The 71,126-nt window shown below is 31.5% G+C and overlaps 1 protein-coding gene across 1 annotated transcript; it reads right to left on the bottom strand.

The window, feature by feature from the left end:
- Positions 1-27,372: 27,372 nt before the first annotated feature.
- LOC143083359 (uncharacterized) lies at positions 27,373-42,569 on the bottom strand. Its single transcript, XM_076259616.1, has 9 exons — positions 42,201-42,569; positions 38,514-38,638; positions 37,050-37,432; positions 36,631-36,684; positions 36,067-36,205; positions 33,961-34,076; positions 31,680-31,758; positions 31,100-31,455; positions 27,373-30,725 (listed from the first exon to the last, which is right to left on the bottom strand). Exons 1-9 carry the CDS (start codon positions 42,266-42,268, stop codon positions 30,708-30,710), a joined length of 1,338 nt encoding a protein of 445 aa, XP_076115731.1. The 5' UTR covers positions 42,269-42,569; the 3' UTR covers positions 27,373-30,707.
- Positions 42,570-71,126: the final 28,557 nt, after the last annotated feature.

The raw sequence follows: 71,126 nt of genomic DNA, 5'->3' as shown, positions 1-71,126 counted from the left end.
AGAATACTCAGCTCGGACTGGCTGACATGTTTTCAGTTTGTTTCTTTTTATGTTACAATCTGGAGAATACTGTTATGTCTGTTAGAAGCACTTTACTATGCAGTTTTGGTATTTTGAAGTCAAATGACGACATAACCATCTTTTAATTGTGCTTGCCTTTATCATTCATAGCAAGTTATTATTTCTATAAACATTCAAAACCTCAAAAAATATTTCTGTAGGCTAAAAATGTTCTGCAGTAATAGTACACTGAGCATTTCTGTTTCATACATGTATGAGTGTTTTAAGTCACCCTGAAGAATTGTTTAAAATGGTCTCGCGTACCTTCACATCTTAAATAATAAAAAAATGCACTGAAAATTAATATAAAAGAAGGAGAACCAACAGTAGGGTTTTAAGAGGACGGTGAACTCAACAAATAAAAAAATATTTGCGAGTTCCTTGCCATTATCAAGAACATCATGGTTGAATTCAAGTGACATGTTATGTATAACGACTGAATGAAGAAACAAAACTTCCACAGACACAACAGACTGATGGCCATTTGTATGTTCGACATTCAAGAACGGACAAATAGTTTTTAAAATAAACAATAACATAAACTGAATTAAAAATACGAAAAGCTTGCTAAATTGTATGCGTTCGAATTGCTTTTTTAAGATTTAGATCAGGAACGCTCAAGACTAGATATTGTAAAGGCATGAGTATATTAGCACCAAAACAAGTGAATGAGCTATATGATCAAAAGGGGTAAGCTAAGAGCCAAATAATTTGATTTTAGATTTGAACAACTTCGGTGGTCTCTTTGTTGAAGTGAGCTCGCCTCGACGCGCCAAACCAAAAACTTTAAAACAGGTATTAGTTGATTTATTTCTCTAAATATGCAAAAGGATAAATGAAAAGGCAGACTTGGAGTAAGAATTCTATGCTCGGTATGGCTAACTTGTTTTCAGTTTGTTTCTTTTAATGTTACAATTCCGGAGAAAACAGTTATATCTGCTACATTTGTAGAAGCACTTATTATGCAGTTTTAGTATTCAAAGTCATATAAAAAAGACCATCTTTTCATTGTGACTGCCTTGGGCATTCATAGCAACAGTTCTCAAAAATACTTCTCTAGGCTTCAAATTTTCTGCAGTTAGTAATAAACTGAACGTTTCTGCTTGCTACACGTATGACTGTTTCAATTTACTCTTAAGAATTGTTGAAAATGGTGTCACGTACTTTCACGCCTTAAATACTTTATAATAAGGTTTGCACTGAAAACTTATAAAAGAAAATCAACATTTTAGATTTGAACGTTTTGGTGGTTTGTAGTGGTAGCGTTATTGTCTTAAGGATGTACTTAGGTGAGGTTAGGTAAAAATTAAGAAATTAAGAAATTAAAATTGATACTTTAAGCTGGTAGAGCATCAATTAAGGATAAAGATAAGCTAAAAATATTTATAGGTCATGGAGCTCCTTTTCGAGATATTTCATTTATAAAATATGGCGGGAAAAGGCTGACTCGGACTTTTACCTTATGTTTGCATTGGTATTATTAGGGTCTCGAATCAAAAGAAAGAAAATCAAGAATCTGCTAAAATTTTGTGAAATGACCTTTCATGAGCTATTAAGTCTTATGTTAAAAGATAAATAGGTGTTATGGGGCAAAATATTTTACCTTGTATCATATGGAAAAACACCAAGGAGTCCGAGCATTAGACAACTATTCCAAAACCTCACCTAAGTACATCCTTAAAATAGGTTCTTGTGTGTTTATCGCTTAGCAGGTAGCATTTTTAGAGTAAAATAGAAAGACTGATCAACTCTGACAAGTACAGCACATATCTCAGGAGAATCCAGTTATGTCTGCTGGAAGTTCTTTTTGGAAATATATTAAATGTTTACACAGCTTGGCATTTTTCAATGCTCTTCACTTCGTACTTTTTAGCCTTTTTTTTTTTTTTTTTTTAATTGAGCGTCACTGATGATAATTTGTTTAACGAGCGTGTGTCTTGCGTACACTATTTAAAGCTTGCATGGTATCTATGATGCGTATATATTCATTATGCAGTCATCGTATTAATAGGCAAATGACGGCATTACTATCTTTCTATGGTATTCATAACAACAGCCATTATTTCTACTGAAAACTAAAAAGCCATTTCCAAATTCTCACAAGATATTTCAATGGGTTTCAAACTTTTTTATTCTAATATGACCTTCTTCTTAAGCTTTGGGTACAAAGCCATGTTCTAATTCAAATAGAACATGGGCTGCACGTGAGTGACGTCACAATTGAAATTGTAACGTCAGATGAATTTTGAACAACGCCAGAGATCAAAATGGACATTTTTGTTGGTGTTGCTCGCTAGGAAATTAAATAAAAACATTCTAAAAGTAAGTTTAAACGTTTCTGTTCTTTTTTTTTACTGATAAACTGCTGATTTTCTAAAACGGTTTTGGTTCATGAAATCAAAATGGTGACATTCCGAGCGTCTACTATAGGTCCGCTTCGAAGTGAGAAAGTTCAAATATTCCTATTAGAATCGAAATAATTCTATCCTGCCATGCTCTATAATCATTTTAACATGTGTAGGCATTATATTTGTAAACATTTAATACCTCGCTAAGGCTCGGTATTAAGATATTAACAAATATAATGCCTACCCATGTTAAAATGAGCATTGAGCATGGCAGGATAGAATTATTTCTTAATTGAAATACCGCATTTGTACATGATTAAAAAAGAAAATAAATTTTACTTATATATATAATCATAGCGCAATAGAAAGGACTCCGTTTACCTGAGTAGAGTAAGAAAAAGAGCAACATGGACAAATGAAAAACTGATGTATTTCTATGTGTGAGGTATTCAATATGAAGTTATTTAAGGAAATTTGCTTTGATTGCAAATGAACTCCCATAATATGTCGTAACATAAATCATAACTTAAACTCAGTTAATTTGATTTTAGATTTAAACCTCTTTCGTAGTCTCTTAGTTGTAGGTTTCTCGGACTTTGGCAATTGGTTCATGTATTTACTGTATGGTTTAACGCTTAGCACGCAACATTTGAAAATAAAACGAAAGACTGGTCGACTCTGTTTGAGAATAGTTTGCTCGGTTTGGGCGTCACGATATGTGGAATAACATGTAAAGGTCTCAGACTCAACACATGGTTTTCTTCCTATTTTTTTTGCGTTTGTCAAAAGTATTCAAGCAACAGCCATTTTTACTATAAAAATCAAAAGCGTTTTCCAAAATTCTGAAAAATATTTTCGGGGCTTCAAAAATCTGCAATAAAATTTACATACTGTATTTCTTAATAAAAAAACAGAATATAAATTATCTAAATTTATCCAATCATAGTGCTCCAAAATTGACTTCCTTCACCTGAGGAGAGTAGGCAAAATAGCCAGCTAATTCACAGAAAAAAAGAAATACTATTTTCGTTTGTGTGAGATGTTCACTATGAAGTTTTTAATGAAGTTTTTTGTTGTTGAAAATACGAATTCCCATCAAATTATGTTAACGTATCACATTATAGGCTGTTCGATTCTGAATTCAAACGCAAGACGGATCTCTGGTAGGTATGTGGCATTTTAAAATAAGAGCAGAGAAATCTAATGAGTGAGATTAATGTGTCTTATGCTGTTGAAATGTCGTTCTGTAGCCTGCTTCTTTTACAACCAGTGTTAAAACTCCACAACCTACGATCTATATTCATCTACAGTAATCTGCTTTTCTCACCATGAATATGACACTTCATTGCATTACCCGTAAGACTTTATAAAAATCTTTCACCCATCCATTGAAACAAATTGTGTTTTCTAAAAGCTTAAGTTGAAGGCTGTACGGTGAACTACAGTTGTCTACTTCTAAGTCTTTTGGTCTCTGGTGGAGAGAAAACTGTTGTCTCATTATCAACCATACCGAATCTACTTATTTTTTCCAAAACTAATATGACTGTAACCTGCCCAATGAGCATGATGATCATAGAATAAAACATTATAATGCAAGAGGTGAAGGGGAATTATTTGTTCAGAATCGGTCTGTGTGTCATAGTTTGAGATTTGGGCATTTACCTCCATACCATTTGATTAACATAACTAATGTCAATGTACTCAGTGCACTTCGAACAGATGTTTGACTCCTAGTCCAAGTAAATCATAGTTTAAACAAATAAAGCCTGTCAAAAAACGTATATCACTGACCCAGACAATACATAAAGACTGACCACCAACATTTGTAATAAATGAAAAAATAACAAGCATATTTGTCGAAAAGATTTATGTACAAATAAATAACAATACTTAGAAACTCTGACTCTAACTTGATTAAAATGCTGTAATAAGTTAACGTTATCTAAAATGACCAAAGGATATACATCAAATTATCGCTTCCCTTTGGAAACCCATAGCACTTAGAAATTTACATGAAGACCTTGACGTGTAAAAAATGGAACACCAGAATTGAAATGAGATATAGGTCAATGTACCATTATAAAAAAGTATAAAAAAATCCTTTTATGTCTCTTTTATGAGGGTCTTTTATTTGTTTACTTGTATTTGTCTTTTTATCGACCTCACTGAATGTGTTAGTTATGGCTGTAACTGGAATGTTTTACTGTTTCTTGCATATATTGAAATGATATTTACAGTTTTTTCTTATGTTTTACTGTTACACTATTGTTTCAGGTTAGAGAAGGGTTGAACGCTCAAAAACATTTTGAACACCGAAACGTTCTATATATACCAGTCTCAAGTCAGCAGCCTGTAAATAAGTTGTTTTCGTTGAATGCTGCCTATTATATTTGTTTTTCGTATATTGTTTTGTCTTAAATCAGGCCGTCGGTTTTTTCGTTCGAACTAGTTCATATTTTGTCATATCGGGACATTTGATAGATGTCTATACGGTTTTGGTTGTTCTAATTGTTAAAGCACGCACGGTGAGCTACCTACAGCAGTTTACATCCGCTTCATTTGAACTATTTTAGGTAGTTGACTTATTGGCAACCATATCACACACAACTCCAGATGTTATATCAAGCGTTGACTTGGGTATATAAATAGGATTTTAACTGTTTACAAAACTTTGAATTTTTCGAAATAATCAAGGATTTTTTACCCCAGGAATGCCCAAAATGTTCAACATGTTGACAGTGCCAAACAATGATTATCTTAGCTCAGTAGAACAGGTCTTAATAAAATAAAATAAAAATTAAAAAAACAACGTGTGTCTGTGTGATCTCTCAACCTTCCCTGACATGGGACAGTGATATAACAGGATAAAAATAGAAAATAAATGCAAAATCAGATCTATACTAGGAAAGAAAAGAAACCTAACAAGATATAATGAAAAAAGACACAAAGTACCACATATTGAGTATTCACAGTTACTGAATTCGAGTTCTAAATCCAATTTCAACTTAAGTTAGACTATGCTTTCCCGGACTATAAAATATCAAAAGTTTAAGTATATGCGTCACGTAGAGCATTAATAGATAACGACTTTAAGTCATGCCAAGATAAAAGTACAAAGGTCAGGATGTAGTACAATAATAATTGATATTTGGAATGAAATATTTAACAATATATGTATATCAAGTACATCATGATTCAAACCCAGTGACATGACATGTGTAATGACTGAATGAAGAAACAAAACTTCCACAGACGCAGCAGATTGATGGCCATTTGTACGTAAGACATTCCGGAACGGACAAATGTGTCGTAACATAAACCATAACATAAGCTTAGTTAATTTGACTATACATTTGGATTTTTTGGTGGCCTCGTGGTGGTAGCATTCTTTAACTTCAGAAATTGGTATTTACTGCATATTGTTTCGCTAAGAACACACAACGTTTAAGAGTAAAAGGAAACAATGATGCGATAGGTTAAAGAATGCTCTTTTTCGGTCAGGCTGATATGTTTTTATTTGGACTAACACGTTCAGTATAACACCTTTCTTAGACTACGTCTGATGGGGAAAACTAAACTGGTTCGCCAGATTGGACGAACATGTTCTGACTTTGTTTCTTATAATGATAGAATTCAGGAAAATACAGTTCTACTTTATTAAGCAGTCATATTATTTAAAGTCAGTAGACGAAGGCCATCTTTCTTTTGTGTTTGCCTATTGTATTCTAAACAACATTAATTATTATCATAAAAAATCAAAAGCATTTTCTAAAATTCTCAAAAAACTGTTTCCATAGTCTTCAAGTTTACTCTTAAGAATTGTTGAATGCGTACTTTGTATTGTTCAGACAACAGTCTGTGTGCCATAGTTTGAGATTTGGTCATTTATCTCCCGTATCATTTGATTAATATAACTAATGTAAATGTACTAAGCGCACTTGAAAAGATTGTTGATTCTGAGGCCATAGTTTACATAAATAAAGCTTGTCAAAAAACGTTCACCACTGACCCAGATAAAGACTGACCACCAACATTTGTAATAAATGAAAAAATAACAAGAATATTTGTCAAAAAGATTTATATACAAATAAATAACAATATTCAGAAACTCTGACTCTGACTTGATTAAAATGCTGTAATAGTGGAAGATATTAGCAAGCAAAATCGAGGGAATTGTGCAAATGATGATACAAGCATGAAAATTACCACAAAGCATCATTATTATATACTTTGTAAGAAATAACTGCTGGCCATTAAAAAAAAAAATTTTTTCAAGATGGCCACAGCCATTTTCTAAAATGGCTGTTTTCTTTAGTTTGAAAATACTGATTTTTCTGGAAAACTTTTCTTTGAACTTCTTTTTAGTAAAAACCAATTACCAGGTTTGGTGGCTACCTTCCTTACATCACATATTTATTAAAAATGAATATTTGACATATCCAGTATTTGCACATGCGCAAAAATGTAACAAAATTCTTTCAAAAACATTTGAACTATTTACTATATATTTAGTGTTTTGGATTTCTAATGATATTATGAATTGGTTTAATAACACTTTTCAAGGTTATGATACACATGTGTTTCACACTTTTGCGCATGTGCAAACTATTTATAGACATTAAGAGGGATTTGTATGCACTACCAGGCAATTATCAGGTATTCGATGGTTAAGGCGAAAATGTAGTTAATCTGGAGAAACATCAAATGTAACTGCAGATCAGCCACTTTTGGTAATGCCTAAGCAAATTCAGTGGGAATGGCTTAATTTGTAAGGAAAATATAAGTTTATCGTCATGTTTGGTGGATTGCACATTGAAATGACTTGTTATAAAACTCTGGGTGATATATTGCGTGATAGGGGATAGACATGTTGTTTTACTGAAGCCAATATTGCAACACCAAGAACGGCAGATTCTTTTTATGTATGTTCAAATGTACCTAGGACTAGACAGGCGCATCAGACAACTGCATGTATTTTGCTTAAAAATTGTTAATTTCAGATTATTAAAGATAAACTCAGAATATATAATATTGTCATGACTCTGTGATGTTCAATGATTTAAAAGACCTGGTGTGAGAAAATAGAGTCATTTCGAACACAGTTTAATTCCTGGCGTTCAATTATAAATTAAGAACTTCTTCTGATTTTGGTATTATGCTCATTTAATGAGTTAGACAGTCCATATAAAGCATGATAGCGTATTGTTTTGGGTCTTGATCGTGTGTATTATGCTCGATCGTTACCGACTCATCTTACGAGATATGACTTCCCTTCCCGAACATCACCCACAGGTGGCAATGGAATTTGAAAATGATAATTTCAATGTACGTAAGACCAGTAAATTTCTTTCTTGTAACACAATTGATCAGGCACAAAAACAGAATAATGCAATTGTGAAGGGTGATATTGGTGCCATAAGATTAACCGAAGATCCCATTTAGACAAATGGATGGTAGCTGGACCAGGAGTCAGTATACTAGAAGATTAATTTGAAAGATCTAGTGGTTTGGGTCATTCTAAAACAGACGAACGACATAATGAAGACTCTCGAAAACACAAAAAGATTTCTTTAAACAGCTTTAAAGGCTTTGCAATTATGAACGAGTTTGGAAATTCATTTCTAGAAGAGTCGTCAGATTTGTAAAAAAAATACTTCATTTAGGAAATTGTTGATTCGGAAACAGGTACAAATGTAAGATATGTAAAAAAAACTCCAAGATATTGGTCCAAACAATACGAAGATCTTTTGAAGCAAATGCAAAACGAAGGAAAACCTGCTTTATATAACCAAATAAAAAAGAACAACTTCCTATTTTGGCCACAAAATGAAACTGGAAACGTCTTTATTAACAACAAAGCTAGAGAACCTTAAAAGTGATTGCGATATCTTTTCAAGACTTTTCATTTCTTGTCACAGTAAACAGTTTTACTTGGAATATTTCTTTATCCATAGAAAGCAAACTGCTCCTCTGCCTTATCTGAGGATGTCACTTGAAATAGTGGTATTAAATCGCTGCAATGTTTACTTGAAACATTCTGCGATTTGCTGATCCGAATTCGGACGCATTTATCGTTGGTGGGGCAGCAATGGTTAATTCCAGGTCACAAAATTGGGCAAAAATATTTGATGATTATGCTCATGATGTCATACTGCCTTATGTAAAGTCTTGCATCGATAAGTATTCAAAAGTAGACATTGTATTTGATGTTTACTAAATGAATAATTTAAAGGCTGTGACAAGACAAAGGCAAGGTTCTTGTGCCAGATGGAAAGGTGTTGGTTCTGGTAGAACACCAAGGGTATGGAGTAGTTTTCTCTGTGAAGATGACAACAAAACAAAATTGTTTCTTGCTGACAAAATTGCTTATTAAGAGACTAATACAAATGTGTATGTTACTCATGGTGAAAATGTTCTTTGCAATTTCAATAAAAAAACTTGATATCTATCCCCTTGTAATCATGAAGAAGCAGATACACGAACGTTTGTCCATGTTCGGCATGATTATGAAAAGTGTTGTAAAAGTAATTTTAGGTAGTACTGACACAGATGTAATAGTATCAAGAATTGCAGCAATCGCAAAATTAGGTAGAACAAATTGCGGATAGGTTATGGAAGGAATAACGACTTTTGCATGTTTTGATGGCTTCCTGCACGTGACATCAACTGCGTTTGGTCCTTGTGTTGCTGATTTTCTTTTCGTCCATGCATTCAGTGGATGTGGCACTTTGTCGAATTGTCATGAGAAAGGCAAAAGGTCAGCTTGGCTAACAATGGAAGGTTTTCCAGATGTAAAGGATGTTTTTTTAGGCTTAAGTATGGAGCGAGGCACGACGTGAATTGTTTGCCAGAAAGCAGCGGCATTGTGATGCAATTCCGCCTACAAGAGGTTCTTCTCCAGAGCACCTCAAAAGAGAAGTATATCAAGGAGGAGTTGCTTTGGCTCAGCCTGATTCATGTATTCGATAGGTACCTATTCTAAGTCATGAACACTGTGGTTGGATGAAAGAAAGAATCAATGACAGTTGGAAACCAAAATGGACTTCTTTGACCTCCGTTGCATCCTCGTGTCAGAAAATTTTGAAATGCGGAGCCGAAAACCGAGCTGTGTTTGTAACTGTAGATTCTACCGTTCTGGCCTTCCTTGTACGGGTTGTTGTATAGGCAACTATCAGATAATTATAAAATAAGCAACCTGTCTTTCTAACCAAACTTAACAAAGAGTGTTAACACTTGTTAAGTTGATGGAAATTATAAAAATATTTTCTACGTATTTGCCGCCATTTTGGAACCGGAAGTCACTATTTTTCTTTATTTATGTGTTGTTTCGTCGTACTTAGGAACTTATTTTAACGTTTTATCATAACTTACATTGGATTATACATCCCTTGTGAAGTTGCTTGAAAGTATAAAAATTCAAATTTTTTACTTTTTTGCCGGCATTTTGAAACCGGAAGTCACCTTTAGTTTCATTAATGTATTGTCTAGTCGCTATCAAGGAATTGTCATTTACTTTTTATCAAATCAAACATTGGATTTTACATATAACACACCTTTTAAAGGATTAACATATTATTGTCAATTTGTAATGACGCCATTTCCGAAATGTGTGGTGGCCATCTTGAAAAAATGATTTTTTTTTCTGGCCAGCAGTGGATTTTTTTTTAGTATCATTTAGTCAACCTTTATACCAAATTTCATGCTTGTATCACGATTTGCACAATTATGTCCATAATATCTCCCACTATAATAAGTTAACGTTATCTAAAATGACCAAAATAGAGTTAAGGATCTACATCAAACTATCGCTTCCCTTTGGAAACCCATAGCACTTAGAAATTCACATAAAGACCTTGATGGCGTGTACAAAATGGAACAACATAATGGAAATGAGATATAAGTCAATGTACCAATATAATAAAATATAAAAAAAAATCCTTTTATGTCTCTTTTATTTGTTTACTTGTATTTGTCTCTTTCTTGACCTCACTGAATGTGTTAATCATTGCTGTAAATGTAATGTCTTATTGTTTCTTGTATATATTGAACTGGTGTTTACAGTTTTTCTTGTGTTGTGTCGTTACGCTATTGTTCCATGTTAGATAAGTGTTGAACGCTCAAAAACGTGTTAACACCGAAACATTCTATATGCACCAGTCCCAAGTCAGCAGCCTGTAAATTCGCGGTTGTCGTTGTGTGCTGACTGTTTTATTTGTTTTTCGTATATTGTTTTGTCATAAATCTGGTCGTCAGTTTTTTTCGTTATAACTTTTTTACATCATGTCATAATGGGACATTTAACAGTCGACTGTACGTTTTGGATTGTGTTCATTGTAAATAAAGGCAACAGTAGTATACCGCTGTTTAAAACTCGTAAATCTAGGGACAAAAAACAAAATCGGGGTAACAAACTAAAACTGAGGGAAACGCATTAAATATAAGAGGAGATCAACGACACAACATTAAAATGTAACACACACAGAAACGAACTAAGCATTAGACAAAATCCGATGAGAATAACAAATATAACATCAAAACCAAATACATGAATTTGGGATAGAAAACTACCGTGACACGTCTTATAGTAATGTGAATTCACACTGCACGGTGATCTGCAGCTGTTTACATCCGCTTCATCTGTACCCTATTATGTTGGATAGTTGTCTCATTGGCAACAACACAAATTGTCAAGATTTTATATCAAGCGTTGAGTGGGGTATATAAATAAGGATTTAACTGTTAACAAAAATTTTTTCGAAATATTTAAGATTTTTTTACTTCAGAAATAGATTACCTGAGCTGTATTTGACAAAACGTTTTGGTATTTTGGTTCTACAGTGCTCTTCGCCTGCGTACCTGAGCGTCACTGATGAGTCTTTTGTAGACAACTCGCGCGTCTGGTGTACACCATTTCAATCCTCGTATCAATATGGCTACCTGGACATCTCCTGTCTGGCATGATGAGGGTACATCTGCTTGGTGGTGGTAAGATATATATAAATATGCAGCCTTAAGGTATCAGTCTTGTATTACAACTTCAGTTTCCGGTGGATGTCAAAACATGGAGTGAAATAAAAAAAAAACAATTAGAATTTAGAGGTATAGGGGGAGGGTTGAGATCTCACAAACATGTTTAACCCCGCCGCATTTTTGCGCCTGTCCCAAGTCAGGAGCCTCTGGCCTTTGTTAGTCTTGTATTATTTTAATTTTAGTTTCTTGTGTACAATTTGGAAATTAGTATGGCGTTCATTATCACTGAACTAGTATATAATATTTGTTTAGGGGCCAGCTGAAGGACGCCTCCGGGTGCGGGAATTTCTCGCTACATTGAAGACATGTTGGTGACCTTCTGCTGTTGTTTTTTTCTATGGTCGGGTTGTTGTCTCTTTGGCACATTCCCCATTTCCATTCTCAATTTTATGAACAAAATTTCCTATGTAGCATTTTTTTTTTAAATTCAAAGATTAGCTGTTTTACATATAAGTCCATGGAGCCGTCAATTACAAGACCGCAACCTTAACTGGTCAAATCCGGAAAGTTAAACCCGATGCCTCGTATAAGGTGAGAGTGGCGCTCTCTGTACGTTAAAACCCCCAAACAATAACAAGGCAAGTTCCTGTCTTATCAAATACCCGTTCGTCCTAATGCCAGTCCTTATTTCCAGCCGTTCATCCAGGTCGACACACTCTTCATTGTCTTCATAAGGAAATGGCTGTACCAAGTCAGGAAGATGACAGTTGTTTTCCATTGGTTTGATATGTTTAAGCTTTGATTTTGCCATTTGAAAGGGGACTTTCCGTTTTGAATTTTTCTTGGAATTCGGTGGCGGTGCTTTTGCTATATTTTTTCCCCAAATATTACCTGTTAATTATCTATTAATGTACTTCTCGTGAAAGCGTGATCGACTACAACTTCTTAGAAAATGGAATAAAAACAAGTGACAGGACGTTGTTTTTGTTTTGGAGTACAAACAATGAAATTACCAGTAGTCCTTTAAAATCGTAGCTTAATAGGCGAACAGACTTACAAATGTCCAGCATATTGTCATTGCCAAACAATGATTATCCTAGCTCTCAATAAAAATTAAAAAAAAACATGTGTTTGAGCTCTCAGCCCTCCCCTGATCTGGGACAGTGATAAAACAGGATAAAAAATAGAAAAAAAAACGTAAAATCAGTTGGAAAGAGGCTAGCTAGAATTTTCAGAATGGTACTTAGAAAGAAGAAAAGACTAACAAATGACAAAAGACACAAAGTATCGTACTTTTATGTATTCGCAGTTACTGATCAAGAAGTCTAGTTCAAAGTCCAGTTTTTCAACTTTGAACTACTAGTATAATATGCTTTCCCTGACTAGAAAAATTATATTAAGGGCGTCACCTACAGCATTAATAAATACCGACTTTAAGTCATGTCAAAATAAATAGACAATAACTGTTTAGTGTCTTTAAATAACAGCTGTATGTGTACGAGGCTGAAAAACAGGTGTACTGCGAGCTTTAACGAGCTATTACTCCTGTTTCGAACCGAGTACAACTACAGCTGATATTTAAAGACACTAAACAGTTATTGTCTTTATCCTGCAAAAAAAACTCACGTTTATTGCATTTATTTTCGGTTTAAAATACCTTGAGGCCCGTGTAGTAATATTAAATCACACATTCAGTTGAAGCCGGTTCGCAGAAAGAATCTCGAATTGTCAACAATAATACATTGCTCAAAGTAAATAATTATCTATTCTAACATAACAATTAATTTTAACAGTAAAAACAAAAGTGTATGAATTGCCCTACGCTTTAGAATTTTGAACTGAACTTGACGTTCACTTAGCATGCTGAAATTGACATTATTGCATGGTTGATTTTGTGTTACACATTTACACATTCAAGTTTTGAACTCGATGATTTGCGCCGTAAAAAATGGAGTTAATCCTGCTGTTCATGTTTGTCTGTTAGCAGAAATTGGTCTTATTGCTCTAATATAAAGAAATGCTTGAAAACAAACAGAACATAAAATCAATCTATAGTTCGCATAATGTCAAGCAATACGTCATTGGAATGCGACTGCAATACACATTCTGAGGTCACAAGATTCATAAAACACTCGTCAACAGCAATACACAAACGTAGTCCAGCAGTGGGCGGATCTTTAGTATACAGATACAGTCTAGCGATATATGTTGGGCTGTACATGTATGATAAGACACCCAATTACAGGATAAAAGAAAAGTACAGAGGTCAGGATGTAGTACAATAAGAATTGATAACTGGAATTAAACATCATGTCTTAAACTTTGGAAAATACAATCAATCTTGTTTTAGTACCAATAAAGGCAATATTGCATATTCAGTTTAGTGTACGGACAATAAAATTGATTACAAAAACTTTTCAAACTAAATTTTAGTTTATTTCTAATGTTGCACTGTTCCAGGCGAGTGGAGTGTTCTGCGCCAACAAACGCGTTTACCCCAACCACAGCTTTCATTTACATGTCCCAAATCAGGAGCCTGTATTTCAGTAGAAGTCGATAGTTTCTGTAATATATCTTGTATTCGTTGAATTGATTCACATTGTTTCATGTCATGGTCTTTAATAGCTGGCTATATGGTATAGGTTTTTATTATTGTTGAAGGCCGTACGATACGATATCCTATAGTTGCTAACGTCTACGTCATTTGGACTTTGGTGGTTTGTTGTTTCATTGGCAATTATATTACATCTCTTAAGTCACGGTGACCTACAAAAGTTGCAAACATCTACGTCATTTGAACTCTGGTGGATTGTTGTCAATCATTACCACATCTCTTTATTTTCATTTTTTTTTCTGTGATACATTTATACTACTTCCCGGTGATAATGATGAGGGCAAAAATGGTAACGTTATGAGCGAGGGCGTATTTTTATCTATATCAGGGTATTTGAATACACAAAAACACTTTTAATTATTTTCACACCATTAGTTTGTAATTAGAAATGTTGTATGTCTACTCCCTGTCTACGTACATATTTTCTTTACGATAAATTACATGTCATTTTAAGTTTATAGTTTTGAAATGTATACTCAGCATCTGAAGATGTTCCCCACTTTTTATTTTGTTATCGTTTTAGTTTGCAAGAAGTGTATATTTTATTATTTAAGAATTGAATGCTTCTTTTTGAAAAGGAGTAGGTCCGGTAAGGACCGATTTTGGCCTCAAATTTCAGGTTCATCTGACGAAAGATTTTGACCACTTTTTAAACACCTAAGTGTCTATTTCATTTGAATCAATTAGTTTATGTGAAAGATTTTAACTGATTTAGTCATTAAAAACGACCCGATTCAAGCTCAAATATGAAAAATCTACCAAATATGCCGAAAAATGTCACTTTTCAGATGGTTTTTGTCAAAAATGAAAGTGGCCGCATCCGTGTTCATCCTCAATCTTTATATATGTAATGTATTATCATAAAATACAACTTACATTTTAATATTAAGGATGAACACGAATGCGGCCACTTTCGTTTCACACGAAAACCGTCTAAAATTTAACTAAAATGCTAGAATTGTGAAGATTTTAGTAATTTAGCATGACTTAATGGTGCTAATACCCGATATATGTGCATTGTATTGTCAAAAACAGCCCATATTTATGTAGCAGAAGCATTCTACTGTACGATAAATAACTAAAAGTTTACATTTTAACAATTTTGTAAAACTGATATATTTTGGGGCCAAAAAGGGGTCTTACTGGACCTACTCCTTTATTGGGGTGTAAAAGCATTGACCGAAGTACATTTTTTATGAAGCGCAGAAGCGCTTCATTCTTAAAATGTGCACACGGTCAACGTTTTCACAACCGTATGAAATTACTAAAATAAGCATTCAATACTAATAATTACAATTTTTCGCTATGATTATGAAAACGCGATTACTGTCAAGTTTTTTCTTTTATTCACCTGACGTGTGCACTTTATTGTAGAAGCACGCGTCAACATGAATATTAAAATGCATTTTGACATGAGGTTTATTTAGGAACAACGCCAATCAGAATAACGTATTATAAAGAAACATACATCTAATGTAATTATTTAAAATTGATCTGTAGCATCAATGTTTTATACAGATACTAGTATACCATTTTCCAACAAACTATATTTTGTGGTAGATTAACTCAGCTATAGAAATCTTGATCTGCTTTTCTAGCAATTCTGTGTTGACATGCATTTTCATTGATATGGTCATAACTGTATATTGAACCTGTTTATAAAACTTAGAATTTGTTGAAATACTTAGGATTGTCTACCCTAGTAATAGATTACCTTGTCTGAATTTGACAAAACCCTTCCGAATTTGTGGGTCTCTAATGCTCTTCAACTCGTACTTTATTATATACCTTTCATACTTTTTTGACTGGAGCGTTTTCTGTTTAACAGAAACATGTACAAAATTATGATCGTTACTACATGTATCTATACTAATAATCAAAGGTATAAGAGGGAGCTTTCAACCTGTTTACTCAGCACATGTCCATATACAGAACGTTTACTGACTAGATGATGTTTATTATTGCCATTGACGTTTATACATGTATCTATGTCATCTCTGGTACATATTGTTGACAATTATTTCACCTTTGGTCACTAACCTTAAAGTCTTCATCATTTCTACGAACTACAAAATAATGTCTCATATAAAGTTGTTGATACAATAATGGGGGTACGAGGGTGCCATCCGTTATTGATAACAATTACAAATCTAGTAAATATAATAACTATTGTCATTGTTATTTTGCTTAGTTTCTTTTGTTACCTTTGCTTCGATCGGACTCGGACGACTTTTAAACTGATTTTTACTCTACGCATTGTTGTGTGTTTGTTTATTCTACATTGGCTAGAGATACAGGGAGAGGGTTGAGATCCCACAAAGTATGTTTAATCCCGCCGCATTTAGCGGATGTCCAAAGTCAAGAGCCTCTAGTAAGTCCTGTATGTTTTTTTTTTTTAATTTTAGTTTATTTATATGTTTTGGAGTTTAGTATGACGCCTATTTTCACTGAAATAGTACACATTTTTGACTGTTCTACCGAGGCAAGCGCTCTTTGGTCTGGTTGTTGCCTCTTTGACACATTTACCTTTTAAATTTAAAATCTAATTTTTATATACGGCTCCTCTTGTGTGGGTGCTTTAGTAAGATGAATTTCTTATTCTACCCCCACCATCCGTAAAAAGGGGATAAAAGCCAATGCAGATTTAAAACCGAGCAAGTGTGTTTTTCCAAATGATGAGTAGAAAAACCAAGAAAACATATTACGCAACGTTACTTCTATCGTAATATATCTTGAATCACCGACAGTCATTTTTAATGAAACATGGCTGCAACAGCCAATAAAAACGCTGTTAGCTTACGGAAATAGAACAAACAATTTTGACATATGTCTAAAGCAATGAGTTATATGTCTTTCAACCGTATGAATACTTCAAATTTATATTACATCTATAAATAGACACCATATTACATTCTAAATGATAGATTTACTTTCATTTTATGTAAAACATGTCTATTGAAGCTGAATAAACATATTTATGGTCCCATAATTTTATGAATATGATATGCATAGCACTAAGAGTAAAGTGGTTAAGTAATTTTTGTGTTGTTTATGATCTTATTAGGTTATTTTGTATAAACATTGATTTTATTTTGCATACACGTTGTATATATTGTACATTTGTATATAGGCTAATTGATTTGCACGTATAGAAATCACATCGCTCTTAACAATTTCTTCTATACTCGAGTCCATGTATGTTGGGTATTTTTCGTATATGGAGAGTGGTCTCATTGGCACTCATACCACATCTTCTTATATCTACCTTAAAGATTATCCTGAAAGGATGATTATCAACTTACCCCAAAAAAGGCAAGATGTTAATGTGTACTAAAGTTCTGATTAAAATATAAATCAAAACCAATAATTGCGAGATTCGCAAAAGAAGAAATGAATATTCTGTTAGAAAAGAAATACTCCTGCCTCAACCTCCCCCTATAACAAATCAGTGAAGTTTCCACAACTTGATATTATTTTTTTTTATTCCCTATGCTTTATTCCTTATCAACATATTAGGTTTGTCTATCTACATGATAAAATCTGACTCGATATAAGGAGGTTCGAATTCGTACCGCACTTGAATATATATTCACATTCCATTTCCTACATACATTTTGTATATGCTGCACTATCGGTTCATGTACCTCCAATATTCTATGTAACTGTATGGTACAAGTGCAAATATTCAAATTTTGGTATTAGATGAACTAAACTGTTAATTAGAAAGAGTGTTATTACCCTTCATCTGCGACAAAACTTGACCACAATTAACATAAACAGGAAGGCGCAACACCTTGTGGTTTGAACAAACACCATAAAACTACCAAAAATAACTTGGCCTTCAAATAGTTTCAAGATAATATAAACAGTTTCTTAAGGTAAATACGTTCATAAAAGAAATAAATAACACAAACAACTATGATTGCTCCATATTATATTAAGGGGGCAGACCTTGGTTCAGGGAGATAACTCTTTAAATCAGTTAAGCGTTTGTAAAAGGCAAGTTCATCAATGTAATTTAAGCATTTACCTGAAACAGATTTAAAATAATCTATGTAACCTAGAAGCTTAGAATATATTTTTGAAAATGGTTGACACAAACGTATTGATGATTTTAAGAGTTATTTCCCTTAACCTAGGTCTACCTCCTTAAATCAAACTGTAAAATGAATAAGTAAATACATAGTAGCGGCCTAAGCGCTCACTTGGTTGTTATTTCAAATAATATTTCAAACCAAGGGGGGCATTACTGAAATCTTCTTTCTTCATTTGAACTCCGGAGGATACTATTAGTTATCTAATTGACAATCATACTACATCTCCCTACTCCAATATCTTATAATTATTGATACAGAAATATAGCATTAAAGACTCCTCCCGCGCCCAACAGTATAAGACTGATGCTTACAGGATGTCAACTTGAGTGAATATGATGTATACATCTTTCAAATGAGGCAAAATTTGTTTGGTTATTTTATACTAATGAAAATTTGTCTGTACTTAAATATTTAGGGAGCTATATTATTACATGTCTAGATGTTAGACGAAATGTTAATTAATGTATGTAATAACAATGATAATTGTAATGATTTTATGGTTCTGATCCTGCCTGGAACTAAATGTATTTGAATTTTATAGAATGAAGATAATAACACCTGTCTGGACTTTTTTTTTAATGTTTCATTTTATTATATAAAAATGTTTTTCTGTTACAAATCATGATGTATTGTTATATGTGTACATGTTATGCTGCCCATCATGGGCCCTTGATTGGAATAATAAAATATTCTTATTCTTATTCTTATTCATACACAGCGACATTCGCTCGAAATTCAAAATTTAGTATGAAACATATATGCCTCATGTTAGGAGAGCTACACGGAAGTATTTAGGCCTCATATATTGTTTGGTCCAAAGGGTACCTGTTGAAGTCGAGAGTTGAGTCCTTTACGAAAAGCACTCCTTTCCAGTGGCAGTCAAAAAAGTCCCGGCATTCTTCCCGTTCGACCTTCAGTGCCGGATATACCAGTTCAATGTATTTGAAGAGTGTAATCATCTAAAAATGCACGGAATATTTCCAACTGTACGTTTAATACACATCCAATCATTCAGTACAGCGTTGTAGAACACAAGGCTTCCTTTCAGAGAAACGAAAAATTATTTAAAACCTCGAATCAAAAGAGGAAAGAGAGCTGTTGAAATCATGAAATATATAACACTGGACGTTAAACAAACGACATCAAATATTTCGATTAATGCTGCAGATCATGCAATGTGAAAAAAAATGATTCCAAATCAGGTTCAGAAATATAAATATCATGAAATATTTACCACTGGACGTTAAGCAAACAACAACAAATCTTTCGATTAATGCTGCAGATTATGTTATGTGAAAAAAAGGCTTCCAAATCAGGTTAAGAAATCTTCATGCTTATTTTTATAAAAAAGGAAACAATTGTATTCAACTGAATTAGCAGCTGTTTGTTGTTTATGTGTTATCTTATAAATTTGTGGATTTTTGTTAAGCTATATTTGGTCGTAGAGTCATCAAATCTGTCTAAATAAAATGATCCTTTGTTTTGTTATTTATGTAGCTATGGCCAAGCAATGTGCATCCCTGTTAATAGATAACTTAAAACTCAGCACTTTGATAGGACAATTATATTAGATAGCAAGAAATGCCACCGTTGATTGTTGATGAATTTATGACTCTTAATGAACTTCTCCGAACATTGTGTTTTATTCCCGATTGTGACAGTTTGGCTGAGAAGATTTTCGTGGTAGGTGATACAAAGACGCTTATAATTTTGAGGGTGATGGTTACGCTGTTTCCGTGTGATTCCATCGGTTGTTTTAGTTTGATTTGTATTCATTTTAAAAGATCGAGTCTGTGATAATTGTATGAATATTTTAGAAGATGAAGCCCATGTTATTTTATCGTGTCCTTTGTATGGTGATTTTAGAAAAAAATTATTTGATGAAGCAACACATTTTAATAGTGATTTTATGTCTTTTCATGATAAACAGAAATTAGTGTTTTTATTTATATATAATTACAGATAATAATATGATTCGTAGCTGTGCCAAAGCCTGTAATCTTATTTTAAATATAGTCTCTTGTAATTCTGTACAGAATGGCTCTCTTTTTATGTTTATATATTTTTACATTTAATGTAATGTTGTATTATATATTATTGAGAGATGAGACTTACATTTTTTTTTAAAAATAAAATATTGAATTGAATTTGTAACTTCTTCATTGATTTGTTATGTTGCCGTTACTGTAATGGAATTGCGATTTCTGCATTATCGTTATCTCGGTGAATTGTTAAATGTTTTTAAAAATAATGAATTATTTTTACTTTTATTAGATTTAAAAAAAAATTATGGTCAATTTAAAATTGATATGATTGAAATTTTATACATGTTTTTGCCATGTGTGCGAAGTCGCTTTTCATGCGTCAAATCGTGACATAAAAATGTTATTGTAAGTTTAAATAATCAATGTACTGAATATTCATAATGATTTCGTTTGAAGTTTGACAACATAAATATTCATGTGAAATTTATTCTTACCATATCAGTACATGGCATTTAATCCACTGTGACAACTTAAAAATACTCTGATCAATTTACATCACGAATATTTGCCAGTAGTATCGGTAACTTCTATCATTAACACCAAATGTTCTTCTGTTTATAGACATAGTAACAGCAATCTTTGTTTGAAAATTACATGACTTTGTATGCACAAAGAAAAACCATCGAACACAGTTTGGGTCTGGTGGAGATTTGTCTCATTGACAGTCATACCACATCTAAATTTCAAACATGCTCAAAAACTGTGAAAAATAAATGCATATTCAAGAGTCAATAAAAAAATAAGGAGATGCCAAAGAGAAAATTATCCGCCAAAGTTAGATGTAAGCAATGGTAGGCAACCATACATGCATATGTATACTATTAACAACCATATCTTTGGGTCGGCTTTAAAAGGTATCGACATGAAATATATGGAGCAATTAATGGCAGGGTTAAACAACCCATAGCTTTGGACAGTGGTGTACCAGCTCAACATAATAACAAACCACAAAAAAATATTCGAAAAAGGCTCAGCTCATCAGATTTATACATGTATAAGAATAACATCAAACAAAAACACCCACTGGACGTGGCAGAGTATTTATAAAGGCAACAGTAGTCATGTAGTATACCGCTGTTCAAAAGTCAAACATCGATTGAGAGAAAACAAATCCGGGTTACAAACTAAAACCGACGGAAACATATCAACTATAAGAGGGGAAACAAACAGGAACAAATGCCGTTAAAAACTTCCATCATCAACAGATACACTAAAATACAAAAAACCAAACACCAAACATTCATTCATCATACATTATCCATGCATTATCCTTAACATAAACAAGACACTAAGTTCAGATCTGAGGCTATTTTTGACATTATTTTTATGATACGTACCTTTGTAAACGTTTTGTTATTTAACTGATCGAGATAACAAACATGCAGGAGATTTACATTTAGGCACTAACAAATCTGTGTGAGAGTCCTTTCAACATGCATATACGTCATTAATACAGCACCCCCCCCCCCCCCTAATAATAAAAAAAGACATCCAGAAATCAAGATTCCTGGTGGCAACATTTAGTGTTGTTAGTTCGAACTTCACATGGTGCGTTCGAATCCAATCTCAATTGACTAGGATAAACAAAACGCCACAGTATTTTTAAAGGTGCTCACAGTGGCGTTAAACACCAACATCAGTTATCATCTAGAGGTCAGAATAAAGTCACCAACAACAGACACAATATATAAAAAGAAGATGGGGTATGATTGCCAATGAGACAACTATCCACAAAAGACCAAAATGACACAGACATTAACAACTATAGGTCACCGTACGGCCTTCAACAATGAGCAAAGCCCATACCGCATAGTCAGCTATAATAGGCCCCGATAAGACAATGTAAAACAATTCAAACGAGAAAACTAACGGCCTTATTTATGTAAAAAAATGAACGAAAAACAAATATGTAACACATAAACAAACGACAACCATTGAATAACAGGCTCCTGACTACGGACAGGCACATACATGAATAATGTGGCGGGGTTAAACATGTTAGCGGGATCCCAACCCTCCCCTAACCTGGGACAGTGGTATAACAGTACAACATAAGAACGAACTATAAAAATCAGTTGAAAAAGGCTTAACTCATCAGATGGACAAAAATACAAGTGGACATGGTCGGGTACTTATACATCCCGACACCAAAAGACACAATGAACAGATCTGAGAGTACTCGCAGTTATCTGACAGCTAGTTCAAAGCCACTAACACTAATAAAAAAATCATGCATCTAAGACTAAACTAGTCTTTATGATTTGTCAAGCTTTTAATCGTCCTTACTAGTCTATACAAGTTGTGAATGAATTACAGTAAAAAATCTCGTCATGAATATCAAATTATCAAACATCAAATAGTATAATATAACAATAACAACTGACGAGTCCGATGTTCTCAACTTTGGTCAGGCATATTTTTAGGTAGCAGGTTAAAAAAAAACTTTTATTTTTAGTTCCAAGCTCTCTTCTGATTGTGCCTGTTATAAAAGAGGGAAAAAAGATACTAGAGGGACAGTCAAACTCATAAATCGAAAATAAATTGACAACGTCATGGCTAAAAATGAAAAAGACAAACAGACAAACAATTATAGTACACATGACACAACATAGAAAACTAAAGAATAAGCAACACGAAAAGTTTGTCTGTAAAATTAAAGGTTATCCATGTTAACATTTTTACCTATCATTTTGTTTTTTTTTGTTCACACATTGTTATCCATTAATGAAAGTTGATGCGACTGTCATAAAAGAGAGAGGTTTAGCTAGATATGAAGCAGATTTTGTCCACCATTTTAATTTCTACATAAGGAAATAAAATTGAAAATGGAAATGGAGAGTGTTTCAAAGACACAACAACACGACCAAAGGGCAAAAAACAGCCAAATGTTGGTACTAAGTCAGAAATATGACAGTTGTTTTTCATTCGGTTGATATGTTTGAGCTTTTGGAATTGCCGTCTTATAATTTAAAGGGACTTTCCTATTTTTTTGAGTTTCTTCATTTTTTTGTTTTGTTATGCCTTAGTAGTTTCATTAGAGCCAAACGATTTACCATAGATGCATGATGACAAAGAGAAGAATATATTCAGTTTAAAGTAAGTGTATATATGGTATGATTGACAATGATACTACTAATGGAGTCCATATAGCATAGATGACAGCTAATATATGTCACCACAAGGCCATCAACGCTGACCTTAACCGATACCGAATAAACAGTCATAAAATGCAATTTTTAAACAAAAATATCAGCGGCCTGATTTATGACTAAACAGTAAACGAAAAACAAATGTGACAATCAGCAACTATCAACGGTAACTCTTGCAATATCAGGCTCTTGGATGGAGACAGGCACATGTAGAATTTGGTAAAGTTAAACATCTTATGAGTGCTAAATCCTCCTTTATCCAGGAACAGTGGTGTAATCGAAAAACACAAGAACAAACAAATCAACTTGGAATGTTAAGACCCACCAGGTAACCACAAAGCACAAAACATCTTTTATCAACGACAAAAGTTACAAAATAGGAATCTACAAATTATCTTCATTTTTCAAATGTGATAACGAATGAACAAACTTACTAGGTTTTGATAAAACAAAAATTCAAATTCATGGCTTGACATGAAAGAAAAATGTCACAATATTCGCCCTGTACCGAAACAATGAACATCGACAAATATATTACTGTTTTTCGGATTGAAAATGATTTCCAGAATTCTACAAGAAGTGAAGGGAGCTTACTCTTAACAACAAGTAATGCATTTAAAAAGTTTGTTCACCAATAACTCATGTGAAAGAGATTGAAATAAACAATAATGTGTTCTAAAAGCTTGTCATTTATAATAAATTTTTGACTCAATCGGCATTCTTTCGTCAGTTGATAAAATTTCAATGGTCTTTTTAAACTGCTTGTGATGGCTACAAATATTACATTACAAGACATTGGTTAACCAGAAGCGAAGCCACAGAACATTTTACAATTTCTTTTGTCATCTTCAGATAACATGACATGATAGTGAGTGTCCTGTATGTTACATTTATAAGCATGTAATATATATACAATAATTAAAGATGGTATCACTAGACGACATAAAATTTATTCAATGGTCTCAAAAAATTTTGTTTAACTTTTAAAAAGCGTTAACCACTGATTCACATTAACAATCATTTCGTTTGTTTTTGTGTGTGTTGTTAAATGTCTGTACCAAGTCAGAAATATGACAGTTGATTTCCATTCGTTTGATCTGTTTTAGTTTGGGATTATGTTTTTTTTTCCATTTTTCTGTTTTTAATTTCCCTTAAAGTTCGGTATTTTGGTATTTTCTTTTATCTGAGTGCAAGATGTGTAGTTATAGTTAACTTTAATGAAAGAGAAAATATAAAACATCACAAACGGTCCGAGACCACAATTGTCGTCCCTTGACAAATATAGTCCCTAGTGTTGACAGTGGGTTACTTGCCATTAATTTTCATACTCCTTCCAAATTTATTTCTCCATGTTTAATGCCTCAAATTGCAAGTGGGGGGGGGGGGGGGGGGGGGTGAAATTACACTGTAAAAAAATTTGGGTCCAGAATTTTAAAGGAAAGTAGTGATTTGGTCCAGGTGAAAAAGGTTGAAAAATAGCACTTCGGAAGCTGTCAAAAGATTTCAAGACACCCTAAAGATAAAATTGTCCATATTTTGAGTTAGAGACGATGAAGTTTTCTATAATTTTGATATAATTTGTCCCAAAAGTAGTACAACACACTGTAAAAGTTTCTTTGAGAAAGCGCAGGTGGGATTTTTTTTATTTTCATTTATGTTCTAAAAGAAATGCACTACGAATTAATTGTGGTCTCGGACCAAACAGAGATACGCACTCTGAGTCGGACCTATATATTTGATAACTAAAAATTGTCTTCATCTTGAGTTCTTGTTAGTAAATACAATGTATTCGTTATAAATTTTATTACAAACAAAAAATAATATCGCATTTTCGCAAATTTTATTACAAACAAAAAAAATATCGCATTTTCGCATTCGTTATAAATTTTATTACAAACAAAAAAAGATATCGCATTTCCGCCAATGAGACAACTGTTTCAAAGAACAACAGGTCGATTTTTGCAAAACATTTTACTATGCATCGTCGCAGAAAAAATTTAATCCTATGTATCTAATGTTGTTACTTAGCATTCCATTTTATCTTACTAATAACTTTGGCTGAAGACAAGATAACAGTAATACAAGAGTGGTTCACGTAATTAATTCATCAAGCGATTAAATATAATTTCATTTTCCTAAGACATGTAAAAGTCAAACTTTAATTAAAATTTATTGCTTTAATTTGTATTCTAATGAAGAAAACTTAAGTTACACCTACGAGAAAAGCGTTCCTTATTTTATTATAACCGGATGCGTCTTGTAGTTTAAATAAAAATATAATCAATCTTGCTACTTTATACATTAGATTTCTATATTCTCAACATGTGAGATCATTAAGATTCCTAATAACTTGAAATACATCAAAGTGTAGAAGCACTGACTACTTTTATCGCGGGACTTTAACCTTCCTGTCTAAAAATTGTGCTACTAATCTGGTATCAAGAGGCATTAAATATATTAGAAGATATGGTATGAATGCTTTAGAGAGACAACTATCAATTATAAAAACCAAAGATATGAACAATTTCAGGTTAACGTTCTGCCATAAGCAGTAAGCAAACTCAAAGTCATCAGAAATATGATAGCTTTTTTTCACTAATTTTCGGTGGTCGTTAACGTTTGGTTTTATCAGTTTGTATGTTTTTCCTCCTTTTTGAATTTGCACTGAAGTGCGGTCTCCTTTTTGAATTTGCACTGCAGTGCGGTCTCCTTTTTGAATTTGCACTGAAGTGCAGTCTCCTTTTTGAATTTGCACTGAAGTGCGGTATATTAGTTATACTTTTTTCTGATACCGGATAGGAAAGGGTGACAGAGTATAATACAGCTCAAAAAAGAAAAACTGATTAAAACTAGTATACCAATAAACAAATTCCAATTATAGCAGATAGCAACTAATGACAAGATATGCATGCCAAGCTCCTAACTTAGGACAGATACCACAAAATAAAAGACAAAGAGTACGTATGAGGGTTTGGATGGGGTTAAATGATTAAAGAATAATGCCTTTAAAAAATGAAGATTAGAGAATAACGGGCAAAAAAATGAAGATTAGAGAAAAAAGGGTTTAATTTTTTGAAGATTAGGGAGAAAAAAGGGGTAATTTTTTGAAGATTAGAGAAAAAAAGGGTTGAAAATTAAATGTTTACAGAATAACAGACCCCCCATCCAGACCCTCGCGTATACTGACCTACGAGAACATTTACTACATCCGGGTTAAAACCCCAATAAGAGCTTATGTGGCCGAGTTGTGTAAGTAGTCGAACTATTGTTTTACCAAGGTTGTGAGTTATTTGCATTGGTCTTCAATCTTAGTCTAGGATTGTAAGTTTTCACCGGAAGTTGGTGGTTCTCTCAAGGCACTCCAGCTCTTACACCAACGAATCAATACACATATAATGTAACAAGCCACTGCATGCTTAACTTAAATTCATCTTTTCCAAAATGCATAAAAAATGACAGATTTCTCATTGCATTCTACTTGTCTTTGTTTAAATGCGTTACCGAAAACGATTAATAATGTTTTCCGAAAGAATATAAGGGACATGTTTTGATTACAAGGTCTTTAACTTTGTTTTGCATTTTTCTGCAACAGATGCGCATTTCAACAATGAATCTCTCTTCAGTAAATCAGATACTTATCAAAAGATAAGGAGCTTGTACACCAAAATGAAAGTAAAATATAGCTTAAACCGCACAAAGAAGCAGTGGCAGAAAATTCCTTAATCGAAATTTTGTTTCTTTTGATTTTGTAATATCAAATGTAAGTATCATACATGCCGTTTTTCCATGTTTGTTTCGAAGTTCTGGCTGGTTGGAATGTAGAACCCTTGGGGTCTAACAGTCCACCAGGAGGGGTATCGGTATGGGCTTTGGCTCATTGTTTTATGCAGTACAGTGACGTATAGTAGACAGCATCCATTTATTTTGGACCCTGGTCGATGGTTGTCTCATAAGCAATCATACTTTATCTCCTTGTTTCTATACTGGAGAATACTGCTTTGAACAATATCTTTTTGCATCATCAGCAAAAATAAAAACCATATAAAGCAACAACAACAAAAAAAAAAAAAAAAAAGAAACGAAACATAATTACTTTTGTATTTTTATTCAAAACGGCATTAATATCTGGTTTAATGATTACCATGAGGAGTAACAAAAACAGAAATCAAATATCATAAGTAACAAATTAGATATCACAGTCATAATATGAATTTTTTCGCCCCTTTTTCCTGACTTTGAGACTGTCTCAAAATATGCCTTTGAAATTGTGAATGATGTTTGGAAATACTAATTATAAAATATCTACTTGAACATCAACATATGTGTTTTGTTTATGTGGATACTAGAACTCAAATGTAGTAATAACGAAAGCTCTATTTGAAAGTTAACGGTAACAAAATACAGTATAAACGCTTTTGCACTCATTATGCAAAACAGTTCAGGGATGTCACAATAGTCTAAACTTTCAATGGTATTTGTATGCGCGATTTCAAGAAAAAAATATTTTTCTATTTAAAATATCACATGTAATAATTGAATAAGTAAACTGTGTTTGTATATTTTGAAACAGTCTCTAAAACGAATTAATTGAAATCCCCAAAGTCGGCAAAGTTCCTTGTACTACAAAGCGAGTGAAATTCTAAACATTGAAGTAGAAAAATAAAAAAAAGATATTGTTTATCATGTTACTGCTTTGAACATACAATGCATGTACACTAAATTCAAATGATAAATAGCATAACAGTTCTAATAGTAATTTGCATGTAACCTAACACACACATATAACTTTAAAAGATTGATTTATATATGAGGGTATGGATGGGGAGATGGTCTTTTTTCCTGGATCTTTGTGTTTAGCCAATTATTTTATAATCTAGCACCCCATTACAACCTATTCTGATTTTCTTTCATCTCTCTTAAATTTATAACCTTATTTTATGTAACTATTCTTTGTTTCTAATCTTTAACCTTTCCTTTATTCTGTATTCATAGTGTCGTTTATTCTCAATTATGAAACCCCATCCTGACCCTCCTATATGACCTTAATAACTAATACATAAAATTACTAATTGTCTTAGTACAATTGAGAGACAATTAAAGTCGTGATTTTAATGGGACAAATATAGATATCATTTTGGAATAATAAATGTCATCCAACACTGTTCTTTGTTCAAGCTAACATAGAGGTATTTTATAAGCAATTTAATTTATTCCCCCTCTCTCTGGCTCTCCCTTAAAAGAAATAATATCAAATGAAGAAAAAAAACATAACAGATTGCTCTTTAGTTGTATTCGGACCTGACACGTTAGGAAGAAGCAAGTATTTCTGTGAAAACAGAGCATAACGTTTTTGAATTGTCAATATGCTCGTATGTTCAGGAAAAGTTTAGTTTATATCCTATTTTAACTTTAATTTTGTTTTGACAAAATTGATATTTGATAATTTTGTAATAATTCAACCACTGACAAAAACTATTTTGACGAAGTTCGTACTGTTTGTCAAGAATGTCAAAATATTGCTCATTTAGCCTATTTTGAAAAATCTGACACATCTTATTTAGTACGCCAAAGTCAAAATAGTCATCCAGCTACCATTTTTGCAGGCCGTATTGGAGCAGGGCCAATCCCCCCCCCCCCCCCAAATTGGACTTTCTCTTTTAAGATACTTTAAAAGTTCATGACCATTGAAGTTAAATATGTTTAAACAGCAATTATTATAGTATAATGAGAGAAAGTATGCTCGGTCGATTAAGAACAGGCAGAAAAAAAACTATCGAAATTATGTTTTGTTTTAACTTGATCTTGCACTGTTGAAGTCCATGTTACCAAATCATCTGCAAGAGAAACACTTTTTAAATTTTTGATTTAGAATAGGTACCAGTTAATAAAAATTTAACATGGGTTAAGTATTAAAAACACTACAAAAAGGGGAAACAGTTACATACACATATCCTCTACTGGTATACCCAAAGACAAATTATTTTTGGGATGATGAATTTAAATATTATATATATAATAACGCTATCGTAGTGAGGTGAAGTTGCAGATATTAATGTAGTTTAAGGGATGAAAACTATGCATACATTCCGTAACAAAAAAATGGATGGAAAATGAAAACAAACAATATAAATATCTTACATTAACATACACACGCGCTACACATATACACATGAGTAAACACACATATTTGTAAACCAATTGTTATCAAATGATACACAATAATACTGATAATTGATCAAATTAATTTTATTTAGACCAAATAGGTCAGATACACATTTCATTTTGAAAAATGAGCGGGAAATTATCGCCCCTTGTCTCAACAAAAAACTTGAAAGTAAACCATTAAAACTAAACATTTCTTTTGTGTACTCTGGCGAATTTCAGCCAAGATTGATGTAATCAAATATTTTTACAAAATTTTGCTAATTTCTACCTTGAAAATCAAGAAAGGCATTGTACTTTCAACCAAAATAATTCCATGTTCAAATATACACCTTCTTTCGAGAATAGTACTATCTTAATTAATATAAATTACTAAGATAAAAATGCTTAGTACAAAAAAGGAATAACATTTGAAAAATCCTCCAAGTAGCAACAAAAAGCGCAAATGCTTTGACAACATTGTTTTAGCAAGCATTGCATATATTTTGGAATATAGTTCGTTGAGACATGCATTCCTTTTGCAAAATAACAAACAAAAACGCTATCTTATAGTGATAGTTTTACCGGTATATTAAACTTTCATCGAATGTAAAATGAAACGGGTAGTAGTGCGTGAATAAACGTTATCCGAGCAGAAACTTTCGTACTTATGTTAAATATTTTTTTTTTTATCTTTTTGAAAATAAAAAAACACGTGCTTATTTTAATCAAAATTAGAACGACCCTTCAATGTATCACATTATAAAATGAATATTCAAAATATATTTTTCTTATTAACCTTGAATGAAATCTATGATGAATATTTATCAATGCCTTTTTAATATATTGAAATATCAAATGGAATGCATATATAAACGAGAAAATAATGTGCATTATAATGATATTTGGATGGAAAAAACTAAGAAGCAAAGATGAATACAAACAGAATATCATAATATAAGTTAAGATGATTGTCTTTTTACTTTTCACGTTGACAAAAGCTCAGAAGAGTGCTCGATGTCTCTCTCTCGGTTGACTTTTCATCCTAAAGTTAATACCACTCGTGTCTACTTTATGCTGTTCCTTATTCATATCCACAAGTCGAGCGGTTGCTGCCTCATGCCAAGTTTCGGGTAGAACAACACAATCTGATCATTCATAGATACAAATACAATCTACCGACAGACAATAAGGGACTAAGGATCTAAGCGTTCAAACACTTTCATTCCATTCTAATACCGTATCCAAATTAGTAAAGTGCAACAATGACTTCCGGTTTGAGTCTACAGTCGAGTGTTTTCCTACAATGCAAAAAATGTGTTCGGTTAGTAAAGCAGTTATATAGCGTCCAGTACTGTATAATTTTTTTTTATAGAACCAAATTTAGATTTGAAAGATCAAAATTAATTTCAATGTCAAAAATTTACATTGTAAAATTGGCTCACTATAATATTGCACGATTTTTAATTTGACAATTGCCCAAAGCACAGCTAGTTAAATTCACATCACGAGCAAGAAAGGCGTTAAATATCACATAAAATATTACATGCACATGTAAGCTTGACCTGTAATAAAATATTAAAGCAAAATGAATAGCATGCAGACATATGTGTTAAAAATTAATCTTTTGTGAATGGGGATATTTTAATTTATAAGTTCATAACTTTGAACCCACCTCTTCATTCATCTCCCGCTCAATTTCACTATAATTAGGAGGTACGTCTTCTGCATCTTCTGTAAATGCTGGGTTATCTTTTACTAAATTTTCAACACTTCCTCTACACGGGAAAGCTATAGCAGAAACACTGCTACCAGTTGATATAGTCCGTGCTAAACTGTAGCAATCACTACTAAAATTACTAAAATTACTATTTGGACGGCTGTTCATATCTAATGCAGAATCTTCTTCATCAGACGTATCATTTGATGCTGCCTCCTTGGTTAAATCATTTGAACTTGTCATTGAGCCAAGGAGACCCACTGACGCAAGTCTTGTTAAAACAGGAAGTAAGCTGCTGCGTCTTCGCTTACCTAAAAATAGATTACATATTAATTGAGTCATGTTTGTTTTTAATTACCAGTGCTTGATGTTATCTGCTTTTGGTTTATTCAGTTTCTACAATAAATTTTCTCGTTTTGTCTAGAAATTCAAAGCCTTTTGAAAAATCTATTAAAATGGCAGGTAGAAAATGTACTTATGTCCACTTAAGGCAATCGGATTAAAAATCATTCTTTTCAGAAGTTTAAAAACATACCTTCAGGAGCGCATGTCTGAATTTCTTTTTCGGAAGCACCTCTACGTCTACATAAACTCTGTAGCTGACGCATTTCCATCTGAAAAGAATAATTAAAGAATTATAACTTCAGAAAACTTGAAAATCAATTAAAAACAATCGGAACAATAATACTTAAATATTACATCGTACCTACATGTTATCATTTAAAATATTTGTTTTCAGATTGCCTAATGCCTTATGCAATTTTTTTATATTTGGGAATGGGCTCTTATATTTTTATTTGGAACAAGAGGTCAAGTTAGCCCTAATTCTACTAGTTCCAATAAATTCACATGTTTAAATGATAGATACTAATAAAAACGTTTTATATCTATAAAAACATGAACAATTCGGTTACTTATATATATACGATGTACATTTACGACAAACGTCTACTTTAATGTTAAACTGGTATATTCAACACCAGAGAAATTAATTACTTTTTTATTGCTTTAGCCTTTGGCAAACATAACACATAGTAATAAGACATAAAATAATAAGTAAATGCCTTAGATATATCATGTTAAACATAGTAATATATATTAGATATTGTCAAGTTATTTTCGTATGAATTATACAAACATTGTCATACCAAATACACTAATTATCGGCTGACCTTGGACAAACCGTATATAATCAATTTACATAATTGTTTATTTTCTGCTGTGTCTATAATTGTATGGCGCAATGCGACTAAAAGTTTTTGATAGGTACCCAACGTTATACCACAATGACGCTGGGACATAATTACGACCCTAATACGGATTTTGTAACTGATATACCATGATTAATTTAAAGTCTAGTTATATAAATTGAAAATACATACACTTTATGTGTTTGTTAGTTTCATTTTTAATATGGCACATGAAATATTGCCACTGGACGATAGTCAATTATCAATTAATCATTCTCTTATAACTACTTGGACAGTATTTTGATTGAAAAGGATAGAATAGAATAAAATATTTATTATTCCAATCAAGGGCCCTTGATGGGCAGCATAACATGTATATACATAAAACAATACATCATGATTTGTAACAGAAATATCAATTTTATTCTACTTCCGAAAATGTCACTTTACTCTGGGGGATTTGTTTTAAATGACTCGTACATTTTTTTCAAATATGAAAACCAAATGATTTTTTTTTAATAAATAAAATATAGTTTTCCTAAAAATTGCAAACATTGTTGAATTCTTAAAAGTTATTTTTTTAGATGCATAAACAGGTCAATGTTTTTTTTTATTAATACTTTAAAGGGAACAAAACTATTATTACTTTATTCACACCACAAGCGATCATGAAATTTGCGAGTCTTGCTTATTTCTTTTTGGCAAAAGAAATATCTCAAGACTTCATTGATCAGCATTTTAAGAACGCAGACGACTGCAACAATTTATCTAATTAACTTCACCTAATTAAGCGCACACATGCGCAGTAGCCTCTGAGCATGACATATATTTACAAATATGGACACCATATAGGTCAGATCAATTTGCACAAGGTATTCGTCAAAGCAATACAAGCGATATTAACCTAAATGTCAAAGCTATTTAATTAAAACTTTTTATCTGTATGACTCATCATGTCAAATTCTTTTCATTTGTGTTCTTAATTAATTATGGTCTAGTCAAGAAATAGATATGATTACGTTGACAAATGCATGGAAGAAATTAATAACTTTATTTTGACCTTAAATACCGATTTTGTAACTAATATAAAATGATTGATGTGTATGACTTAATTAATGTCCAGTTGCAAATATTTCTTGCATAAGTAGGACAATCTTACTGCACTATGGACTAAAAAATGATTGATGTATATGACTTCGTGTATTTAAATAATGTCCAGTTGCAAATATTTCATGCATAAGTAGGACAATCCTACCATATCAAAATTTATACACCTTGGACAACAAGAAAAATGAAAGCGATAGCTTACTCTTTGTAATTTCTACATTCATTCTACAAAAAACCTCTATATAATTCTACTTTCATTCTAATAATACTTACTCTATATAATTCTACTTTCATTCTAATAATACTTACTCTATATAATTCTACTTTCATTCTAATAAGACTTACTCTATATAATTCTACTTTCATTCTAATAATACTTACTCAAATAAGACTTACTCTATATAATTCTACTTTCATTCTAATAATACTTACTCAAATAAGACTTACTCTATATAATTCTACTTTCATTCTAATAATACTTACTCTATATAATTCTACTTTCATTCTAATAATACTTACTCTATATAATTCTACTTTCATTTTCATATCACTCGCTCTTTTGACTGAGCCTCTATATTGCTGTTTTATGATTTTTAGCTGAACTTGATCTTTTTCTTGTATCACCATTACAAAACCTGAAATACATCAATAAAAATACCATATTTCATCACCAAGTTACCTATGAAAATTACTAATGGAAGAAAGTCCGGGTAAGGGTCCCCCATTTCTTTATTCTTAAATGTTGTAAGTAGATATAGGAAGATGAGTTATGAGTGCCAATGAGACAACTCTCCATCCAAATAACAATTTATAAAAGTAAACCATTATAGGTCAATGTATAAGTATCTGTTGCTGCTTTTTATATAAGTCAACCCCTGCTTGTCATGCAAGTCTTGTACAAAGAAATGGATTCAAGTTAAAAAACACGCGTCATTATTTATTCATTTAATTGATTTAAGCAACATATCCATTTTATTTGTATAAATATATAAAAAGTCAAAATAAGTAAATTGATAAAAAAAAAAAGATTACGTTATTTCAAATTTTATTTGTATATGACAATTGAATAAATTATTAACTGTAAGAAAATTTGGCGTCGTTTTTCTACACAGGTGAAGGAAAGTCATTACTGTCAAACAGGAGTTAAAGTATAAAGACTGTTGGATTATTTCCAGAAGAGTGATTCATTTAAAAAGTAAAGCAGACACGTTCAAACTAAAAGGACAGTAACACCCATCAATGTACTATTAATAAAAATGATACATTTTATTTGAGAGGTTATATCGGGATTCTCATTTCCCCAAATACAGCTTTTTTGTAGTGTTTTCCCACTTCCCTCTTTTTTCCGTCTTTATTGCCAGATGCTACTTTTCACCCCCTATATGCCACATTCCCACTTTTTTAATTTCCCCACCTTTTTACCCCAATATCACAGATCTCAAACTCGCGCAATCCCACTATTATTTCTTTTTATTCTTTTTGTGTTATAACTTATAGATACATTTGCAAATCATACAATTGTATTGGATATGCACGAGATATTTGCTGCTGGACGTGAATGGAACACCGATGCATTGCTTTCCGCGCAAATTCTGATACCAGAATACTTTATATTTCTTTAATATAGAGGTATTTAGTATTACTGACACAACTTTCTAGCAAAAGATGTAAGCTAATACAGGTTGACGGAATGCTTCAACAATGATAAAATAACACACCAGATAGTAAGCTATAACAGGCTATAGGTTTGCTAAATTTTATTAATTTCCATTTTGATGAATTTTTCATATTATAAGGTCTGTTTGAAGTATTTCATATTTTCATAGAAAAAAAATCGCCAGCTTTGGTACTGGTGGAAAAAGTATAGAGTGGTTATTGAAACCTTACATCTTTTAACTTTCAAATGGTGGAAATTGGGATAAAAATTAATAAAAAATCTAGCCTAGACAGACAAAATATGTGCATGTTGCTTACGGTACCAATTAATAGTGAATGACCCATTTAAATGCAAACAGCATGTAAAAAATGTTAACATGACAAGTTTCGCAAATGTCACTTTTAGAGTATTCTATAAGAAAAGTGTATAAGGAATTATTTTTGTCTCGTACACGAGCTGATTAATGCGCGTATTTGATAAAACTATCGGATGACATGTAGCCACTGGCTATTGGATAAAATGTACAAAAAAAATCAAATGTACTTGTTGACTAAGGTCATTAACATCATTTAAAAATAATACTGTTTCTCTTTTATCTCATGAAATGTCTATCAAAAACATTGAAATGTATGGTATTTTTCAATTAAGATCTTCTAAGATATTTATTCGTTATAGGTTAGTGTGTAAAAGTGGAAATAATATTAAGTGCAAATAGGCATAAAATGCATTCTACCTTATTTTAGAATTTAAAATTTAATCTTAGATTAAAAACCCATTTTAAAACTGAACGGAAAACGGAATTTAAAACTGAATTGACTCGTGAAATGTACGGAGATAAAACAGTAACATAATTATTTTCAACTAATCCAATGTTGCAAGTATATGAGTCATGTAAGTGCAATCTGTTTATCTACATGCAATCACCATGGATGTGTACAAATTCTAGACATTATTTGTTTGATACTTACTGTTAACAATCCTGACCAGTCTCCATGGAAGAATGATTGTCATTATTCGGGCTGCTTCCGTTTCAGGATGCGCCCATAATCCTTCCCAGAATGCAACATCAAGAATCCAAGAAACTAAAACAACAAACGCATCGAAAACCTGAAATGGAAAAGTGACGAACAGTTATGATACTTTCTACATTTGATTTAAAATACTTAATTTTTTACAAATTGGGTTAAATACGACATTAGCTGAATTCATGAACAATTAAATATTAACATGAAATAATAAAGACCATTAAAAATATATCGAATTTCGAAGTTTAAACTGAAAATCGGGTAGTTCTGAAAAACCAGGCACAACAAAAAGTTAATCTCAATCAACCAATGAAACAAATAGAAAACAACTGTCATATTCCTTAGCTTCTATAAGCAATTTTCGAAGGAATAGAGAATTAAAACTGGTTATATTACTAGCTAAACCTCTAACTTGTCAGTTGACAGTTGTTCGTAGTTCCGTGCTAGTTATAGCAAGCGTGCCATTGATATCTAATAACATTTCAGATAAAACTATGTAATAGTTACCTCTATTTTATGGTTCAAGAACTTCTTTCCCATTGCTAAAACCTTTAGAAATGTCTGCAAATAATCAAGATAGAAATCATGTTAAGTGTTGGCAATTTGTTACGAAACGTCCTTACATCAACTCGTTTAAATTTCGCATATTACATAAAGCAATGCAATCCGTTGATGTTATAGAAAGCCAAATGAATAAAAAAAAAAGGAATATTATCAATTAAATATATTGGAAGTTCAGGAGCAGTCAATTTTAAATTAATTTTGTTTTTTGTAATTGTAAAATAAACGCTTTTATCGTACTTTGTTCTAGATATCAGAACCTCTTCTGATGAAATAATTTATTGGAGACACACAAAGAAGACCGAAGAGTTACTTGTGCAATGTTACTTTAAACCTAATAGAAATAAAATATGAAATCTAATTACCTCTAATAAAAGTATGGTTAAAATAACAAAACTTCCTAAATGAAATGCATGTGTCAGTTCGTGCAGAATGTGATGAGTATAAATTTTATGTGAGTCTTTAAAAGTATGTTTATGATTTCCACCAGAGCCTCGTTTGTGTAGATGGTGATGGTGGTTGGCATGGTTATGACCTTTATGAAGCTGTTTTTCAACTGCAGCGGCAAATTTATTTTGAATACGGGTAATTTCAGGTCCATTCACTTCCTGAAAACAGTCTCTTAAAATGAGAAGTATCGACTCAAACTCCGCCTCATCGTATCCAGATCTATTAAATCTACCCGGAAATAAATCGAATATAATTTTCTTTGCTTCACTCTCCATTAATTGCTTTTCATGAAGTTCATCTGTAAATTTACAATAACAGATATGAAAAATACATCGAGAATATTAGGTATAAAATCAAATCAGCTGAAATTTGCGAAATGTTACCTTGAAGTAATGTATGTTTGTGTAAACATTACATAGAAGAAGCTTTTGATCTATTATATCTAAAGATAAATGCACACAGAATGTATTCTATGTAGGTTTTAAGTATTTTTCTTTACATCTTAGAAAGCAATGTTTATATTGTTGATAATTTTATAGTCGCCCGGTCTAGTTTTATAATTATTTTATTTGATCAACGTTACAAATAAGATCAGACATAAGTTTGACCAATTTTGGAAGTTTTCTACTATATACACAATGATAATAAAAAATGTATTGAACAGGCGCATAAAAATACTGAATTCTTAAAAATCACTCGCCTTCAAAATTTTGGGTCGAGCGTTCGAGATGGAGGTAAATTAAGAAAAAAATTTCGAATGTACGAAATTATTATAATTTTATATTCTTTAATTTTAGCAAACGTAAAGTTAACACTTGACTGATTTTAAGAATAAATGCAGTTATTTAAAGACAGGGGAAGTATTAGACTAGGACGCTTGTATGCAGGTAGTACTTCGCTCAAAAGAGTTATGAAATTAGAAATCGGAGACCCTTCAACACACAAGTACCTAAAACAGGTTTACAAATGAAGCCGTCATGAAGTCTTTGTGTCGTTTGTTTGCATCCTAATGATGTATTCGCAATGGCGTATGCACGGATCTGCATTTATTCATACAACATACTTTTGGTTTACTTGCAACATAAAAAATCAAATAACAATCAAAACACATTACGAAAAAAGTCTGATTATAATAGTGTTACGTCAAACATTGTCATATGTCTCGCTTCAATACACATATACATGTTCTTATTAATGTTTATCAGATCATGGGTATGACTTTTTCGCCTTTTTTGTTATAAAAACAACATAATTTGATCGATCAGGATATCAGCTGTCAAACAGAAAATAAGTCATTCATGTAAAGCAGAAGAATAACAATGGTCAATGATTGACAGTTTAATTGTGATGTATTTCATTTGTAATTTAACAGACATTACCTTTCATTATCAGAATATCCGATATGATCTGACCAATTACACATCCTGCGTCAAGAACAGCTAATGTACTCAGTAAAATCAATGCTACATGTGTGTGGAGTAACGTTGATAGTCTCTTTTTTAACCTTAAATAAAATGAAAAATTTAAACAACTATAAAATAATAACATTCTATATTTAACCAATATAATAACAATGTTATTGAAGTAAGGTAAAAATAGATACAATGATACAGATATAGATCTAACAAGAGAATAATAGGGCTCAAATATGACAACCCTGAAGAATCTATTTGTAACTTGATTAGAATAACAAAGTAGGGAATAACAGGGCTCAAATATGACAACCCTGAAGAATCTATTTGTAACTTAATTGAAACTACCAAATTGGGAATAACAGACCTCAAATATGACAACTGAATAATCTACTTAAAAAATTGTGGAACAATGACAGCGGTTTTATTTGGGTTTGACTGGGATTTTGTTTTAAAACCTAGTGTATGTATAGTGCTTTATTTACATTGTTTGAAAGTACTTTTTCATCACTTTTAGTCAATCAAGACCTGTAATGTTGTCTTTGTTTCCATTATATATTATGTTTATGTATTGATTTACAGAAAATGATTTAATCGGATGATTGACATTTTCTACCGTTAACTCAAAACAGTCATGTATTGGTTGGAACAATCATGTCGTGTCGATATGAGAATTAAACACTTAAGTTTTTGTTTTATTATTTAAATGATATACATGTTTGTAACTTGGTAAATTATACCATCTGGATGCGTCTGTGTTTACTTAATCTTTAGGTTTCTGTGTTTTAGGGGGTTTGTTTTCTTTTTTCTTTTTGGCCTGGTGTTGTCAGTTTTTTTTACTCCTTCGTTATATACTCTGTCCTTAAACACGAATCACAAAGTGAGGGCTACTAAAAAAACGCTACTGCGAAACTTATTTTGTGATATTTCTAGAAAATTAAATTAGTATAAAATATTTTCAGACGAAACACGATTTGGTATTAAACTTATCCATTACAAATAAAAAGTTATATAAAAAAAAATGTAGACTTATTAAATTTAAGGAAAAGTTTTTAAATTGTGTATGTACAAATCCTACGCTCTTTGTGCTGAATATAATGTAGGATTTAGGATTCTATGCATACTTATTGTCATCTGAAACGTTTATCGTGTGCATTTTATTGTCTTTATATGAATAATGAGTAATGACCATCTCATTTACAGATAGGTATGTTTATATGTGACAAGCTAAATCCAATAAAATGCCCAGCTGTATGACATGACTTGTCCTCGTGAGGTATTTAATAGGACATAGGACCGTATTTGTAAAAAGTAACATATCCAGATGACTGCATGGATCTTCCGGCAGGACAATGATATATGTTGCCTTACAATAACTGCTAGCCGCCTTAAAATGTATGTTACTAGGAGATCATTACCCACCTGCATCTTAAAAGTTTACAATCGCAATCACGTAGACACAAAAAAGACTCGCGTATATCAATTTTATATTGTTTTAAATCATACAAGGAAAAACACCCACCAGTATTTTGATAAGGATGTAATGGCAATAAAACAGTTGTACTTTAACCTCTGGTGTAATTTACAGGCACAATGTATACAGTATCAACTAGATGTTACTTTATTTAATTTAGTTTAATTCTCATCATATAACAGACACAAATTTGTACTTCCGTGTGAATAAGCATGATAACATATTAAGAATGTCAAAAACATATTGCATTTCAATTTCGATTTTTGTACAAACTGTCTTTTTTAAACAGTAGACATTGTGAGCTACACTTTCTTTAAAGAATCATATCGTGATTATGTTACTGGTACCAGGTCTTATTTAGTTACTTGTTCAATTCAATTATATTTATATCGTTAGATCAAAAATTATGTTCAGTTATTCACATCTTGATTATGTTATTGCGGACAAGTATATTTTAAATACACGTACTTGTAAGATTCAATTATATTCATATCGTTAGATAAAATACATGTTCGGTTTAGTAAAAGCTTTTGGAAAAGAAAGCATACGTGTTGGAAGAACACGAACATGAAATTTACTAAAATAGCCAATATACCAATTTCGTAACATTTTTATTGCTGATGTTCATTTTGTAACTTTCTGGAATGTCTTCTATATAAAGGTAAACGTAGCTGATATCGCATAACAAGACCATGTTATCATCTTTAAATGACAGATTTTAATTCAAACCAAACCTTTGTGTAAAATATTGTGTTCTGCTCTAAATTTATGTTAGGTTGTTTACTGCACAGCAACCAATTTTGTTACCAAGAAAAGTCAACTTGTTTTGTTACGTTTGTTAATAGGTAGTTTTCGAAATAAGACTTTAATCTTACTTTAATCTTAACTAACGTTATTCAGTTTTAGAAGTCATAGGTTTTCCTTTGTATGACATTTGCTATCAATATGCACACAGGGACATATTCAATTAACTTCTCAACTTTTTATAATGACTCATACATGAATACGAAAATAACTTTATGTGGTTTGATAGCCAATAACACAATCATTTACGAGAATCATTATGAAGATTTCGTCAGCTTAATAAAGCATCATGGCAAGGTTTTTGACATGTGAATTTCATAAAGAAAAACAGTCTTGTCTTCGGTATTGTGAGGTAGTTCTGTAAATTATTTCCTCATTTCACATTTTCTTCATCTTTTTACAGAAACATTATATATGTCAAAATATTTACATAAGTGCTAGCCCAGAATTCTGTCTTAATATAGATTAAGATATACTTAGTGATACCTGTATGGCGAAGGAAGGTTGACGTTGATTTATGTATTAGTTTCATCGCGCTACAAGGTCTGTTTATTAATGCCTCTCTATGTCTAAAACTGACGGCTGCATTAATATAACTATATATTAAGAAAATAAGTCGTCCATCTTATATAATACAGGAATACACAACTTATTAAAATTCTTATCATGTCAAGGACCGCATACATGGTAATTTTTCATTCATATTATATGAATTATGATAGCAAAAAGTCATTGATTATATTTCCTGGTGGTATTTTAGGAACAGTTTTGCCAAAATAACGTTGATCAGCTGATTCAGTTAAAACGATTAGTTTGTCGTTGGCATGTCTCGAAACTTAAAACTGTAGAAAATCCTTCAGTTTTCCATATTATTCGTAAATGTATTTTTTTGGCCAATATGTGTTTATAATTTAAAATTCAAGAAAATTCATTCGTTTGAAATATTTTCGTGTTCTTACTTCTTTTTGTCAGATGCACATTGTTGAGAAACTAACATTTGTTAATATCAGATGAAAAAGTGCAACATGCAGATATTATCATTATCATTATTTTATTATTTGATTTATTTAACGTCCATTTGTTTTATGTTGATAAGTAAAATGAATCAAGTTATCATATTAAATCTATATATATGTGTAATAATTATCAACATAGTACTTCAGCAAGGATGTCATATCTGCCCTTTTATATTTTAAATTTGCAAGTGGAATACTATTTGACAAATGGAATTTAAATTTTCAAACATTTTGTCATTGGACACCAGAATTTCAATCTTAAAACAAAATTAATTGTATACATTGTGAGATTTTTATATTATCCCCATAAGAAAATAAAAGAAGATAGACAAAAGAAAAAAGAAGAAGAAAACAACATACCTGTGACGATTGTTTGGTTTTCGTCTACCTGGTAAACAATTATTATTATTTTCCGTGCGTGGAATCATATTTCCAGAAATATTATTTTTAAATCAAGTAACTGCGATTGATAATATAATTTAATCCAATAGAAATTATCAATATTTTTTTTAATATTTAATCACTTATTAAGCAAAACTAGTTTTTGTATAGTCCACATCACATAAATGAAAAGCTAAAGAGATGGTCAGAGAATCCACAGTCATCCACTTTAAGGAAACTCAGCAAATGTAATTTGACAAAGTAGCTCCGAACAGGTAAACACAGGTAAAAACATATAGGTGAGCTGTTGTTTCACCTGGATCACTTAATGAGACACACACACTGTAGACATTACCATATAAATGAACGAACCAAGCAATATATATACCCCCTGTTTTTGTAGGTTGTCATCTATGCTGCTCTTGACGAATAAAAAATCTGACATGTCATTATTTAGACAAGTTGTCATATTTTATTGCAATGGGGCTCGATATTTGTTAGTTCTCGCCATAATGATTCTCAATGATTGTTATTACAATACGTTATTGTATTGGCATATGTCGATTTTGCCAATTTTATTGCTTAGTTCATGTTTCTGACGTAACATATGCAATACCGTAATTACAAGGAAATAGATTGCTCTACTTGTCTAGATGAACGCTTGCATATTTAAACCGAACCGACACTTAAGACAAAAAGAATCATGTTTTCATACATGACTTCAACTGTGAAGAAATTATACTTTAATTTTAAGGCTAGACATTTATATAACTACAAAGAAAAAGGTGTTTGAGTTAAGGAAAGAAGAAGCTGATTCATCATGTTCAAGTTGTAATATATTAATTATTTCAGTATTTTATTTTATTTTGTTTTCATAACATCAGATTGCATTTAAGAAGTTTAATAATAAACAGGTATAAAAAAAATACCAAGGGGGAAATCCATAAAACCTAATAAACATAAGTAGGACTATATCAACCAACAAATGAAGAACAACTGACATGTTCCTGACTCTGTATAGGCATTTTCAGAAGAAAAGTGTGCCTTTGCAGGAAATAGTAATATTATAACTGACAGATGCTGGACATTTGGAAAGTTGATTTTACACATTGAAAGCACTAAACTGAACCGTTTTGATCTAGAAACAAAGTTAACAACAATTTGAAGCTCTCTTAAAAATATACATGCTTCAGTTATTCATATATGCATTTTTTTAAATGTAGTTTTGCAAAGAAAATATTTATAAAATGTAATGGTACTTCGAACGTTAAAATTTAGCGTTTTCTTAAGCAACCATGACGTACATGCAATTGAGATTGATAACGCATGTGATTTGTATAAGTATTGACTTGCTGAAGTTGTATGCCAATTGCACATACTACTATATATCATTTGAATAATATCATATTTTCTACAAATGTAAAACTATTGTTCATGTCTTTTATTCTTGAAAAAGGCATTGATTGGACTTATTATTTCAACTTTTAATTGTATTAAAGATTTGCCCTCACTAACAAAGGCCTACATTTGAAGATTTTGATTGTATATTAAAATGTATGCGTAACGCAATACCGTTAATGTGACTATATTGCTAGTAGACGTCACATCGTATGTCTTAAGAGCTATTTGGATTTTCTAAGCATCTGATTTTATTAGAAAATAAAGCTCATTGCATTTTTGTATCAATTATATTTGAGAAATATAACATGAAAAATATGTATACGATAAAAAGTAAAAACACAAAAATACTGAACTCCGAGGAAAATTCAAAAAGGAAAATCAAAAATCAAAAGGCAAAATCAAAAGTCCAAGCACATCAAACGAATGGATAACAACTGTCATATTCCTGACTTGGTACAGGCATTTTCTAATGTAGAAAATGGTGGATTGAACCTGGTTTTATAGCTAGCTAAACCTCTCACTTGTATGACAGTCGCATCAAATTCCATTACATTGTCAACGATGCCTTTGTATAAAGGATTGCGATCAATGTTATAAAAAAAAGAGTCGAAATAAAAGAGGGACGAGAGATACCAGAGGGACAGTCAGACTCATAAATTGAAAATAAAATGGCAACTTCATGGTTAAAACATATAAGACAAATAATAGAACAACAGGCACACTAACATTAACGGTACCAATTTTTCTGCACCAGATGCGCATTTCGACAATACATGTTTCTTCAGTGATGCTCGTGGCCAAAATATGTAAAATCCAAAGCTTATATAAAAGATGAAGAGCTATAATCCAAAAGTTCCAAAAAGTACAGCCAAATCCGTGAAAGGAATCAGAGCTTTGCACGAGGGAGATACATTCCTTAATTTATAATAATTTTTTAATATTTTGTAACAGCAAATTTAATAACACAAACAAATCCGTATTTTCATGCCAGTACCGGAGTATTGGCTACTGAAACGGAACATAGAAACGGAAGACTACGCAATACAAAAGATACCAAAGATTTAAAAAAGATAAGCACTTTAGCTAGACCTGGAATGTATTATTATCGTATACTATCACTGTTACTACTTGTGTTCATGCAATTCAATAAGGCTTTTGAAAAAGTGAGCTCCTTAATCAAGATTTAACTCCTTTATTGAAAGACGTTTTTATTTATTTTTAAGACAAACAAGTAAAAATAAATACTCAATTTAAAACTATGAAATATAAAATATGAATTCAACGAATTAATAATTAATGAAAAACAAAATTAGATTAATAGGTTATTAGCCCCTAGAGATACATAGTTATCTATATATTTTTGGTTCAAGTCAACATCTATACAGACAGGAACGTCATTTGTTGTTTCTATAAATAAAAAAATATTCTATTTATAAAGAGTAATAAATTATAAATATACTACGTTTTAATTTGACAATGTGTCAATAGGTCAGAGACATGCTTATACGTTTACATTAATTGTCCTTTACAGAGGTCGAGAAGAATACTTAATCGATGAAACATACACTATTCAGAATTTGGGAATTGTGTTTATGATTGTAAAAATATAATATTGATTTCTTTCGAAATGCAAAACTCATCATTGTAATTTCGTAGGCCTGACTTTGAATACGACATAAACCATGAGCCAGGGTTATGCACTTCCATTTCCATCATGGTCGTAACTCTACCTGACCATCTTATTTGCAATTCACGAACAAATCAATTTAAAGTTTTGAAAATTTTATAGAATTAAACAACTGTAAAACTACAAATTGATTTCGATTCATTCATAATTATAACTAACAATAACTATATATACCATACAATCAAATATTATGAAAGTTTTGCTTGTTTGCAGTGTTTGTATGAAAAACAGAAGGTTTTAAGGGGTTTCATAGTGGTGGTCCTAGGAAAAGAAAATTATGCAAAGCAAACATACAAACATTAATCATAAAAACACTGGATATTCACGAATCAATAAAAATAAATTGGCTAGCTTCATACAATATTTTGAAATAAAAGACATTACATACTGAATAAACTCATCATAGATACCAGGACTAAATTTTGTATATACACCAGACGCGCGTTTTGTCTACAAAAGACTCATCAGTGACGCTCGAATCCAAAAATGTTAAAAAGGCCAAATAAAGTACGAAGTTGAAGAGGGTAAGAAGACTGATCAATAGATAAGTATAAACAGTTTATGACCTACATGTTTGCAATTCAATAATTCTACAAACACATTCATTAATATATAACTGACAAAAATACAAACAAATATTGTTGGTTTCTCTAATACGTATCTGATAGTTTAGTTTTTAAATTATAATGTAAAAGTAAACATAATTCGGAACATTTTGATGTAACGGTTAAGTCAAAGTGTACGCTGTCAATTGCTTCCATCAATTATTTTGATTTAATAACTGTCAAATAATATACCAAGTACATGAAATTAAATTGTTTAAATTTAATCTTCTTTTTACATTCTATGATTGATTAACAAATAAAGTTGTTACAGTTCATAAAAGTTTGTTAAAAAAAAGAGAAACATCGGTGTCAAAGAACATTTTTTTGTATGTTTTGATAGATGATGACACATGTTACTGTATTTTAAAATTATTAAATTGCAATAAATTTTAATTTGCATTTCTTTGATAAAAAAAGCTGACGATTTAGTCATCAAATTGAATTTTACAATCATATTTGTCAGAGTAACGTCTAGTTTTCGTTCGTTAGTAAGGTAAATCTATGCTTCATAGTTTCATATATAAATAGATTGATATAATATTTATGAAAATGTCTCAGGCATTTGAAAGGGAATGAACAAATTTCATTTGTGTTGTTTACCAGCAATTCAAATATTTTATTGAACTATCATAAATATTGCATCTTTCTCAGACAAAGTGAAATGCACACGATTGTGACTGTTCTGGCATCTTTTCTGTCCAAAATTAACGTTTTGTATGTTCTTCAATAACCAATTTTTCTGTAGTTCGGTATATTGTTGTACAACAGATGTTTTAACCATTCCACAAAAGACACTTAAATATAGATTCAAATATATTTTTAGTTTCAAAAATGTTTTCCTTTAATCAAATCTCTGTCCTTATAATTAAATCTGTGTCCTTTAATCAAATCCATGTCCTACCATTTGTTGCATTGTAGACATTATAACATATGTTTGTAGCTTATTCTTTAGAAATTTGCACTATCTCTACCTTCATTTGATATTTCACATCTGTACGATAGTGTTTCATATTGGATATAAGAACGGTGTTAAAACAGAAGCGAGCAAACTAATGTTTATTAGAATTGAAGTTAAAGCTGTACGAATAATAAAAAAACATGTTTTGTTTCTTAATATAGACAAACCAGACAGTAATAACGGAGCAGTCCTTGTTTTAAATTCCATGGGTGGCAGATGTTACCTTTGATATCAATAAACCTGGTTTTTTTTATAAATTGTTACTACATTTTCTTTATATTTGTAAAATAGGTAGCAAAGCCTTGATAGCATATGGTAAAATATATGTTGCGATGCAACCAAAGGGCGAAGATTAAAGGATTTTAATGTTCCATTAACAATTCAACAGATATAAAGGAAAACATATACTCAATGTTAATTCAAGAAGCCAAAGAACATAGCTTTGATAAAATAAATGAGATTTGAGGCAGCACATGAAAATCGTTTGCACGATTTTAAAAAATGATATTATTTATATTAAAATTTCAATAAATGCAAAAACATTGGATTGAAAAAGTACAGAACAGGAATAAACTAAGCTATATGCCAGTACAACGTACTATGCCAACCAATTATTTTCCTGTTGTAAATTGGTACAAAGAATATTCGCGTTTTGATATACCATAAGCCAGACCATAAAATCTTACATTGCATTATGAGAAAAGTAAAATCACAAAAATACTGAACTCCAAGGAAAATTCAAAAAGGAAAGTCATCAATCAAATGGCAAAATCAAAAGTTCAAAGACATCAAACGAATGGATAACAACTGTCATATTCCTGACTTGGTACAGGTAAAATAAAAAGAAACCTTTGATATGCTCAATAGCAAAATCTCAAAAATATTCATGACGATTTTTTAAAATTTTTTTTTAAACCTTGAACTTTACTGAACTCAATACCCCTGGAAAGGACTATCTATGCTATAATTGGCAAAATATTTCAGAATTTTTTGTCCTCTATGCTCATCAAGCCCTTTCTATGAACTTTTGATTTGATCTTTATTGAAGAAAATTATGGGTGAAACACTTATTTGACGATCAAATTTTATGAAAAATTTCGTATAATGTCTAATTGAGTAAAAGCAAATTTTTTGCAAAACTAAATTATTTACAAGCCTAAAATTAATGTCTAATTGAGTAAAAGCAAAACTAAATTATTTACAAGCCTAAGATTAAAAATAAAAATAAAACTTTTTTCAATTTGGGCAGAATAAAATCAATATAACAATGTAAAAATAGAATAACAGAATGCAAACCAAACAGTATATCAAATTATCGACTATTGAATACCACACAGCTGTAATTTGTAAAGTGTGTCACCTGAGCAGAGTAAACAATCAATAAGTTGTTTAAGACGGTCATTTATTGTATAAAATCTCAAAATAATTAATTACATTTCATAAAATAACAATTTCGCATATTTTGTGGTTATGATATAGCGCATCTGAATTATATATATTAATATACCTGGGCATTATTAAAAATAAAGGGAATTACCCGAATTATAATGACCTCTAATAAGGTCAAATAACACTTACATTAGTAGTGATTTTTTTTTATTGCTTTTGTATTTTATATGTCATTTTGATCAGTTGTCAGTTACCCAATGTAAAACAATAGACTCAAATGATAAATCACACAATCATATTATAGGTATTGACATTTTTATTCTTTTACACTATAAAATAAATAAAGATATCGACTTAATATATTTATTAAAATTTCATAAACTCGAAATCTCACTCTCTTGCATAATTTGATTTGTGGATTGTTATATTATACTAGTTGTGATTTTCAGAAAAAAAGGGTAATACGATTATTAATACAGGATTAAATGTAATATGTTTTCCGATGATGCATTATTGGAATTTAATTTCATTAGACTTACAAAAATAATATATTACTCCTAATGAGGTACATCAAATCTTTACGTTTGTGTTGCTGTTCCCTGTCTTAAAGTCGTAATCAGGCCTTCACCAGCGTGCACAATCCCCAGATATTTGCAAGTACGAAATGGTTTGTGAAAAGTCACTTGGTTCCGGCATTTTTTTGTGTAGAAATTTGTAAATTTAACTGGTTTTATAGCTTGCTAAAACACAGACCAGACAAAGGGTAATATCAACGAATAACTGACTTCAAACGAGTAAAACTCTAGAACATAATTATAATAATTATTATAATTTGGGGTTCGTGTTGTTTATTCTTTAGTTTTCTATGTTGTGTCGTGTGTACTATTGTTTTTCTGTTTGTCTTTTTCATTTTTAGCCATGGCGTTGTCAGTTTGTTTTAGATTTATGAGTTTGACTGTCCCTTTGGTATCTTTCGTCCCTCTTTTAAATGATAATTTAAGGTTATCGTTAATACAGAAATAATGAAATAGACAAACACGAGGACAATTACTATTATGCCTGTACTAGGTCAGAAATATGGTAGTTGTTATCAATAAGTTTGAACCAATATTTGTTTTTTTTGAAAATTGGGCAGAAAATATGATTTTTGTTTTATGAATAATATCTTTTCCAAATACATGTAATAATTATTGATTTTGAGTGCCATCGAAACGTTTTGATTGTCTGGAACATATCACTGAGATAAAATAAGGTATGCACACTTAGTCTGTATCTACTGAGATTGATACACGTATGTTGTATATTTCCCCACGAAACTGCAATTGTAAATATATAATAAGAAAAAAAACAAAGGCATGGTGATTAATTTAAAATATTTTGGCATGTTGAAATAAAATAAGGTTTGCATCAATCAATGAGAATAATATTCAAATTTGGAACTTAAAAGAATATTTTATCGGAAAATGTACGTACAAAGTCACGAATTTTACAGTTGTTTCTCAGCTGTGTTGATTTTGTCAGTTTATATGGACTTTCCCTTTTTAAAAATTACCTGAGAGTTCGGTACTTTTATTTTACTTTTTTTATTACTCAGCTTTTTAATAAAATAAAAAAATAAATAATACTAACAATGTTAGAGGTTAAATGTACCTTCCGGGGCATAGATCGTTCATTAACTGGGATCACTTCACTGTCAAATAAGAAGTTGCGTATTATAACCCCGCTTGATCTTTGTTGATCCGAATATTTTCTTTCGATAGTCGGTGGTCCTTTTAGGGTGATTCGTCATCCTTCTCTAGTAAAAACTGATCGTCATGAGATAACTAACGACATTGGGAGTTGCGAAAAACAAAAAGAAAGCATCATTCTCTAGGAAACCTCAACTTTCTGAAATAACTGAGAAGATAATAAGAGGTGGCTTTAAACACAAACAAACAATATGCATGTGTGTATCTTCCTTATATTCGAGCGTCACTGATGAGTCTTGTGTAGACGAAACGCGCGTCTGGTGTATATATAAAATTTAGTCCTGGTATCTATGATGAGTTTATAGTTGTACTTTATGTGTAAAGGAGGGTGTGGAACATGATTATTGAAATGCTTATCTTCTTTTGTTTTAGTTATTAAGAGGGTGTCCATGGATAAACCAGGTAGTGGATGGCACATGACATATTTTGTTTTCAATATTTTTTTTTATCTATTTCATATCACAAATTCATTCTTTCTCGAAGTAAAATTTTGCTTTTAATTAACTGCAACAAATAAAGAGAAAAAAAAACAACATAGAAAGCACTGAAAATTCATTGAAAAGGGGACATAACTCTTCATTTTGTACAAAATTTTGTTGCATTGTTATTGACCTTTAAAATCATTTTCTAAGCCATCCACTGTTGATTCAAAAATATCTTTGACATATATATCCTTTGTTTGATATTAAAATTGCATTGAAACCAAAAATTAGGTGGGAAAAAAATGACCCCTTTTTTCGACTAAATTAAAGAATTAAAATCAATGCGTTGACCCTGAAAAAAATCAAAACAAGACAGTCACTCATTTTAAATATTTCTACAAATTAAATTTTTTGTAAGGTGACATCATCAAAAAGACATAACTGATTTAGAGCCCAAAATAAAACAATTTTCATAAACTGGTATTGATTTTTGTTTTTGCAATTTTTGCAATATTGCATCAAAAGTTCAATGACATACATGTGTTAAGTGAATTCGACTTAGTTGCAATTGAAAACTTACATGTTTTGTTTAATTTACTTTGATTTATAATTTTGTTAAATGTTAAAGGGTTTTGTAATATAAGACATTTTATATAATGTAATCTTAATTATACATGTTCTGTTCAGGTATATCTGCATTGTGTTTTTTTTTATATCTTTGTAATAGACCAATATGATACCTTATTCCAACAAGAATATCTAGTATACGCAAATTAACGGTCAATTGAACACCACTTATTATATTGACATTACTGATTTGTATGATCTACTATATTAGAGAGGCATCATGTTTTCTGGTATGTGCGTCCGTTCGTCTGTACCACGTCATGTATAAGTTGTTGGTCAAGGTAGTTATTGAAGTTGAAGTCCAATCAACTTGCAACCCAGTACACAAGTTCCCTATGATATGATTTAATGACTAATTAGAGTTTTTATCACGATTTTAAGGTCTACTGAAAATAGAAAATGATAGTGCGAGTGGGGCACCCGTGTTTTATGGACACATTCTTGTTTCATATATATATAGAGTTATATCTTTCATCGTATAAAATCAAATAACAGAGTAGTTAAAATATAATAACTATTAAAGTCACCGATCACTACAGGAAATGCTCGATATACTCAGAACTCAGAAGTGCAGTAAAAACAAATAATGATCTGGAAAGAATTGGTGTAATTAAATAGATTTTTGCATCATATCTAAAGGATAATTCATTTTGATTTAAAATTGATGATTTTTTTAATGTCAAAACTTAATCACATATTAAAGTTAGCATTATCCACAAAGTTGGAACATCCAACTACCTATACAAATTTTCAAGGAGTTAATCACATATAGATATCTAGAACTTATTACCTGTATATTAAAGTACTGCTCATACAATATTAATATACATTTTGATATGCTACTTGGTATCTAACATATCCTTAATTTTATTTTTAGAAAGATTATTGATTCGTTTTTAGGGCAGTTTAGACTCGTTCTGTTGCAATTTGCGTTCTCGAATTAAACTTGTAAGAAGTACATACATTGTAATGACGAATCGTATTTTGTAATATTGTTTTACATATAAAAAAAATCAATCTTGTTGATTTTTATTGTTATTGGAAATATACATCATTATTCTTATTTTGAAACAAACATAATTTGCCAAATGATGGACATCTTGTTTGGACATTTGACTAATTCACTATATTTTTTGTGCCAAAAACAAATTCTGCAAATCGGGTCATTGACTTCAGTCTAAGTCTATTAAGTGTGGTTAATTGTCGAGATTGGGGTTTGAACTATAATCAAGTATCAAGGAAAAATTAATACTCACAAATCGTTAGTTATACTCTGTTCTTTTCCGTTTCGTTGTTCGTATATTTTGCGCTGAGAACTGATCTAATTAGGTGAGCTGTTTCCCCAAAAAAATTACTGTTTTTATGATTGTTTTTAACCACTGTCCAAACATAAGAAAGGTTGAGTGCTTTGACATTGTTAAACCGTCATATCTTGTATGTGCCGGTCCCAAGCCCGAAAAAACTCCCTGAAATACAGTGGTTTGATTTCTGTATGCAATTATTTTTGTTTATAGTAGTAGTCTAAATACAACCGTTTGTTTTCTCATTTGAGTTGCCTCAAGTAATTTCATACCATTCTCTTTATAACTGATTTTATACATGTAAATACAGTTCTAGCATATGGTTTGGTCACTCATGGAGGCTACTGCGGATTAATTTAATATCTGAGATATGGTGAGATATGTATTGCATGGTGTCCGACACAATCACAGAAACACACACACACACACTTACTAAGATATATGTTTAGGTCATTGAAGTCACCAGATATAATTTGTTTGTAACAGCTTTGCTTATGTACATATTTATATTTTGACTTGGGTGATACATGTATGAGGTTAACCATAGTATTTGTAAATACATTTCTGTTTTCTATTATTTTAAAATGATGTACTAAGTATACTTGTTATCTTATTTACAAATTAAATATTCCTTTAAGAATAAGGGGAACAATCATTTTCGAAATTAATAATTCAATGTTGTTTTGAGGATAAAGATAGGTTGTTTCCTAGGTCAAAGATATCGAAAACAATACATAGTCAAATTGCTTTTACAGCAAGACTTCATTTTTGCCAAACCACAATGAGTGTTTATTATTCATCAGTTTGTTTAATGTCTGAACTATGATTCAGTAAATTTTGTTACAAGATGTATAAAAAAACGACAAATAACTGGTCAAAAGCCAAATGAAGCTAATTAATTCTTATTATTAATACATTGTCGTTACATTACAATGTATATTAAATAGAATTAACATTGTGCCTAGCACGACAATAAACATTTTCAATAACTTGAAAAAACATAAGAATCATTATTGTTATGATGTAAGTGTCAAACAAGAAATATTTGGCCTATATCAAGATGCCCTTAAAACAAAAGGCAATATTATAACCAATAAACACAATATGTCCAGGAACACCAAAAACTAAAGGCATCTGAAGGTAAACATTAGGTCTTAACTAATATTTTCACTAAACTGCCTTTAATCTATGAAAAATAACACAGCCAGCCGAAAATATGCTTCCTGTTTATACTCATATATGGTGTATAAGAAAAAGAAGAAAGCACGAATAATACCACGATTCCATATTTTGTACAGACACACCCACGAAACAAATAGTGCCGTTCGTTACAAAATGGACATTCGGACTCTTACATTAAATATAACTGACAACGTCATGGCAAAAAAAGAAAAATATGAACAAAAGACAAACAACAGTATACAAAACACAACATAGAAAACTAAAGACTTAGAAACACGAACCTAGTCAAATGGAAAAGGATTTGGAGCGATTATCTAAGGTACTCCGTAAAAGCAAACATATCTTTCTCCTTTATAATGCTGTGGTAGATCCCATACTAGAAAATCCCTCAACCAGCGGCGGGCTCCATATCGTTCCTTATGTACCAGTTCAGTGAAAATGGACGTCGAAACTACGAAAGATATGAATATACTAGTAAGAATAATATAAGAAAGTATACAATACTAACATAGGCCAGAGGTTCCTTACTTGGGACAGACGCAAATATGAGGCGGGGTTCAAAATGTTTTGTGAGACCTTAAACATCTTTTTATATATCTAGCAAATGTTGACTAAACAAACACACAGCAATATGTACAGTAAAACTCAGTTAAAATGGAAGTCTGAGTCCGACAGCAGTTAAATATCAAATTACGAAGAATTATTATGACGGACGGACAATATGAATGTATATAGTTTACTTTCAAAACAAGAAGATCTTTTATAACAAACGGTAAAAGGAATGAAGTTTACATTCAAAACAAGAAGAATATATATACAGAACTGCAGGGGAGTAATTATCAAGGCACTTGTTTACCCATCGAAAAAGAAAGTAAAGAAACGATAACTTAAGGTGAAATCGTATGTTGTTATTTTGCATTACTTATTTACTGTGACTTCATTTATTTTCGTTGATACCAATTTTCATTGATTGAGGAAAACTTACATATTCGAGGATATTTAAATTTGATTTTGGCAAAGTTTATATATTTGCCTTTAGATTATTTGTATTCATGGTTTCCCTGTATCCACGAAATCCACGAAAAGTAGTATCAAAGGAATATTAATGAATCCATAGTACTTAAGTTTATAATACTGTGAATCACGAATTTATGCTTTCGATTTTCAAATATTTGAAATTCTACCATACGTACATGTTAGCATGAAATGACAGTTTTTGTCTAAGTGTCTAATTATTACAACTATGTTATGCAATCAGTATTATATCAAGACAGAGATTGCACTGAATGAGTCATATTTAATCAATTGAATAAAAATAACGCCTTATGAATTCGTTGCTTAAAATTCCGAAGCGCTACTAAACGTATTTAAAACTGATTTTTTATATGAACACTAAGATTTGATAAAATAAGAGTGATAGATATGCTGTTGATATAATTTGGCACAGAATAATATGCTATAATCGGGTTTAAAGTTATTCTTATAACATAAACAGAACCACTTTTGTCTGTACCAGGTGTTCATTTCGATATTAAATGTAACTTTTGAAATAGTGATTTTAGATATTATATGGTGACATATATAATTTTACCAGTTATCCAAAAAGCCCTAGACAGGAAATAAAATAACAACAAAAGCACATTTTTTTTTAATTAAAAGTGCTTATACCTCCATAGTAGAACAGAAACAACCATTATTAATGTTTGTAGACGACATTTTTGCATTAAATAATATAACAATAAACGCTGAAAACATTAACTATGACCATAAAACTGTACTAGGTATGGTGAATTAATTGTTGTGTGTGGTTTTTTAAAAGACATTTTCTATGTGAATTAAGTAAAACTTTGTGTTTGATATACATAACTTGCTTAAGGAAATGTCCCGTTGAAGCCAGTTTGGTTTTAAGTCTTATTTTTTGTACATAGATTTGTACAACAAGCAAAATCTAACACAGTTTATTTTGTTTCGTCTTGATGTGGTACAATTTGACACGGATAAGAAATTTCAATATGTCAGAATTATGAATGTATGTACAAAAATAGCAAAGCTTGTCAAAATAAATGTTGTTTTAATGGAATAAAAAATGACGTCTCATTCGAATGAATACTATAGCTTAACATATCTACTTTAACAAATTTCAGTTCAGTACATATTTTCCGCAATTATTGATAAATAGGAAATTATACTAATAGTATATGTTTCGAAGCAAAAACATGGTTTTATACATGTAAGACCTTTGCGAAGCATTTCGTTTCTGATTAACAGTAATTGTTCTATATAATAAGAATGTTCTTATCCCGGGCATAAAAACAATGCCGTATTTTGCGAAACCTTTTCAACTTTTGATCTTCAGTGCTGTACAACTTTGTACTTTTTTCACGTTCGATCTTTTATATCTGGGCGTCACTGGTGAGTCTTGTGTGGGCAAGGCGCGTTTTTGGCGTATTGAATTTTGGACCTGATGCTTTTTGTTATCTATTAATCATGTTTTTCTGTGTCTAATATGTTCTCCTGTTTGTTTGTGTTGTGGTCCTGTGGTGTTGTGTTGTCGTTTCGGTGTTGTATTTAACTTTGCCATTAAAGTGCGAGGTTTGGCATGCCTTAAAACCAGGTTCAACCCACCACTTTTATTCCCCTTTAAAAGTGTCCTGTACCAAGTCAGGAAGATGGTCATTGTTATAATATTGTTCGTTTCTCTTTGTGTTGCATTTTAACGTTGAGTCGTTTGTGTTTTCTCTTATTTTTGAGATATTGAGATAAGACGTGGCACGGTACTTGTCTATCCCAAATTCATGTATTTGGTTTTCATGTTACATTTGTTATTCTCGTGGTGTTTTGTCTGATGATTGGTCTGTTTCTGTGTGTGTTGCGTTTCGGTGTTGTGTCGTTGTTCTCCTCTTATATTTAATGCGTTTCGCTCAGTTTTGGTTTGTTACCCCGATTTTGTTTTTTGTCCATGGATTTATGAGTTTTGAACAGCGGTATACTACTGTTGCCTTTATTTATCCCATTTTCGTCAATGACAAGCTTTCATTTAGTGTTTTTTTTTTTTTTTTTTTTTTTTTTTTTTTTTTTTTTTTATAGATTTTCTCTTTAAAATCGCGACTCAAAATGATTCGTGCAGGGAATTTTATAAAGGCAAATATAACTACGACACAACAGAAACACAACAGTAACACACATGCTCATGTTTTCATACTTCTTAACTTCAATTTGTTTATAAATGAAATATGTAGTTTTTTCGCAACCGTAAGTAATAATTTGCTTCATTTGTGACCTTAGACCTTAAACTTTTATCGGATAACCTAATATCACATTATAGGTTATTGGTTGGGTTAAATTATTTTTTTTTTATGTTGTGTTTTGTAAACTGATGCTGGTCTCCTAATCTGTTTTTTTTTTCCATTGCTTTGTTAGTAAATGTTTTACTTTGATTTTGACTGTCCCTTTGGTATCTTTTGTCTCTCTTTCAAATACATTTAAAAAAAAAATACAGGAACATAATATTTTAGTATATAGATATAGGAAGATTTAGTGTGAGTGCCAATGAGACAACTCTCCATCAAAATAACAATTTATAAAAGTAAACCATTATAGGTCAATGTACGGCCTTCATCACGGAGCATTGGCTCACACCGAACAATAAGCTATAAATTAAAGGGCCCCAAAATTACTAATGTAAAACCATTCAAACGGGAAAACCAACGGTCTAATCTAGAAACGAGAAACACGTATAAATTACATAAACAAACGACAACTACTGTACATCAGATTTCTGACTTAGGACAGGTGCAAACATTTGCAGCGGTATTAAACGTTTTAATGGTACCAAACCTTCTCCCTGTTCCGAAACAATAACATCACAACATAGAAAAACACACGATAAAATATCAATTGGAGGGCTTAACTCAATCAAAAAACGTAAATTAACACACTATGCGTGGTTTTTACTCTTTTACTTTTATTACAAAACGGATGTATCTTGCTTCTTTGCGGCGAAATATATCCAACTCGGACAATCAATATTTATTTGTCGAAGACAGTCCATAAAAAGGGGAAAACGTACGAAACGACAATATAAGTCTACAAAACGACCACAGTACACATAAAACTATTGACTGAGAAAGTCGAACCTTACTTAAAATCTAAGTAATCTCAATAATTTTATGTTGAGAAATAAAAAAAAACATCCGTTTCAAAAAACTAGAAATTGTTTACAGCTTAAAAAGGGTGTTTGTTAATGTTTACATCGTACAATAACCTTTGTCATATGTTGTGACCATTTGAATTATGTAAAATCTTCTTTAACAACTTGAATGATACATTGGACGAACTTACAATTGTTTACTGTTTATCATAAATATGTTGGTATACATAGATACTTTACACATTTGAAAGAGATTTTAACAAGTTTACTAACATATGTAAATTTTGTAAGATCTCTTACATCTTTAATGTGTTGGAAAAACTTAAAATTGATTTCGTTGAATTCAGAATTATCTTATTTCAATATGTAGATGATACTTTTGAAAAACTGGACAATTTGAACAGTATGTACTACACAATATTAAGAGCAACATTTAAAATACACAGGGGTAGGAGGAGTTAAGGCTTTTTTCAGAGTCAGAAATCTTTTCAATATTTTTTTCCATCAAATTTTGGATCATAATATTTTCTAAGAAAAAAACTATGACCCCCATCCCTGTTTAAATTTAAATGATTGTTCGCTGAATGCAAAATGAATTAAACAATTGATCAACAGCTTCGTATTTTGACAGGTGCTTTCCCCCTAATACCAATACGCAGATGTGGTGTGAATTATCCGCTAGAGATCAAAGGAGGAAGATGTAAACAACACTATAGGGCACTGTACGGCCTTCAACAATATACATCATGTGAATGTTCGGACAATGCTTATTATACACATGATACATTGACTAAGTTACATAGCAAATTTTCACATTACACACCACGTCTATTACAACAATAAATTTTCTCCTTTGATTTATAATTCTATAAATCAAACTATACAGTGTGGTCATTTCAGATGACAACATTGTCTCGATGTTAACAAAAATAAACACAAGCTATATACCAATTATATGTTCAGTCCATAGAAAAATATACGTTTATTATCAATATGTTGGGTTGTTAAATTGGCATTGGCTAAGCCTTGTCCGGAATATATTTAAAGCAAGCATTCCTTAGATATACGAAAATGTGGTATGAGATAACTCTCAATCCAAGTCACAATTTAAAAATTGAACCATTATAGTTCAAAGTACCGTCTTCAAGACGGAGCCGAACAGCTAGCTATAAATGGTCCCATACATTACTTATTTGTAAAACCACTCAAACGGGAAAACCAACGGTATAATTTATATAAAAAACGATGAACCACATCAACAAACGAAAACTATTGAACATCAGATTGGTATTTACTAATATCAACTGAAATATTGAGAACGCGAGTTTCTCTGGTGTAATATTTTTCTTTTTTGTGATATTTTAAACGTTTTAATTGAGTGTTGATTCGCATGGCAGGTAACGCTTGCATATCAGGAGACCCTACTAGCAAATTACAGTTGTCTCTAATTTTCATATGTACAGCTAAATGAATGAACGTTTTAATTGTGAGCGTCTCTGACTAAAATTGCTTTGTCTCCTGTTCTCCTATTTTCACAATGTAAACCTGATTCAAATTCAAGTAAGATATTTGAGCAGGAACTATGGATGTATTCAAGTATTATCTAAGAATTAATTATCATAAGAAAATGACCGAATGTTTAAAACTCCCCAACATTTTGTGAATATTTGTATGTTATTTTATTTAAGTATTTTTTTATGTTGTGTCTTCTGTGCTATTATTTGTCTGTTTGTCTTTTTATATTCAGCCATGGCGTTGTCAGTTTATTTTCAATCTATGAGTTTGACTGTCTCTCTGGTATCTTTGGTCCCTTTTGTAAATAAAGGCAATACTATTATATATAAAAGTATATTCATAAGATAATGACAAGCGTTTGAGCGGTTTGTGAGATGGGGTACACCCTCATACATACTAACCCCTTTTCTGTGAAAATAAAGGCAAAATAACAATAAATATTTCGATATAATGATACTTACCCTGTGCACTTAACTTAAGCTAAAATACATTTAATTCAAGTAATTTAACACCATGATTTTATCTATATACCAGTAAATCGAAAGCCTCTATATGGCAGTTGTTTTCAAATAGTAAGTTTCTATGTGCGTTGGCGTTTGTTTTTGTTGCATCCTGTTTTAGTTTCTTATCCGAATTTGGTTTCTCTCGTTCGAATTGTGACTTTTGAACAGAGATACACTGTTGCCTTTATTTACCTATACAAGCTGTATCTTCCAAATTGTGCAAGTTGTATATTAATCTATTCAAGGGCGAGAGATTAATCATCTGTATCATACTCGTTCTATTTAACCTAGACATTTGAATCATACAAGGAAATCCGTTATGATTCTACATCTATAAATTAATATATGATTAAATGAAAACTAACACATTTAACTGCTTCAAAGGATTGATGATGGGTGCACAATGTCAAGTGGAAATCTTACATGTATATTTACTTACTACTTTTCGATTCGTCATTTGTTTATATCTTCCGCCACTTTAAAAAAAGTACATGTTTTTTTTTATACGACTTTTCCCCTTTTAGCACTATGCTGAAATGCTGACACTGCTCACAGGTTCACAATTCCCGAACACAATTAACTGACTTTAAATCAACTAGTTTGATGATTTACCGATCGATATCGTATCAATGGTAGCAAGTGGTTATTTGGTTTTCCCCGGACGGGATTTGGCCTCATCTAATCGAGACAAGAACGCCATCACCAAACCGACGAGGACTTCACGACGTTGAGCAAATAATGGGTCGTTAGCAATCGTGATTTATGAAGTAACCAATTTTCAAGAAGTGTCCTACAAAATTGTATACACTGTACACGATAGTCTTTCGAAAATAAGTCTCTGTGAACATCTCGTTTCTTTAATCAAAAGGGTGTATTAATTTCTGTGAATTACTTAAAAGTTGTAATAACATAAGTTACACGACGGGTGTCACATGTTGAACAAGATCTGCTTCTGTACTATTGTTTGTCTGTTTGTCTGTTTGTCTTTCTTAGTTTTGGCCATGGCGTTGTCAGTTAGTTTGCGATTTATGAGTTTGACTGTCCCTCTTGTGTCTTTCGTCCCTCTTTTTAACTAGAAAATCGTATTATAAGATGCAATGATACTATCCATGGAGAATATGCACAACTTTTGAAAATTTTATACATTTGATTTCTTATATTTTTACCTGGAAAAATATAGTATACGAGGTGGAAAGTGTTTTCAAAAAAATCATGGACAACGAACACGTTGTTTTTAAATGCATTACCAGTTTAATGCATTTAACGGTCAAGGGTATTGAAAAAACACCCTTCATTGGCACCATGATCTGGACTGAACACATTAATTACAGATTATTAGCCATGAGGGGATAATGTATTGCCTATCACATAAGTTGTACTACACAATTAGTAATAGTAGTAAATCAAATATAACACAGACAACTGTTACAACTTTTGGACAGATGACCCAAAAATGCGACAAATGCAGCGCTACAAAATTGCGTCATTATACATTCCAGCCTATAGTCAATGATTAATCGAACAACGTGTTACATTTTATATGTACCCAGTCAAATTAAAATACATACATAATATATGAATATGCGTGGAAGCAACACATTTTTTTATATTAACATAAAGATATGAACAATAAAAAAGTTCAATTGTGGATTTGTGTGATATACCGGTATATCACTCTTCTTATCCATTTTCTTGGATCTTTACCCGAATGTGACTCTTCTTATCTCTTTTAATTGAGTTGAATCTTTAGCCGGACGTCACTCTTCTTATCCATTGTTCTGAATCTTAAACCGGATGTGATTCTTCTAAATGCGTTGAATCACTAGCCTGACGTCACTCCACTTATTCATTTGCTTAGTTAGTTATTTATCATATTCAATTGTTTTGTTATTTGGGTTCCGAAATATGTAGGTTTAAACATTCCTGATTAAACAATTCGTTTAGAAATGTGTTCTTGTTTATCAAAATAGGTGTCGTACAATGTTGATATTCGAAATACTCTACATACCTTTACATCACCTTTTGGTATACAGGAAAGGAAATCTGATACATTTGGCATCATGTCTGTTGGACCTTGGTATATATATAATTATCATACCTATAAACAATTTAACATATATTTACAACAACTTCTTGTTATCATATTATTTCCCTAATACATACATTTTGGGAGCTTGCAGTGACATTTATTAATGTCCTATCATTTAATATTATATATCATGTTTACTTATAATCGTAATGCATTCAAAAGTTGGCGAATAAAAAAAATGTGCATGCAATGACCCAATGGTTCAATTTTATTAGGTTATCGAAATGAAAGATCCAACTATTATCATATTATATGTTCCTAATACATACCTTGCAGTGACATTTATTGTTATTAATTAATATTATATATAATGTTTTTTTTATAGTTTTTATGCATTCAAAAGTGGGTGATTAAAAAATATGTGCATGCAGTAAGCCACTGGTTCGTTTTAAATAGGTTACCGAAGTGAAAGTTCCAACTGTTATTATATCATTTTTTGTATTACGTAGCTTGCAGTGACTTTAATTTCTTATTAATTAAAATAATATATCATGTTTACTTATAATCTTAATGCATTCAAAAGTGGGCGAATCAAAAAAATCTGTGCATGCATGCAGTAAGCCAATGGTTCAATTTTATTAGGTTACCGAAATGAAAAATCCAACTGTTATCATATTTTATGTTCCTAATATATTATAGCTTGCAGTGACATTAATTTCTTATTAATTAAACTTATATATAATGTTTATCTATAGTTTTTATGCATTCAATAGTGGGTGAATAAAAAATATCTGGGCATGCAGTGCGCCACTGGTTCAATCTTATTCGGGTACCCAAATGAAAGTTCCCAATTGTTATCACATTATTTTCCAAATACATAACTTGCAGTGACATTAGGTTTAACTGCCTATTAATTAATAAAATGTTTACTTTTAAATTTTAAGTATAGAAAATTGGGTGAGTAAACAATTTTTAAAAAAGCTGTCCAATAAGTTAGCCAAAGGTTAAATGTTATTAGGTTACCCAAAATGATATATCCATAATTAAACAATCAGGATCTTCGTCGTCCATGTATATTTGTTTGTTGCAAGTACAATGTAGTTATGTTACAATTAATTCTGCAATTGACCCATTCACTTATCCAATATATGTCAATGGTGTACATTATATACTATAGCCCAAATATTTTCTTGAGCAATTTATTTTCGCAACCTTCGCGAGTTCAAAAAAAAAATTTGTAAAACTTTGATTTTTTTTCTTATTGAACAATATCAAGTAAAGTAAAATAATCGCAAAATCAAATAGCCACGAAGTTGGCTAGAAAGGATGAAACGCGAAATAAAGTATCTTCGAAAACAAATCCTGTTATAGATGACATAGAACTTACGAAAGCTTAATTTGACGAATCTTACGAAACATGTATCTTACTCTCCACTTTAATAATTCTTTAACAACTCAGAATAATCTGGAGCTGATTTATTATTTTAAACCTGTCTATGGACGAACACTTCATTTTCTCTCTCTAACTGTATTTTGGTTAGTCTTGTCGATCAGTTGTTATCGTATTGACCTACATTAAGCATCTTCTTTCATTCATGTTGTTTTATTATGTTTTTGTCTTTTTCCCTGTTTGTTTCTATGGTCCAGTATATTTTTTTCCTTTGATATCTTTTAGCATTCGTTTGTTGAAAAATTTAATATTAGATAAGTTTTCAATATATCCACTGTTGCAAATTCAGTTGTATTCAGATCAATTTCTTTCGGGTAAAAATATTTTTTAAGTTAAGCTTACATCATGTGCATGGATATAACGAAAGTAGTATTGTCTTCAGGATAAAAAGAACGTGTTTAAAAGGTAAAAGATTAGAGTAAAATAAATAGTAAAATACTTTTTTAATGCATAAAAATGTCACTCATTTTTCAAAACCACAATTTTGAACACATTATTTATGTATCTTATCAACGGTGATTCAGTCTGTTTTGTTCATTCAAAAACCACAAATAACTGGTCAGAAATGCATACGATAGATAGGCATGTACACATGAAGCGTGGTTAAAGTAATTAGGTTTATTCAAGATACAATATCGTATGTTAAGGTGAGTAACACTGTCATACATGTAAGATAGCATTGGCAGTTTGGGAAAATTTGAACAATGTTGAATAGACTTTGATTGTGAGTGCATATCCGGGTACTCCGACACCAAAAGATTGACGCGTGATGATTGGTTGATTGTTGGTGTTTGAACACCTTTTCAGCTTTATATGCTAAATCAGGGCGGTCAGTTTTTTTATAGATGGAGTAAACCAGATCGCCAAGAGAGAATCATTGGCATGAAAACTAACAGTCCTAGTCAATGAATATTAAATTCCAACAACGCTACTACCACGTGCAGGGCTCGAACTCACAACCTCAGTGTTGAAAGTCTAGTTAAACAATAAACAATAAATAATGTATCCAAAAGATTGGTTACAAAGTCTTAGATCAGAGAAATCACTGAAAAGTAAAGTCAATATAAAAAGACAATATAAATTTTGTCAATAAGTGGTAATTATATTGACACGTTTTTTGTCAAATAAGTTATTATATAACAGATTAGTAAAGAAAAAAAATGTGAAACCTATTGGTATAAATGTATGGGTAAATGTATTACCATTTCTGACAGAATTTCATTTGAAACCATTGTACAAAACATTGTATATATATATATAATGTATCATATGGATAAAAGAACGAGACCACAGGGTCAAACAGTAAAATAAATAGCAAAATAAAATCTAAAATGCATTCTTTCATTTTTTCAAAACCAGAATTTTGTTGTATCCAAAAATTACGGGTCAGATAAACGTATCAAAAAGAAGATGTATTATGATTGCCAATAAGACAACTCTCCACAAAAGACTTAAATAACAAAGAAATTAACAACTATAGGCCTTCAACAATGAGCAAAGCCCATACCGCATAGTCAGCTATAAAAGACCCCGAAATGACAATGTAAAACAATTCAAACGAGAAAATCTAACATCCTTATTTTTGTACAAAAATGAACGAAAAACAAATATCTAACACATAAACAAACGACAACCACTGAATTACAGGCTCCTGACTTGTACAGACATATACATGCATAATGTGGCGGGGTTAAACATGTTAGCAGGAGCCCAACCCTCCCCGAACCTGGGACAGTGGTTTAACAGTACAACATACACTGGTGGTAGGCGGATGGTCGTAACTTAAAGTAACGACCATCCGAAAATGGGAGACCACTCTGGTGGTCAGTTTTTCTTTTCCGATTTTCGTGCAGTAAAAGGTTCATTTGAGCTAAACTGCTTTTTTCATGCATACTAATCGTGAGTGCGTTGATATTGAAACCAAAGTTGACACTTACAATCATTCCAATTTCCGTAAAATAGTCATTAAAAAATTCAAGCATGATGGTCGTAACTTTAAATGTGTGATGGTCGTAACTTCAACTATAGTATTTTTTTGGATGATGGTCGTAACAGACACAAGATGGGCGTAACTTTTAAGATGACCGTAACTTTTTTGTTTATCTTTTAAACCGAAAAAGTTATGTATATCTGTCGTAAGGAAAAATGCGCCCACAAATCCGAAAGTTTAGCTAATATCCGAAATCACGACCTCAATTTACTCAAAAAGAAGCACATAAAGGTATATTTTTGTTACATAATTAATTTTATAAAGTATAAACTAACTGAACCCCGCTGAGTTGAAGCAAAAAGTTTTATCTTTCAATATTATCCTGGCTACAAGCTACTCATACATGTATCTGATTCAATCTGGTACAGTGTGTATAGTGGATAGCAGCGTAAATTATAGATTCAGAATTACAACCCATGTCAGGGAATCCTCGTTCAAAACTCTTGTAGACCTTCCACGGCCTCCATCGGTAGTTATCGATTTATGACATGCATGTACGTGGCGCTTAGAACACGGTTATGATATAAATATAATCTTTATTGCAAGATATACACCCATAAGGGTCGAGCAATACAGTGTAACAATTATATATTACAATGGTATATAATGTTTTACAACACAATGTATAGGGTGATAATAGAACATATTTTAAGAGTTCAATTATAAATTTATGTAAAAAAAACATCATAAGCTTGTCTGACATGGTTCTGACCCCTCAGTTGTATAGTAATGAAGACTCAAATATGACAAACAAGGTCATGGATGGGGTTAAGAATGAGTTTTAGATAATTAAATGCATCAAGATGTTGAAATAATGGTACGCAGTCTTTTAGATAAGTAAAATGTTTAGAACGCAATGACATGTTATTGTCACAATGCAAAAAGAAATCAAATTCGTCTTCTAGGAATGCATATTTTTTTACATGATCTTTGTGCTCTTGGAATATGTTTCTGTACCTTCCCAATTCAATGCTCAGGGAATGAGCACTTAGCCTAAATTTTGAGAGTAGTTGCGTATGAATAAAATTATTACAATTTAAATGTTCCTCAGATTGACAATTAGTTTTTAATTCCCCCTAAAGACAAAGTTTGGAGGAGGAATCCTTGCAATTTTGAAAGTTTATTTAAAGTAGTATGTTCATATTCCTCTGAAACACACTTTTCAATAGTACATTTTAACACGTGTTTTAATTGTTTAATAGGATACATTAAAATAGGAGTAATTTCCTGGGTTTATATCTTTAAAAATTGTATCTGCAAATGAGTACCAAGAATAAATTCCTGTGTGGAATGTAAATTTATGTTTGTTTGAAGAGATTCTTTATATAACCAGATGATTAGTATATCATTACAGTTTATTCTATAAAAATACACGAGTGTTTGAGTTTTTATATAAGAGTTCAAAGTAAATCTCCCTAATTCCGATCTAGCATCTATGTTAGTGGCTGTCTTTTTCAATCCTAATACTGCTTTACAAAATTTAGAATGAAACTTTTCTGCTTTTGCAAGAGTATTACAAAAAGTATTTAAGCAGCTCTATTAGAACCTGCCATAAAAGCTGACTGAAAATTATCCATAACCCAAATTTCAGAGTTGTATGTCAACATAGGTCTTAAAAGAGTATTAAATAATTTACATGACTAATTTGTGGGAACAAAATTTAAATTGGACGATTGTTTTTTCAATAAAAATTAAACTTTAATACCTTTTTTTTACTCAGCTCTTCAGTAGTTTTTGTAAAATTCCTCTATAATTAATACTATTCCATAGAAATGTCCTTAACTTCAGTCAAAAATTTATCATTGAACAAGAGGGATGGAGATTTTTTATTAATATTCTGAAAAACTAGAATAATTTATTTTAGTCTTGTTTGTATTACACCCAGCTGCCATTTAATGCACTATTTGTTTAGTTTGTCTAACACGTTTGGAAGCCCTGGTGTGTCTCAGACAGTAACACTAAATCATCTTCGTAACTGAGAGTTTGGTTTCTTGAAGTATCCAGAACTGGAGGGTTACAAGTTTCAACAAAAACTGAATGCAAATCAGTAATATAACAATTAAAACTAGAGGCTCTCACGACCATGTGTCGCTTACCTGACTCTTCATGGTTTTGGGAAATCATATGGAAAAAAGATAAAATCATAACAGATAGTTATAATAATGTTTGAGACCAAATTTTGTTTAATATTGCTATCTATGCTTTCATTCCATTCATTGGTTTTCTAAAAGAAGACATTTGTATGTATTTCCTATAGGGTCTTATGTTAAACTAGCTCCCCCGCTGGCGGCCATCTTGAATGATGGATCGGCTACAAAGTTACAACACATGGTCAGCACCTCATAAGGAACATTCATGCCATATTTATTCCCATTAATTCCATTCAGTGGTTCTCTAGAAGAAGTTCAAAATGTGAAAAGTTAACGACGACTACGGACGACAGACGCCAAGTGGTGAGAATAGCTCACTTGGTTCTTATGGCCAGGAGAGCTAAAAAGTAGGACTTAAATTGTCCCCTTGTCTTACACCTCTAATAATTGGAAAAAAGGATGTTCAGTACTAATCATCAGCGCGGACTGTGATAAGCTATACATATTTTTCAATTAGTATGAAATTTCACACCAACACCATCTGTTTTTCATTTATCAATTTATACAACAGGCCATCATGCCAAACATAGTCAAAAGCACCACGAAAATCTACAAAACAAGCTTTGTCTTATTTTGTTCCATGTATTTGGTGACAAGAGTTTTTAATACAAATATGCTACCAGATGTTCTATGATTTGAACGAAATCCAAATTGATGACTGGAGAACTTATATTTATAATGCTTTATCAATTAATCTTTTATTTAGATGGAGCAATGTAATTTTGATAGACAGTTTAAATTAGAAATACCTCTATAATTGCAAGTCTTCTTTATCTTCAGACTTATGGATTAAAACAGTAAAAAGCTTTCCTCCAACTGGTGGGATAAATACCAGCTAATAAAATAAGATTATAAAATTATCTTCCGTTTCGCACTTAACATGTACCCCCTCTCTTCACCCCTTTTAGTTTTTTTTTTTATTATAACGTGAAAACAATTTCACATATATATATATATCATATTATATGATATATTCATTATAATAAAGAACACGTTTAATACTATTGACAAGCCTTATTCGGTCAAATACATTAAAAAAATGATTTTTTTATATTTCAAAACTTAATCAAAATTAAAAAAAAAAACTACTATTTGAAAACTTTTTAAAATTTTGAATTCATAAGTGTTACACGGACCAAAATTCTTTATTATACGTAGTATGTAAAAAAAATCATAAATATATCATATGATATATTCATATAATAAAAGACACGTTTAAAACTCTTGACCTACTTTATTCAGTCCTATTTAATAAAAAGTTACGACCATCACAGTTTTACGTTACGACCATCCTGAACATTTTTTGTTGTTTTAGTTACGACCATCATGCTCGAATTTTTGAATGACTATTTTACGAAATATGAAATGTTTTTATGTATAAAATTTGGTTTCAATATCAACGCACTCACGATTAGTATGTATGAGACAAGCGGTTTAGCTCAAATGAACCTTTTACTGCACGAAAATCGGAAAAGAAAAACTGACCACCAGAGTTGTCTCCCATTTTCGGATGGTCGTAACTTTTAAGCTACGACCATCCGCTTACCACCAGTGAACATAAGAACGAACTATAAAAATCAGTTGAAAAAAGCTTAACTCATCAGATGGACAAAATTATTTTGATAGGCAAATAACCTAAAAGTGTGGTTAAAGTAATTATGTCTATTTAAGAAACTATGTGGACTAAGGCAGCAACCATTTGATTTTCTGGGGGGGGGGCTAAAGCCCCCCCGAAAATCAAATGGTTGCTGCCTAAACGATTTTTGGTGTTTGATCGAAACTTTCAGCTCTGTTGACTTTTTGTGGCGGTCAGTTTTGTTAGTAGAGGCAACCGGAGTACTGAGAGAGAATCAGGAAAACTTACACACATAGTCTATTGAGAGTCTGACGTACTTGTCACGTGCAGGGTTCGAACTCACAACCTTAGTGTTGACAAACAAGTGATCATGCAATTATAGATATATCTTGAGGATGTACAGAACGTGTTGCTAAGGTTAAAGATTATAGTAAAATAAATAGTTAAAACAATAAAAATATATGCAAACAATCAATTTTCCTAACAAAAATGTTTAACTCAAATTGATGCAACTTCTCAACGATGACATAATCTTACTATTTAGATAGCTTGGTCACATAGCCCCCAACCCCACCCCACCATCACCAGAAGAGCTGCACACGACTGGTGAAGGACGTTTATCTGGGCTTATTTCGGGAAAACAGCTACCAAAAGACAAAATAAAAAAAAGGACATCTATATTCATGTTTGCAAATAATGCCGTAAACTTCAAAGTAAAACTTCCGATTGAGTTCAGGGTTTTTGTTCTTTGTCACATGCAGATGTTTCATAACAGACAAACTTCGCACTATCTCATGGAAGTACATTATTTCAAATTGACACACTTTTGATTTTTATTATCGTCTTTCAATTAGCAAATGCATGATTTTGACAGAATAAGTATATCAAAATAAGTTATTTGTGACATGTGTACGTATAAGAAGTTAAAAGTGCGTAGATCTTTACTTCCTCTGTTACAAGGCCTCATGCACTGACTAGAAATATGGGTTCGGTCTTTTTCCACACATTTTCACAGATGTTTCGTAACAGACATATTCCACACTATCGTATGAATGTTTTTCATTTCAAATTGACACACTTTTGATTTTTATTATCGAGTTTCAATTAAGCAAATGCATGATTTTGACAAAGTATATCAACGTAAGTTATTTGTGACACACGTACTATAAGTAAAGTGCGTACATCTGTACTTAATCTGTTACAATACATCCAGTACAAATAGGCCACACAACAGATTCCACTTTTTGTAGACATGTTCGTTTAAGCTTTAAATAATACCAAAGAAACACACGAGCTTAACAAGATTTCATTCAAAATGAAAGTTTTATAGTACCCTACACTGTAAAATGCGAATTCATCAATTTTGACCTTTGGTGTTACGTGTATTCAATGAAATTCACCACTCAGAAAAAATAATAATAATTCATTCCATATGTACTTTCAGCCTTCCACTGAGCATTGACGAGCGACTCAGTCTGTATAGTCGTTCAACTGTCTCAACCTATAATCTTTTTATATAGTCAGTAGTAACTGTGTACTATGAAAAAATGGTAGAATTAATTTTACACTTATAGTCACTGAACATTGACGAGCGACTCTGTAGAGTCATTCAAAAATAGCTATTCCAACCTACATAATTTGTATACAGTCGGTATCATATGTGTACTATGATAAAAATGTTAGAATCAATTTTACACTAGGCTTATAGTCACTGAGCATTGATGAGCGATTCTGTAGAGTCGTTAAAATTATTTGTGTACTATGAACAAATGTTAGAATTAATTTTACACTTATAGTCACTGATCAATGGCGAGCGACTCTGTAGAGTCGTTGAAACAGCTGTCTAAACCGACATAATTTGTATATAGTCGGTATTATTTGTGTACTATGTGAAAATGTTTGAAAGAATTTTATTTCAAAAACTTCAAATTAACTTTACTGTTAATACGATTCCACTTAGGCATGCGTAGTTCAAGGGACATTTACACGTAGGCGTCGTTTTATGGTCAATACAAAATAGAAAAAAAAACATGTATTCCTCCGCTAGTATAAGGTGGTAATTTTTTTTTGCAAATCAGCATGTTCGGTGATCATTACAGTTCAATTTTGATTGCACCATAACCTGGAAAGAATAGTTCTGAATGGAAAAGTTATTCCAAGTGATAATGGATACCGTACTGTTACATTGACAACATCTTACTTATCTGTTTTTCAAAATCAGC

This window comes from Mytilus galloprovincialis, chromosome 7 (assembly GCF_965363235.1).
Source record: "Mytilus galloprovincialis chromosome 7, xbMytGall1.hap1.1, whole genome shotgun sequence".
Classification (NCBI taxonomy): domain Eukaryota; kingdom Metazoa; phylum Mollusca; class Bivalvia; order Mytilida; family Mytilidae; genus Mytilus; species Mytilus galloprovincialis.
Note: the sequence above shows the minus strand (reverse complement) of the source record. Positions and strands in the feature narration are given on the sequence as shown.

What these genes read in the sequence shown, in the direction of transcription:
- LOC143083359 (XM_076259616.1), bottom strand. Translation starts at nt 42,268, where the DNA reads ATGATTCCACGCACGGAAAATAATAATAATTGTTTACCAGGTAGACGA. An exon ending in TGAAAGTAGAATTATATAGA is followed by an intron (nt 31,759 to 33,960) that starts GTAAGTATTATT and finishes TATTCTTTTCAG; the next exon opens with ATGGAAATGCGTCAGCTACA. An exon ending in TCAGACATGCGCTCCTGAAG is followed by an intron (nt 31,456 to 31,679) that starts GTATGTTTTTAA and finishes ATCTATTTTTAG; the next exon opens with GTAAGCGAAGACGCAGCAGC.